The sequence below is a fragment of the Aulonocara sp. 'chitande type north' Nkhata Bay genome, linkage group LG3, assembly GCF_057382095.1.
Source record: "Aulonocara sp. 'chitande type north' Nkhata Bay isolate Kocher_YH1m ecotype deep benthic linkage group LG3, A_spYH_male_GT1.1, whole genome shotgun sequence".
Taxonomy (NCBI): domain Eukaryota; kingdom Metazoa; phylum Chordata; class Actinopteri; order Cichliformes; family Cichlidae; genus Aulonocara; species Aulonocara sp. 'chitande type north' Nkhata Bay.
In genome coordinates this window covers 24,871,621-24,942,943 of record NC_141346.1, presented here as the reverse complement: position 1 = coordinate 24,942,943, position 71,323 = coordinate 24,871,621, and the positions used below count along the sequence as shown (strand labels likewise).

Sequence of the window (71,323 nt, the reverse complement as noted above, 5' to 3'; positions counted from 1 at the left end):
ACTTGCACAATCGGTGGCTGACTAAATACTTTTTTGCCCCACTGTACAGGGAATAAAGTTTGGAGTTATTGAAGGGCTATTGTACTGTCTATATATGTCTAAATAACCAATACAAAAAGTGCTTAAAGAAAAACTCAAGCTTAGAACTTTCTGTAAAGCATTTTGGACTTTATAATATAACAATCAAAAATTTCTGCATCTCGTCCTCTCCAGCCTCTTTCCTGACAGCTGGCACCACTGCAACGGTTGCTTTACTACGTGACGGCGTAGAGCTGGTGGTCGGTAGTGTTGGTGACAGTCGGGCAATGTTGTGCAGGAATGGAAAAGCCAACAAGCTCACCACAGACCACACACCTGACTGCGAGGACGAGAGACACCGGTACATGGTCCCCACTACCACAATAAATGTTAGCCCCTCTGGTTAATGAAACTTTCTCTACATCCACCAGTACAGTACTGCTATTACAATTACTATGGGCACTATTAGCGGCAATCAAATGACTGTGTTCTTGCTACCTTAAAATTATAGTATGAATCAACACAAAAAAGAAATTAATAATTAAAGTAATATTGACCTGTTGAATATTATAATTAGATTTTAATAAGATGCAGGAATATTTGAAGGGGATTCAGTCAAAACCACTTATAGTCCAAAGAGATTTGTACAGATAAAAGAGTTCAGAAGGGTTCAGGTTTCCCAAAAGCAGCTGGTCAAATCATTGTGTATAAATACACCCTGCAGCATGTTGGAGAGCCTACAGCTGGCACAGAGTTGGGGCTCCAGGACATCCCTGCAGAAATTAGATCTGGTTCATCCAGTACTCGAAATGAGATGTGCAGGGACGGACGTTTGGCTTTACCTTTAGCTATAAGCTGCTAGAATTATGTAACAGCAGACCAAGTCTTGTTTCACTTGAACTTAATCCAAAGCTAGTTAACGCTTTGGTGTCTGGTTTCTCATTCTGCAGAATGCAAAAACATAAACTTATTAAAGACCTTAATTGTTCCAACTGTTACTACTTTGGAGCCACTTGGGTCAGTTCTTCATGGTTCCCAATTGACATATAACTTAAATAAAGCAGGCTGAACCACAAAAATAGCTATCACTGTAAATGTTTACTATACACCTTGTGGCTAGTAGCTGTAAATAATATGTAAAAATAAAAATCTTGTGCAACTCAGTGTTTAACTAACTGTGAAACTAGTAATTACTAAAAACGTAGGAAAGAGCAACAGCCTTACAAAGTTGCACACAGCTGATCCTGGTCTTTGAGCGCCCAGACTTTCAGAATAGAGACGGTAATCCTGGGTGTGCATTTTTGTTCAGGATCCAGAGGTTTGGAGGTTACGTGACATGGAACAGCGTGGGTCAGGCTAATGTTAACGGGAGGCTGGCCATGACACGAAGCATTGGAGACTTCCACCTGAAAGCTAGCGGTGTCATCGCAGAGCCAGATACCCAACGACACACCGTAAGTTTTCCTACTGTTTCCTCAGTCCTCTGACTTTCAAGTGAGTTTAATATTTATTTAAAATTATATACTTTTACTTGCACTGGAGGAGTTATACCACACAATTAAAAAAGAAAAACATGGATGTGGCTTCAAGGTCTAAAAAGTGAGGTTAACACGGAAGTGTCTTTTTACCCAAATCCTTCCCAATGACTATGGCTGGGCCACATCGTATAGTTCACGGTAATATCGGTATAATGTTAGCCAATGATAAGAAAATAAAATATCGCGATAAAATATAGGTAAAACATGCATGCGCAGTGCCTTCATTTTCATATGCACATGACGGAAAAGCATGGCGGCAACGGAGAATGAGAAGGGCGAAAGCGGATTGTTGAATGAAACGGACGAACCAGAATTGCTGCAGCTTCAGTGGTGTGGAACTGGTTTGGCTTTCATCCATCAGATACACACCAAATATAACCTCCTTTTAAGTTTGTGGATATTATTAAGTTTTGTGGTTATATTGAGGATATGTCAGCCCAAAATGCCTTTTGGTTAAACTGTCAGCAAGGAATTTGCATTTGCACTGTTAAATTTTTATATAACTTTAATGCACATAAAAAAACAGCTGCTTGTTTAAGTGAAAATACATTGATGGGGTTTTTTTTTTTGCACTAATATAGTTGTGGAGTTGTAAAGTATTTTGTCTCGCGTCAACCATATCGTCAGTTATAGCGCTATCCCAAATTTTCAATAATATATCATGATAAATATTGTTGGCCATTTTGCCCTGCCCTACCAATGGCTACACAACTTCAGATCATAAAGTCTGTGGGAAAACAGCCCTGAGTCTATGGTGACCTTGGCTTTAGAGTCACAGCCATGTCCATGTCAAGTTTACACTTCATAACGGGACTGGTGATGTCACATCCATATTTTACACGGTATTTCACATGGTTTATACACAAGTGTAACGGTACTTTCTACGGCTGAAATGTCAGAAAGCTCACCTGTCTTTTCCTGCAGGTCCAACATGCCAACGACTCGTTCCTGGCTTTGACCACAGACGGTATCAACTTCCTCCTTAGTGATCAGGAGATCTGTGACAGCATCAACCAATGCCAAGACCCCACTGAGGCTGCTGATGTCATCGCTCAGCAGGTTTTTCATTATTATTTCATCCACTTTTTATAAATTAGACAAAGAAAATGAGTAAAAATGTGTTTCATTGAATTGATATGGCTTTTCAGATTCAAATAGTCACCAAGTCTGCCGACATAAATAATGTGATTCATATTTTTCTAGGCGTTGCAGTACGGCTCAGAGGACAATGCTACAATCATCATCATCCCATTCGGAGCCTGGGGGAGACATCAGAGCTCCACCACAGTGTACAGCATGAGCAGGAACTTCATTTCAAGTGGGAGATGGGCATAGACGGCACAAAGACACAATAACTTCACAAAGCTCTGGAATTAAGTTGAAGATGACTTTAAGGATACAAAAATCTTTTTTTATACTAAAAATGATCCATAACCCCTATCAAATTTATTTGAAAGCATTATGTTAGCATCAACTTTCCTTTGTTAGCGCTAACAAAAGAAAGTCCGTATTTATACAGTGTATAATGATAGATATATATATCTTGTACATACAGAGATTTGCTGTAGTGTTTGTATGTACATCATGTTTGTAAAAAGTTTGATTTGTGTTTGGAAAAGACGTTTTAAAATATAAGTGAGAAATCCAATACAAAATATCTCTAGCTGGGTCACATATCTCACTTCAGTGTTGATGAGACAAATCCTCACCCAGCTCCACATTCTCACCTCTGACCTTTGACCCACTGACACAGGGAAGAAGAAAGTTTGATATTTTAAACTGAAACATCATTTTGTTTCTGTTTTATTATCAGTGTCACTTTCTTACACAGACTTGTGTCAGTTTCGTTCACAGGTTAGTGCTCATAATTGAATTTGACTGTTGGCTAAATTGTTTATTACAATGAATTGGAAAATAAAGATATTTGAAAACAACTTCATGTTTTGTATTTATTTTACTTTGTTGTTTTTATACTTTCCCCCCTGAATTTTTATTTGCATTTTCTTTCCTTTTTAAATACATTTTTGTTTTATTATGAAAATGGGGGTTATTCAAAGTGTGTTATGAGGGCATCTATTAATGACTGAGGTCTGACTCGGGGGGGTTGAGTTTACAAGCTAAAGCAGTAAATCTCCTTGGTCTATGGGTCCTGCTTTGCCTTCCACACAGCTGGACTTCACAAAAAAACTGTCAAATGTCATATTTCATGGTTGCCTGCTGTTGTATGTACACTCAACAAAAATATAAACGCAACACCTTTGTTACTGCTCCCATTCCCCATGGGATGGACGTAGAGACCTAAAATTCATTCCAGATACACAATATAACCATCCCTCCCAAACAGTGGTCACAAATCAGTCCAAATGTGTGGTAGTGGGCACATCTGCTATATTGAGATAATCCATCCCACCTCACAGGTGTGCCACATCAGGATGCTGATCTGACATCATGAGTAGTGCACAGGTGTACCTCAGACTGCCCACAACAAAAGGCCACCCTGGAATGTGCAGTTTTTTGCGCTATTGGGGGTCTGGGGACCCAGAACCGGTCAGTATCTGGTGTGACCACCATTTTGCCTCATGCAGTGCAACACATCGTCGCATGGAGTCTATCAGATTGTCAATTGTGGCCTGTGGAATGTTGGTCCACTCCACTTCAATGGCTGTGCGAGGTTGTTGGATATTCGTGGGAACTGGTACACGCTGTCGTATACGCCGGTCAAGCACATCCCGAACATGCTCAATGGGTGACATGTCCGGTGAGTATGCTGGCCATGCAAGAACTGGGACATTCTCAGCTGCCATCTGCCCTGAACAATGTGAACCATGATTCATCCGTGAAGCGCACACCTCTCCAACGTGCCAGACGCCATCGAATGTGAGCATTTCAAGTCTGTTACGGCGACGAGCTGGAGTCAGGTCAAGACCCCGATGAGGACGACGGGCATGCAGTTGAGCGTCCCTGAGACGGTTTCTGACAGTTTGTGCAGAAATTGTTTGGTTGTGCAAACCAATTGTTCCAGCAGCTGTCTGGGTGGCTGGTCTCAGACGATCTTGGAGGTGAACCTGCTGGATGTGGAGGTCCTGGGCTGGTGTGGTTACACGAGGTCTGCGGTTGTGAGGCCGGTTGGATGTGCTGCCATATTCTCTGAAACGCCTGTGGAGACGGCTTATGGTTGAGAAATGAACATTCAATGCACGGGCGACAGATCTGGTTGACATTCCTGCTGTCAGCATGCCAATTGCACGCTCCCTCATTGCTTGTGGCATCTGTGGCATTTTGCTGTGAGACAAAACTGCACATTCCAGGGTGGCCTTTTGTTGTGGGCAGTCTGAGGTACACCTGTGCACTACTCATGATGTCAGATCAGCATCCTGATGTGGCACACCTGTGAGGTGGGATGGATTATCTCAATATGGCAGATGTGCCCACTACCACACATTTGGACTGATTTGTGACCACTGTTTGGGAGGGATGGTTATATTGTGTATCTGGAATGAATTTTAGGTCTCTACGTCCATCCCATGGGAAATGGGAGCAGTAACAAAGGTGTTGCGTTTATATTTTTGTTGAGTGTATATTATTACAAAAAACAACGGAAGAAAAATTCCAAATTCAACTGAATGCATGCAAACAAACAGAAACCATAATATACACAATGAATTGAAATGCTTTTTTTTGTTGTACATTTTGTTTTCAGTGTCATGTAAGTAAGTAAGTAAAGTTTATTTGTTAAGCGCTACCATAGACAGGTAGTCACAAAGCGCTGCACACAGAGATTAAAATAAACAGTACAATAAATAGCAAAATGCACAGTATACACAATATAGAGTTCAAATGTAAATTAAAAATATAAAATGTAAAAAGCATTGGTCAACAGAAAGCTTGTTTAAACAGTAACGTTTTTAACTGTTTTTTAAAGGATTCCACAGAGTCAACCAAAGTAGTTGTAGAGGCAGACTGTTCCACAGCCTTGGTGCCACAGACTGAAAGGCTCTGTCCCCTTTCGTCTTCAGACGTGTTCTGGGAGCAACTAACAAACTCTGAGTCTGTGAGTGGAGACGGCGAGCATTCTCTAAATCTAAAATCTATTGGGAGCCAATGTAAAGAACATAAAATAGGAGTGATGTGAGCTCGCTTGCTAGAGCGAGTTATTAGTCTGGCTGCTGCGTTTTTTATAGCTTGGAGGCGAGAAAGAGATGATTTATCCAAGCTGGTAAACAGGGAATTACAATAATCTAAACGCGATGACACAAATGCATGTAGGATCAGTGCAGCTAATAACTGAAACTTAGCTGCTCTCTTGCCACAGTTTTTTAGGATAGTTTTTTTTCCAAAACATTTTTACAACTTTCCTGATTCTGCACATATTTTATTTTCTCAAGCAAACATAATCTATAACTACATATGTATAAGTAAACAATTCTGCGATTTTAAATTCTACTTTACAAGTAATTGAGATTTACAAGAAATACTTTAAAAAATAAGGAAAATAGTAGCTAAAAATAATTAAATAATTAAGAGGGCAAAGGTTTGGTCTGTTAGTGACATATATGATCTGATGGTGTGCTGGTTAATCTTGTTTGCATTTGTTTCTGTTAACACAAGCCTGAATACACACAGCTGGCCTTTCTGACTATATTCATGTAGCATTGTGATTTCCCAACACACAATGCTGTCATGGAAAGTTTCTCCGGGGTGGATTTTCCTCTCAGAATAGCAGCAGGAATCTCCTGCCACCTTGTGGGTAATGAGGTGTTCCGGTGCCAGTGTGTAAATATAGAAACCATTGAGATTCCTTAAATTTCTTCACATGGCCTCAACTTGACACTGACATTGCAACGGCACACTCACACACAGAGAGAGTATCTTAATGTATAATGTGTGTCAGTGACACTAAATACCCACAAAAAACAGTGACACACACACACACAAGAACTTGACCCAGAAAGCCTTGTGATGGACGGCGTGTTTGCTGACCTTCAGAAAATGTTGTAATGTTAGCACCTCTGTGAGGGAGTGCATGTGTGTGTTTAAACTCATGTGAGAGGGCCAGTTAGAGATTTAGAAACCTGGCAGACCTTTAAAGTTTAAAGGTTGGTTTGAACTTTGATTTGACACTCGTGTTAGAATCAGAGACTTACAAATGTGGAGTTCAGAACCAACAGATAACAAATTGTAATGCACAATTATGTATATTTATGGCAGGAAATATCTATATATTCGCAACAAGAGCCACCTGGCACTTTGCTGTCTTCTGTCATGTGATTGGAAAAGGACGACTGAAAAGGAAGTAGGTGCATGTTTCCTTTGTGGGAAATTCTGGAGACCATTAGCACACTCTGGTCTGAGTGGGTATGATTTGGGGTAAGACATTTGTTTGGTTTTTAGCATTGTAGGTGGTCATTATTAGTGTGTGTTTTGGATTTTTTTTTTTTTTTTGCTGTGGCCACAAGTTTTTATGGTCAAGTCCATCAAGACCTAGATGTACTCTGTAAACCAGTGTGACACAGCACTAATTCTAAACAGTGCTGAGACCCGACTTGTTTGCAGCACTTGGTAAATGGCCTGCAAATGGCCTGCATTTGTATAGCGCTTTTCTAGTCCCTAAGGACCCCAAAGCGCTTTACACTACATTCAGTCATTCACACACACATTCACACACTGGCGATAGCAGGCTACATTGTAGCCACAGCTGCCCTGGGGCGCACTGACAGAGGCGAGACTGCCGGACACTGGCGCCACCGGGCCCTCTGACCACCACCAGTAGGCAAACATGGGGTTAACAGGTGAATTGATTGCAGTGTTTCTAAAATAGGCTGTGGCAATTTGCAATGCAGTAACATTTGTTTTCACTTTTTGGTTTGATAGGTTGCAAGTTACAGCTTAGATATTTGTAGATTTTATGACTGAAGCTGTCTGGGAATTAATGGGGAATTTTACGTGATTTATGAAATAAATAAATATTACTTATTGGTTTATTTTGGGTATTTCATCTTGGTGGTCTCTACTACATATTATTTACAATTTGTGGGACTCTCAATCCTAAAGCTCACCTAACCCTCCACCCTGTTACTTCCCCTACAATGTTAAAATTGAGGTGTGTAGTAACGTGTTGCGTCCAGTAGGGGAAGCTGCTGTAGTGCAACGCAGAGGAAAAACACACACAGAAGAACTAAGCAGCTTAGAAAGAAAAGTGTCTGGACTTTAAGTTTCTTGAAGATGTTTCACCTCTCATCTGAGAAGCTTCTTCAGCTCTAAGACCAACTGGTCTTCAAGAAACTGAGAAGTCCACTCAGTTTTCTTTCCAAGCTCCTTGGATTACCATGACCTAGGTGACTGAGAACCTACACAGACAGGCACACAAGAGTTCAAATTTCCTTTAAAAGTTAGACTTTTAAAGAGAATTTACTCCAACATAATGCAGTTGTTACTATTAGTGTCACAGGAAATCAGAATATGTGATCAGAAATAAGTCCAGTGTGGAAAACACTGGGTATCAGTATTAGGCTCAAGTGCAGCCCTGCTCTCTTATACAGATGCTGTAATGATTATTTAGGTAAAACAGGTAAAACAAGTCTCTGTACTTTTTAGACTATTTAGAGTCAAATTCTATCCATTATCATAATACACGTATTCATGTATACATTAATGTTGCAACTAGTTTGTTTAGTAATAGAGATGGCACGATACCACTTTTTTATGTCCGATACCGATACCGATATCATAAATTTGGATATCTGCCGATACCGATATGAATCCGATATAGTGTTTTTTAATCAACAAAACTGTTTTTTAAATATCTTGCTGCATTTTGTATAAGTTCATACTCAAGTTTAAAACAACAACTACACTAAAGCTATTCTGTTATACCTGTATGCAAAAAAAAATATTTCATAGTTCAGCAATACTGATCAATCTAATAAACTTAAACCTACACCATCCTCCCTATTCTGGTATTTTAAAGAGTACTTAGCATAAATATTAAGCAACCTAACTAATAGGGTTCCAACTCCCAGCAACAACAAAAATAAATAAATAAAAAATAGGGAACCACCCCTCACGCGCCACCTCATGATGCTTAATCGACGTAATCAACTTTAATTTGATGCAGTGTGGAAAAAAAATGCACAGAAATCAATTATTTTTCAAGAAATATTAAATAGATTCAACATCTTTCTTCAACAGAATTGCAGACTGCACAAATGGTACCGTCCCAAAGGAAAAAGTACTATAGCTTACAAGGGTATATATATTAGACTTAATAGTTACTATATACAGTAATTGACTTCTATTCATTTTACATCAAATTAAAACTTTGGGTGTCAGATAATTATTTATTAAAAGCTAGACATTTTAAATGAGAATAAGAAAGAAAAGTATGTCTTTGTGCCCCCTTTTCCCTGTTCATGTCCTATCGGCCCCCCTGGCTAAACTTTGCTAGATCCGCCCCTGCACAGTTACCAGCGTCAGCTACGTAGAAAAAGATCCTGGTGTAGAAAGTAATTACATTTTTTTATTTTTCTCCGATATCCGATCCAGTAATTTAGGTCAGTATCGGACCGATACCGATACGTAATATCGGATCGGTCCATCTCTATTTAGTAATAGCCATAGTACCACTCAACAGTAAAATAAGTAAGAATTTAAAAGTTGCTGTAAAACAGTGTTGTTTTACAGCAACTTTGATGTTAAAAAAAAAAAAGCTTCAGAGTTTTCGCCTTTTCTCCCTCCATGTAATGTTGCTGTGTGGGCATATGTACACCTAAGCTCTATTTGTCAGTAACTTTCTGTTTAATTGTAGGTGTCTTTCATCCAATCTCACTTCTGCTCTGTAATTATCCTTATTGGTTTCACCTGGATCTTACTACACTCCTATTATACCAGTTCCTAAAAGACCGGACACCTCTGCCCTGAATGACTTCAGACCAGTGGCACTGAAACCAGTCGCTATGAAGTGTCCAGAAAAAATGGTTTTCACACACATCAATCACATGGTCCTGGACACCACAAACCCCCTCCAGTTTGCATACCGTCCCAATCGATCAGTGGATGATGCAACAGCAATAGCCCTGCACCACACTCTGCAACACCAGGAAAGCAGCAGAACATATGTCAGGACGCTTTTCCTGGACTACAGCTCTGCTTTCAACACCATCCGCCCGGGTAAGCTGATCGAGAAGCTGACAGACCTTAGCATCCTGACTCCCACTTGAAACTGGATACTGGACTTTTTGACAGACAGACCACAGGTGGTGAGAATGGGAGGATGTGTGTCTGCTGAGCTCACCGTCAGCACTCGATCTCCACAGGGCTGCTGCCTCTCACAGGACTCTAGTAGACAATGTTCTTGTCTATAGTGTGGAAAATATGTCTGTGAAGGTTCTTAGTCATCCAGGTCTTTGTAGTCAAAGGAGCTTGCAAAGAAAAGCGTCTGGACTTCTTTAAGTTGCTAGAAGACGTTTCACCTCTCATCCGAGAAGCTTCTTCAGTTCCTGAAGTTCCAGACGCTTTTCTTTGCAAGCTCCTTTGACTATAGTGAGGAAAACGACCTCATCCTCAACACAGACAAAACCAAGGAATTAATACTGGACTTCAGGAAGAAACCCCTCTCCCTGCAGCCTCTCATCGTCAAAGTGACAGAGGTGGAGAGGGCCAACAGGCACACATTCCTGGGACTGCAGGTTAAATCACACCTGAGCTGGACTCTCAACACCACAGCAACAGTGAAAAAAGCCCAGCAAAGGCTTTATATCAAGAAGGCGGCATGAACCACTGCCCTCTCACCCAGGCCTGACAGGATTGATAGAGAGCATCCTCACTGCAGGCATCACTATCTGATATGGGAACACCACACAGACAGAGAGAAAAACTCTGCAAAGAGTCATAAAGTCTGCAGAGAGGATCACAGGAACAAAACTTCCTTCCATGGACTTTTTGTACACACAACGCTGCCCAAAAAGAGCAGAGAGAATTATTAGGGACTCACACCTTCCAGCTCACTCTCTGCTCAGACACAAAAACTGTACATACAGTCTGAGACACACCAGAGCGGACAGCATCATCACACACACAACAAGGTTTTTCAACAGCTTCTTCCCTACAACTGTCAGACTGATGGCAAAACAAAAAACACTGAACACTTTAAATAACAGCACTACCTCACCTTACTTTAATACTAGGAAGTGTATTACAACCCTCTCTGTACAGTGTTTTTATATATAGTAAATACTATGATTGGGGCAGCACGGCAGTTAGCACTGTTGCTTCACAGCAAACACGTCCAGAGTTCAATTCCACCATCAGGTCGGGGTCTTTCTCTGTGGAGTGTGTATGTTCTCCCTGGGTACTCTGGCTTCCTCCCACAGTGCAATGACATGCAGTTGGTGGGGATAGGTTAATTGATTGATCTAAATTGCCCATAGGTGTGAATTCAGGAGTGAATGTGAGCACGAATGGTTGTCTGTCTCGGTGTGTTAGCCCTGCAACAGACTGGCAACCTGTCCAGCGTGTACCCCGCCTCTCGCCCTATCACAGCTGGGATAGGCTCCAGCGCCCCCTGCTGGATGGATAAATACTATGATTGCTCCATTCTTTACTTTATTTCCATTTTAATTTTTTATTTGTTTTGTCTTTATCTTGTAAAAAGTGTGACTTGACCTAGAGAGCTCTGCACAAGACTTCCAGTGTGCATGGACTGTTGGTCCTGTGCGCAAATAGCAAATGAAAATCTTGAATCTTGAATGTCGAATTCACCTGATTCACCTGTGCTATTGTGTCCTGTCTTTCACTCAGTATCTGTGCTTTTGCTTTTCTGTAGTTTTCAAGTAACATCAGAGCTGGGACACACCGACCTGGAGGCCAAAACTATATGTTCTCCCTTGCCCTCTGCCCATCCTTTGAATATCTTGGATTGTAACGTCGCCAAAATGTCAGATAGCTACTGTGCTTTATCAGATACACTAATCCACAGGTGTCCAACTCTAGGCCTTGAGGGACGGTGGTCCTGCAGGTTTTACATGTGTCCTTGATCCAACACGGCTGATTTAAATGGCCAAATTACCTCCTCAACATGTCTTGAAGTTCTCCAGAGGCCTGGTAATGAACCAGTCATTTTATTCAGGTGTGTTGACCCAGGGTGAGATCTAAAACCTGCAGCACACCAGCCCTCGAGGCCTGGAGTTCGACAGCCCTGCTTAATCAATGTTTGGTAGCACCGGGAGTGACCTTGAACTAAAAACGTGCCTTTTATTTATAGGCATATCAAACACTAACAAAAGCACAGGAAGATGGTGACTAAACTGACACAACCTAAACGCAGAGTGAAACCTGGTGAAAGAAGAAGAAGGGCTTAAAAGCTGGCTCCCAGCTGTGATTACTCCCACATCTGGGAGTGTTCACATCTGGGAGTAATCACACACACAACGAGACCGGGAGACCGAGAGACCGAGATGTGAAATACGGGGAGACATAGAAACAAAACCTAAATCCTTGAAACTACAAAAAATAACTAAGAAACAAGATATACAAATACTATAACATGAATAACACTAAATAAAAGAATATAAATTAATCAACAAACACAAAACACTGTGTTTCAGACCCACTACTGTGACATGTGCATTTCTGGCTGCCAGAACGGCAGCGTATTTTAGCACACCTTTCTCAACCCTGCCTTACATGCCAACTCGAACAAATCCCTGCTTCTCTCAAGCTGTTAGTGGTGGGTAATTTAAAATGTAGGAAAGATTTACCTGACATCAGAAAAATAGGCAATCAACTTCATCATACCACATAAATATAACTAATACTACTGGAACTTTTCTTATGTTATGTTGTATAAGTCTGAGTCAGCAAAACGTAAGATTTACATGTGATCATTTATTTAACCTGTGTAGCATTTACCTTTGTTAATGATAAACGATTTCTTGATCTTCACCTCTCACACAGTGGTTTTAATGGCCGGGATCAAATGGATCATAAATGCATAAAATTCTGGTTTCTGTTTATATCCTTGTTGGGAAAGTGTCCTTTGGACTTCTATACAGGTTTTGCGGACAAGTGATCACTAGCCGCGTGCCAGACATTTCAGACACGTGACAATCATGGCACAAGTGCAGGATCAAGTGAAAAAATCCTTAGTTGCACAGACCCAGAGACCAGTCCATGACAATCAGCCATTTGGTGAACATCGGTCATGAGGGAAAAATGTGTAATCCCCAACAGATTACAGATAGTAGACTTTGTCTACTATGTCAAGCAAAATATGGAAGCCTGTATAATTTAACTTTCATCTACTTGTATAGAGTCGGCATGATCCCTGACAGTTTTACCAGGTACTAAAAGAAAGTACCGGAATGGAAAGTGGCTTATGTTTGTGGTATTCTCCAACTGTCTTTTTTTTTTTAAATTAACATTTCTGAAAAGGGTGAAACTTATTTTTCATAAATGGAGGGCCATTTATATGGATACACCGTAATAACATGGGAATGGTTGGTGATATTAAAGTCCTGTTTGTGGCACATTAGTATATGTGAGGGGGCAAACTCCTCAAGATGGGTGGTGACCATGGTGGCCATTTAGAAGTCGGCCATCTTGGATACAACTTTTGTTTTTTCAATAGGAAGAGGGCCATGTGACACATCAAACTTATTGGTAATGTCACAAGAAAAACAATGGTGTGCTTGGTTTCAACGTAACTTTATTCTTTGTTATGTTATTACGGTGTATCCATATAAATGGCCCACCCTGTACATCTTATTCCCCCTGAGGTTTTGGTAGGTTTTCTCCCGCTTCCTGTTTTTTCTGTCACCCTAAAGTGCTTACAGCTGTGGTGACATAACGGTGATTTCCAAATTCTAAACTCGTCGATGCTGAATCACTTTAAATGACATTAAAGTGACTCAGCAATAGACATTCAATAGGCATTTTATTTATTTCTATGTATATATATTTTTTTTTACATAGCATGGCATTTGGAATTTTGCTTGGTTTGCTGCTTTTTAAGGTGTATTTTTTATTTCTTTACTTTATATAATTTTCACCCTATTGACCTACTTTGTTATGTCATTCTCTAGATCATTGAGACACTTTAGGCTATGATTTAATTTTTTTATAGCTTCTGTTTGATATTTCGGCTGCTGTAACACAAATGTATTACATTTGGGTTAAATAAAGTTATTTTATATTATTTAAATTGTCTTTTTTTCAGAAAATCTCTTCAAGTCACAAGTTTTATAATGAAAGTGCAGGTAAATGACCTTTGAAACAAACACACACCCGCCCCTCAGGGTCACCAATAAAGTTCAAAGCCCTGCCCTTGTCAAGTGAAAAATGATGTAAACAAAAATCTCAAGTGCAAATTTTAACAGCAGTGCTGCTTACCCAGGAACTCATATGTCACAATAAAGCAATAACAGGACCTCACCATTGTAGGACACAGAGAGAGAGAGAGTAGTGCCCTCCTCCCTACTTCTCTTATCACGCCTTTCAGACATAAAACCGGGCTGAGCACATGTACTAAACAAACCTCTCTAGCTCTGCTAAGCACGCGTTTAGCTCTGCAGTCTGAGTCACTGCAGTTTCCTGGTAAGCCTGCTGTCTGATATCTGTCCGTAGCTGTTTTCATTGGCGCTTTCCGACTAAAGCAGGTGAGAGATAGTGTCTTTGTTTTGAGTTTTGGTTGCCACGTGTATCTTTTTCTCTATTTTTAAAATCTAAAATCAGCTCTCGCTGAGATGGAAGAGTCTAGAACATGTTTTTATTAACGTGGTATGAAGCAGACATTAAGATTAAACGGTGTTGCTTCTGAGTATATCAGATTAGACTAGAGATGCCCGATAATCAGCACTGCAGGAAGCGTCTACTGCAGAGGCCGGATGCCACAAGCAATTTACATATGAACTTTTGACCTTTACGGTATTTTCAACAAACCAAGCTTCAGTTTACACATCTTGTGAACTTGTAAGCTTGGGTAATGATTCTTAAAAAACCGAATCCAGTAACAATAATGTAAAAATGTAAATGGTTTTAGAAAAGTTGACATTCCAGATTCCAGAAATATTCCAAACATTAATTGGGAAAATGACAGGAAACCACCCGCTTCATTCATTTACAGTTCTAGATAATTGTAGATAGTTGTTCTCGGGACTTATTGATGTTGGCTTAAAAGTCAAACAGTGTTTAGGAAAGAGATTTGGGCAAACACAATTAAAAGCCGTATACAGTGTTTTTTCTTTTTCAGTGGGTCTGACTCACTTAAAGAAATATCCGAACTTGGTGCTGGGTTTAAGAGTAAGTGAACTGTGTTGCTGCATGTGTTTTAAATTTCTTCAGTTATCTAAACATCTGGTCTTTGTTTTAGCTCTAACATATAGTAATAGTTGAAATACATACTTGATTTTAACTACATAGACATTAAAGCATAGACATTGTTCATATGGCTTTGCTTTGTTGTAGATTCCCAAAATTTAACAGAATACATTCTGAGACAGCAGCACTGAGGAGACGAGAGTAAATGACCTGTCTGCAGCTTTCATTTCAAGTTCAACTTTAGCAGCAATGAACGTAATATCATAAAGTCACACAAAAGTGCAGCAACAGGATTGTAATATGATTTTTTAAAATCTACTATTGTTAATGTTGATGTAGAATAGGCATTTTATATGGAAATCCAAAAAATAAGGATTTGTAACAAACCAAATTGCTTCAAATTTGGTTTTAAAAAATGACAAGATATGGTGATATTTGTTATGTAAAAACAAAACCGTTGCCTCAAGAGATGTAAAAGATTAGATTTTTATTAAGAAATGGTATTTACAGCAAAAATGTTCTTCAGTGTTGGGCATACAGGTGGAGACAACTGAAGGATGTCAGACAACGAAGATACGATCGAAATGGGGATAAACGGAGCCCCTAAAGGGTCCCGTTCAAGACAACAGTTGCACGGCGCAACAGTCAGTTTCCACAATATTCACTACAAGGTGAAACAGGGAGGTGGATGTTTTTGCCGAAAGAAGGCCACGACCAAAGACATCCTCATCGACCTCAAGTGAGTAGACTGGTGCATTTAAACTTCGAGGACAACAGACGTTTTATTTTTAAGCTAACAAACAACAGGCTACTTGTCATTTTAAACACACTTCTAAAAAATGAGGGCAAAGCTTAGCTGCAATATCTCATCTTCATGCAGCCTAAAAGTACAACATTAGATTAAGCGGTCAAAAGTTTGGCTGTACTTCACAGCAAAATATGCAAACTCAGCAGCCTGCAACAAGTGCTTTAAGCTGATACTGTGCAAAGAAGGTAACTCCTCGAATCTGATGAAACACCCGGCGACACATAGCGGGGTATTTTTAAAGCCGAGAAATGCACCTTACCTACTGCGGGTGTGGTGCCTGTTATCGGACCCGGAGTTAGCAACATCCCCCAAGAACCCGAAGAGCAGAGTCCTGGCCCCTAGCCCTGCCAGTGTAGCAGAAATGATGAGGATGATGATGGCAGCAGCAGCCGTTCTTCTCTGCGTGAGTAGCTTAATGTTGTTCGTGTGTAATTTACGTTGAGTAGGCTAACCACGTTATTACATTAATGCATGTAAGGTGAACTAGCAAACACCATCGTGGATACATTACATGCGGCTGTCTTCTTGTTTGATGGCAGATACTCCCTTCACCCTGGCCAAGAAGGCTAAAATGACCAAAGAAAAATTGGAAAACAGCTAAACATGAGAGGTTTTTGGACAAAGTTTGTGTTATCCATTGTTTAAGCACCGGTTCGAGCACCGGCACGGTTGCAAAAGTACCGGTTTGGCACTGGTATCAGATAAAACCTAAACGATACCCATCCCTAAATGTAACAAAGGCAAATGAAGTCTGGGATTTTGATTTTTCCATGTATATCCCACAAATGGCTAATTATCTATTGGTTTTCAGAACTTTAAGCTTAATTTTGAAAGTTGTGTGGCTGAGGAATGTTTTAATAAAAGGGACGTTGTTCACACATTCATCTTAAAAAAAATATTCATCTTGTTTACTGAGGACCTTTGAACACTCACAGGTGTGTTTTTCCCAAATTCTGGTTAATGGTATAACTTGGTTATGAATTGTCCTTGTGTGATGCTCAGTGGGCTATGATGTTACAACATCAGTGAAAGGCTATTGTTTCATCACGGTAAAGGCAAACAAACAAAAATTCCTAGAATACAGACTTCTTTTTTTAGAAAGATTCAGAGGGACGTCCAGTGGATGTTCATAAAAGACACTGAGCAGGTGATGAGGACACATCATTAATGTTCGCAGAATTTTAGTTTCGGTGCAGGCAATGTTTTTTTTTTTTTAAAAAGCTGAACAAAGAAGCCCAAGTGAAAGATGCCGCTTACCTTCCTTTTTTCAAAATTGTGAGACAACAAATTTCGTAACTTTCCAATCCTGTGTAGTTATTCAGCCATCATAAAAAAATTAACAATGTACTTTAATTAATTTCTAAGTTCACTGCAGTTTTCACACTTTGCAAACCAATCCATTGGGTTCAGTTAGACGATTTTGCAGGCCCATGTTGGACCACGTCTCTACTAAAAGAAACATGCAGTCAGGTATTTTAAAGATAAGATAAGATCAGCTTGGGTAATGCATTATTGTTAGAGCACATGTAACCTTGTCTTACATCACACGCTCTAACAATCAGCAGAGTAACATGCAGCATGAATAAAAATCGGCAAAATGAGCACGCCCTTTACCCAAGGATATACCACGCAGTCACGTGGTATATATGTGTAGAGGGTGGAAATGCTCAGGTTTTGTCAGGACTTGTGATAATGAAACAGCTTCAAGGAAAAACTGTGGATTTACAACTTGACTAACAGCCTTTTAAGTCATATCTTGTCACCTCACTGTTTCTGTAGTGATGCACTTTGCCTCTTAAAGTTTACCAACCAAACTGCAATAAGCTGGCTTGGATTTACTTTGTCTTACAAGAAATTCCTGTGATGCTACAATGCAAGGCATGCTTTAGCCCTCAGGTGACTGTAAGCATGAGCCCATACTGTGGTAAACTGGTAATGCACAGTCTGCATGTGCAGCTACTGTGTGTTTATTTGTCTACGTACTGCCAGGAGCCCACCTGGGATGCAAACGTGACACGATCAAGGTTTGCTTGGTTCAAACACTCCCACATGTTGGGAGGCAAAGGAAGGAAGTTTGCTTTGTCGGGAGACTCAGGTTCCTAAGTTTGCCTCTGTGAAACACATACACATACTGTACATACAAAAGCCTGTGAGAAGACAATGACTCTGGGCTTAAACCAACAAACAGGCACGGGTACAGGATGCTGTACTGCCTCAGTTTGTTTGAAACTTTACTTGGCAAGAACGTTGAGGGTGTAAAGGTTACTGAATCAAAGATGCTAAGTATTAACACTTTATAACAGCCAGGATTAATAAATTTAAACTGACAGTTACTTTAGCACTGAAGCAATGATTAGTAAGAAAGTTCTCCAGGTTGTTGACAGTTAAGCTTCTTCAGGTCCTTAAAACAATGCCAGATGAGCCGTGCAGATGATGTTGGAGTTAAAGCTAATAAATGCCAAATAATGTAATAATAATAATTATAATAGTCAAATAATAGTTTCATTAATCTTCTGAGGTCTGAGTCTTTGAGTTTTTGAGAACAACTGAACTTCAGCGGTGTAAGGCCCTATTCACAAAACCTAGAGACCAGTTGCCTATTCCCCTGGTAACCTTTGGTCACTAGAAAAAAATGTTTATTCTCAATTTTTTTTTTTTTACAAATAGTTGGTTTTTTATCTTTGTAGGGTCAGGGTAAATGTAGGGTAATGGTAGAGTTAAATCTACTACACCAACACGTATCTGCAGACAAAGCCATGGATTATACTCTGTTATAAAAAAGATCAATGTGTTATTATATATGTAAGTTATGAAAGCTTTAATGGGTCAAAGTGTAGCAGGTGTGTTTGTGTGCGTGTGTGCAGATTTTAATGACTTGTACCTGTGGGATTTTATTGGACATGTGTAATCATTGACAAAGTTGAAGGTCTGTGCTTTCGTTTAACCTGTTTGCATGAGAATAAGGGCTGTATCCTGCTGTGACAGCTCATACTGGAGCGCATTAAAACTGACTTTACCATCATTTATGATTGTGCATTTATAATCAGGCCAGAAACTGACCTGTCTGGGTGTAATGGAAGCTAAATTATCAGCAACGCCATTGTCACGCGGAGAATACACGCAAGGGATTCTGAATTGTGATAAGATGTGGAAAGGAAAACCTAATAAACAAAGGACGAGAGGAAGATATAGAAAGAAGGTAAAGTTAACAAAGCAGGATTTCATCCACCTTTTGTAGTGGAGTCACTTGGATGAGAGATAATAATATTTATAACATTTATAAAGCGCTTTTCGAGACCCTCAAAGCGCTTTTACAATTCCACTATTCATCCGCTCTCACATTCACACACTGGTGAGGCAGCTACAGTTGTAGCCACAGCTGCCCTGGGGCAGACTGACAGAAGCAAGGCTGCCATATCACGCCATCGGCCCCTCTGGCCATCACTAGTAGGTGAAGTGTCATTGGATTGATTAGCTAACAAGTCACCTTCTTCTTCAAGCTAATCCATCCATTCACTGTATCCATTAGAGCAGCTCGGTAGAGCAGTGAACTTACTCTATCTGTCCATTTAATCTCAGACATACGTCAGTATGTGATAAAGAAGTGGAGTTTCAACAGTACGCCCTCAGTTTTCTTTTCATTACTAGAATGTTTTTTTTTTACCCTACACCTAGTGTGTAAAAAAATAAGTCATTTGCAAAGTAGATAGTGAAAGAAAAAAAAGCAAGAATTTTTTTTTTGATCAATAAAAATTGATCAAATTACTCTGGTGTAGCATGAGATGCTGTGAGCGAGGTCCTTCACAATTTTGAAAAAACACCCATTGGGCCGTGAGTGAGGCAGAAAGTATGTTTGCATGGGACAGGATACTAATGCTAAAAAGCAGTGAGACTTTTTGTAAGTTAAACAAATAGACACAAGAATGCAGATTACATGTGAAGGACAAATATACTGTATTTAATTTTTCCCTTTACATTGCATTACATTTTTTGTTTTTGTTTTAATGTTCTTATGTGTTTTGAGTTACTAATGCTACGTTCACACTGCAGGCGAAAGCGTATCAAATCGGATTTATTTTTTTGATCCTATGCGACCCATATCCGATCATGGTATGACAGTGTGAACAGCACAAATCCAATATTTTCAAATCCGACCTGGGGCGCGGGCCACTTTGAGGGCTCACACTATAGCGTGTTTGCTGTCACATTTTATTTCTAGTGTGAACAAGCAGACAAAAAAATTGGATTTGATCAAAAAATTGGAATTAAGAGTGGCAAGTTTCTCATTTGCAGGAATCTAAACAACGCTGCAGAGTCATGTTTTCTGCTGAATGAATGACAGGACAGATTCTGAGCAGGAGGAAGTCACCTCCCTGTGTTTCTCAGACTCACTTAAATGACTGAGTGACTAAAAATGAATTTTACTTTTCCAAAACAGTAAATTGCTGACTAATGCCCTGGCAGACACTTGACAGTGTGCCCATGTGGTTTTGGGTTTCAGATGCATGTGGTAAATTTCAATCCCCTTCACTATACTATAGCGATACCAGCAAGAGCAAAAAAAATAAACCTGCATTAGCCTGAAAGGCATGAAGGAGAGAAAGGCGACTATAAGACAGATACATATAAAACTGCTGTGTCATAGTTACAGCTTGAGATTTGCTTAGTGGCAGTTTAAAAAAAAAAAAGAGGAAGTCTTCATCCCTGTACATGTCAGGGAAAATGCAGAATAAGAATCACAGTGTTACGAAACATCCTCAACCAAACGGCCACTAAAGTTGTAACTTTGCTGGAAAAAGCCATTTCAGTTCCTCAGAAATACGGCAGCATGACTTCTGTAGTATCACAAAAGTCACTCTAGAGAAAAGCAGAACTCAAACTGCTTCATCATTTCAGAAAAAAAAACCCTGTGAAAACTTCCACGGAAAAGTAACCCTGGAAGTTACTTTTTAGAGCCTAACCTGTCACTGGGGTCAGACAGGTGTTTTGCAAACCTTTTGAACTGTTTGTTTCATTGAAGGAATTCCAGTGCTTTCCGAAAACAGCGACTCTGAGCCTTAAAGTGATATTGGGGTCATTACTGTAATCCTAGGCTAAGCAGCACTGCGAAGATGAAGGTTGGTAGAGAGAAGAGAGGGTGAGTGAGTGGGATGGAGGTCTACGGAAAGTAAATATTTTATTGGGCGATTGGGTTCTTTTTTTATTGTTTTGTTTTTGCTGTTTGCTGTGTTCTTTTTCCTCTTATTTCCCTGGGATTTAGCTGTGGCATACTGCCTGGGATGACTATAATGACCCTGATATCACTGAGGAGCACAGAGTTTTTGCTTTCAGGATTTTTTGGTTGCCCCAATTCAGAAGAAGATTTTATTATTCCTACACAGTAAAAAATAAGATCAACATTAAATCTTTATTAGTGATCCATTAAACTTTAGGAATGTAAATTTTCAAGAGCTGTATGCTTCATGCAAGTGAAGCTTATTATTTTTATTGCTGATTAATTTCACAGTTACCACAGTGACTTCATTCAACCAAGAGTTCAAATTTAAAAAGTAGCGAAACATAAACAGAATAAAGAAAAAAACTGGAAATTTTAAAATTTAAGAAGCTGAAACCCTTGAATGTGTCCAAACGTTTCCCGGCTGCTGTTTATGAAATGAATTATTAAAACATTACAGATTCACCGCTGATAATATTTTTGTCGCTCTCTCCCTCAGTGGGATCATGAAGCCAGGTCTCAACGCCATTATGGGAGCGACAGGAAGCGGGAAGTCATCGTGAGTGCTGCAAATGTGTTTGTACAGGGAGAAATCAGGATTGAATGTTTTCCATCCATGTTTAGCAAAAATCTGAAGAAAACGACTTTGTTTGTTAAGAGATGAACAACTGGTGGTCGATGCATCAGTGTAGAGGAAGTATTGTACACATTAACTGCTGGAAACCTAAATGTTTGTGTCTTTGCTGTACACAGAAAGATAAGGTCTTCTTCTATCCAGTACAGTTTGAATATATAAACAATTTTCCTGCCATATGGAAAAGACATTACAGGAAATAAAACAAGAACGTTTTGCTATTTTTCTGTTCAAACTTCCCGTCTATATTTGTGCCAGCTGATTAGCAAAGACTGCCTATTCTTGCCTTTGCTAATTCAGATGGTGTGTAACAGGAAAGCAACCATCCTTATAGATGGTGTGAGCTGATGTCTGCATAAAGCCTCCTGACTGGGACTCAATTTGTGATTGAATGTTGCCTTTTTGTTTTAGGTTTCTTGATGTTCTGGCAGCTAGAAAGGACCCTGCAGGTCTGTCAGGAGAGGTCCTGATTGACGGAGCCCCTCAGCCCCCAAACTTTAAGTGTCTGTCTGGCTATGTGGTTCAGGTGGGTGAAGCAGGCAGGAAGTTCTACAGGATTTAGCAGAGTTTCCTGGACAGGGCAGGAAGAGATTTCCTGCAACAATAAAACTGGCTTCTTAGGCCAAGTCTGTTTGAGTTGCATAAAGTTAATTGTTTTAGAAATACTGAGGTCATAAGTCACATCTGTGGAAATTAAACTGAGTTAAAAAGATGTCCTTGAAGCAAAAATGCATCTGGCAGCAGTAAATGTTTGGTCACTTTTAATGTGTTAGATTTTTTTTCTAAACAGTAGCTTCCTGTCTGCAGGATGATGTGGTGATGGGGACTCTGACGGTCAGAGAAAACTTCACCTTCTCTGCAGCCCTGCGGCTCCCATCAAGCATCAGCCATAAAGAGAAGAAGCAGAAAGTTGACAGACTGATCAAGGAGCTTGGACTGGGCCGAGTGGCCGACTCCAAGGTGAGAAGAAAGAAACTTCAATAAAAAAAATAAAACATTTAGTCAAGAAGTGGTACAAAAGAATAATAGAATACATAAAAAATGACTCTAAAATATAGGAAGGATGAAAGTATCCAAAAGATTAAATAGCGCAAAGAAATGAGAAAAAAAACAAAACAAAGACGCATGAGAAGAACTGGAAGACAGATTGAAAAAGTCTGTAGTGTGTTTGTGCAGATGGGCACTCAGCTGATTCGTGGGATTTCTGGTGGCGAGAGGAAGAGGACAAACATTGGGATGGAGCTGATTATCGACCCGCCTGTCCTCTTCCTGGATGAACCCACCACAGGCCTCGACGCCAGCACGGCCAACTCTGTGCTGCTGCTGCTCAAGAGGTGAAAACGCACATATTTTTAGTGCTGATGCCATGAAGATGCCCATCTATATCATGCGGCCACACCTTGAACGTTAACACTGAGTCTGAAGTTATGTCCTTAAATCTATGAAGTAACTGGGCAAGCTAGCTCACAAACATCACTACTGTAAATAGTGATGATTTTGCAGGATACTGATTTTTAAAAATGGCCATTTTTCCAGATCTGCATCAGGAGTTTGGATGAACTGGGCGATGTTATCTATAACTGTATTTTCCAATGTAAAATGTTTTATTAGGGATTAAGTAAGAAGCAAGAAGGACTGATGTAATCATTACATAGCTGAATTCTGGTTCAATTAGACAACATTCGCTGGGTGAAACATGGAGTCTGTGTTTTTCTGGAGACTGTTAGCTAGCGCTGATTACTGTTTATTCTAGGAGCAGAGCAGAAGCAACTAGAAAAAGCATTTCCTAGCAAAAATGAAAACTGAAAATTTGAAGATTTTGCCTGAAATGCTTAAAAATGTTAAAAATCTTCAAACCTTAACTTGTTGAATGAGCTTAATTGCATTAGGTTACCAATTAGGTTGCCAGGTTGCCATCCTAAGTGTAAAAAGACAACAGTACCAAAACTGAAAATGCTCTAGATAAAACCAAAAGTACAGTGAAAGGTTAGGGTAACCCTAACCAAAAACATGAGTGAGAGGACCAAAGGCTGACCTAACATGGAAAGAAAGGCAGGCCAAAGGTAACTTCAGTTAGCAAATTGTCAATGTAGGGTGAAAGCCACAAGCTGCAGCCCTCTGCATCATATGTAGTAGTAATAGTAGTATCACTAAATGAATAACTATAATAAATGAAAAAAAAAAATCCATTGAATAAGTTTAACCTAAATAACAGTTTTTTACTGTTATTCCAGGATGGCAAACAATGGTCGTACCATAATCCTCTCCATCCACCAGCCTCGATACACCATCTACCGCCTCTTCGACAGCCTCACCCTGCTAGTCAACGGTCATCAGGTCCCCTTTAAATACTGCTTATTGAAAGACTTAAACATTTTCACTGAGCTAACTTCAAGCTACCTGTGGAGGAAACTGTGACTTACATGTTAATTCTTCTTCTCTCTGTTGTAAAACATGTCAGGTTTATCACGGCCCAGCACGGAGTGCACTGGAGTACTTCTCTGACATTGGTAAGCACGCCTGATTAACTTTAACCCAACAAGATGCAACACGACAGAAAGGCAATGTTTGTGACTATGTTTTAAAACTGTTTCCTAGGATACATCTGTGAGCCCCACAACAACCCTGCTGACTTCTTCCTGGATGTCATCAACGGAGACTCGACCGCCGTCGCCCTCAACAGTGGGAAAACAGAAGGTGTGTAAGTTTGTTCTGGACAAAAAGACAGCAGTGGGGAAAAAAGATCCTCTGAGGTGTAAGCCATCGTGGTTATAACCTGACCTTGTTTGGAAAATCTCTTAATAATAATAATAATAATAATAATAATAACTAGAAACATTTGCATTTCCTGCAAAAATGCTGTGTGAATGCCTTGTAGTGGAATCGGAAAACAGCAGAAGAAGGAGAACAATCTTCTGAAAAGAGCTGAAGAAGCTAAAAATTGTGCTGAAAACAGCTAAAAAATCTGGAATTTGTGCTGAAAAGAGGTGAAAGACAAAAATTGTGCTAAAAAGGGGTGAAGAAGCTGAAATTTGTACTGAAAAGATGTGAAAAAGTTAAACTATCACCTGAAAGGAAATGTTGCTACAAGCTGGGCTTGAACCCAGGCCGCCTTGTCGCAAGGCAGTTAATCATCTTGCTGAGCCAAACCAGTTCTCAGTATACTGAGACGATATGGAGAAACTGAATAATCTGCTTAAATGAGCAGAAGAGGCTGTAATTTGTGATGAAAAGAGGTGAAAAAGCTTTTTCTGCTGAAAAGCTGCGAATCAGCAGAATTTCTGCTGAAAACAGCCAAAGAAACTGGAAACGTGGCTGAAAAGGGCTGAAACAACTCAAAATTCTGCTGAAAAGTGGTGAAGAAGTTGAAATTTGTGTTGAAAAAAATGAAAAATGTTTAACCATTAATCGAAAAAAATGTTGCCATAAGCGGGATTTGAACCCGGGCCTGCTGCTCTGAGAACGGCTGCTCATCTCACTGAGCTAAAACACAGCTACCCCGGCAAGCAAAATCAGTGACCACACTAATAATGTGGTCCCATTCAGCAAAATGGGCCTAAAATGGCATAAAAACCTTAATATCTCAAAAAGTATAGACGTTATGAGCACCGAAGCCGGCATTAGCAGAAACAGCAGAATAGTTTAAAATTTGAACAATGAAAATTGCACAAAAACTGTGGAAGTAGTTTCATGGCGAAGAACCACGGAGCAACTAGAATAAAGTATAAAGAATAAAAAGAAACAGGCATTCACACAATAATAACAACCATCACATGCAGTTTTTGCAGTTGAGTGTGGACAAATTGGAGGAAAAAAATTCAGAGAAAGAAGCTTTTAGAAGTTGTGTCAAGTCTTCCCTTTTCATCTCATCAAACACCATCCAGTATCAGTAAACAGCTGTTCTACACTAACGCTGATACCCAGTTGCTGCACCATCATTTTATGTTAAAACACCAAATGGACACATTTCTGTATCACTGTGTCCAGTGTCCAACTCGGCCACTATCAGCTCACAGTGGGAGCTATAACTTTGCCCTCTATAATATTCGTAGGGCTTTCCGCTGTTAGTTTTTTGAGAATTCATCCTGTGAAACTTTAGTTAGTTCAAACATGAAATCATTAAAGTCTGAACAATAACTTTTGTTCAGCAGACTGCGTTTAACTCACGATATCAGCTGCATCATAGTCATGATGATTAGGTTACAGAAGAGAAACAACAACATCCATAGAAGACAAATATTCCTGAAACTTTTTGAGCACTGAGAAATTTACACTTCTTTCATGTGGAAACCAAAACATACGTTTTAACCAGCTGTCCAGCAAACAGTGGTTTGGTGAAAGTGGTTGACTTTATTCCCTTTTTTGTTCTCCAAAAAGGTATTACTAATGACTCAAAATACTTACAGAAATGTTTACTATAACTAAAAGTACATTGATTTTAAAAGGTTATGAACTCAAATTATGGACAAGCTGCTAGCAGGATGAAGGTGCCCTCTTCTGTCCTACATACATTTTTAGATTCACTGGTCAACCAGGTGTGAAAGTGCTGCAGAAAGATGTGCAAAATCAAAATTCCCTCAAGTGAACCTGTAACACATGCTGCATTCAGGCACTGTAGGACACATGACATTATTTAGACTTGATTTGACATTAGTTTGAATTTGTTTGGGTTAAAATATTTAGTTCTAATTGTAATTGTAAAGCGATTTATCCTGATTCTGTGACATATGCCAGTGATTATATGATTAGAAGTAATAATATAAAACCCTATTTTTTGTAGACCTGACAAGATCTCTCTTTGTCCAGATCCAGATCAAGAGCTGGATTCAGAATCGATGTCGAAGTCCCGAAGAGGGATTGGGGAGAAACTGGTGGAGGAGTACAGAAACTGTCAACACTTCAAAGAGACCAAAGCAGAGCTGGGTGGGTACCAAAAGAAGGCTTCAGTTTTTATTGATTTTTAATGTTTGTATCTGAAACTGTTACAAAAATATGTTGGGTGACGATAAACAAAGCTAGATGGCTACAAAAAAGAGGTATAGTGAGTACAAATTGGTCAAAAATTCTCCAAATAATTGAATCCCAATGTAAATGAACCACAAAGAGATAACGAATGACTACATTGTCTCAAATTGATGTTGTCTTTATTTTGGTTTTACTTTGAAACTTTGCTGTCCTGTCTTCACAGGACATGTTAATGACTTTAAATGTGAACAAAACACATTAGTTCATACAGACATGAGCATTTGTTTAAATGTAAATTAATTCAAACCGTTGCCACCTTCTGTCTGTCTCAGAGAGGATCGTCCAGGGAAAGAAGGTGGTCACTACTACTCCCTTCAGAACCATCACCTACACCACTGGCTTCTTCACGCAGTTCAGATGGGTTCTCAAGAGGACATTTCGCAACCTCATACTCAACCCACAGACCTCCATTGCTCAGGTAAGTCTGTGTAAAGTTCACTTTATTTATTCACTTATTTAAAACAAGAACTGTCCAGTTTGGAGAATGTGTATCTTTACTGTCTAAGAGGGAATTTATTCACTTCATTGGATTTTGCAGGTATTTATTTACTTATAAGGTAACACAAAGTAACACAAGGGAGGACAACCAGTACAACATGAACAAATACAAACATTAACTGAGGGATGCCAGGGAACACAACTGAACAAGACAAACAAGACAGGATAAAAAACTGAGCACAAGGCATGTGAGACAAAGACTATGACAAAAAAATTAAGTAAAACCAACAGATGGAAATATGACAAAACACGGGGAACGCAGGGGAAGGCTGGTAACTGAAACCTGAAATTAGATATAAAAAACTCAAGATCAATCCCAGATAACCATGATATTAAGAACAAATGGTAAAATACATATTATCACTACAAGAGAAAGTCTTTATACTTGAGTATAAAATAAACAATTCAAAAAGTCCAAACATTAGACGCTTCCAGGGCAAGGCAAGATTTAGCTATAGGATAGATGGCCACACATTTGACACTACAGTACTTTGGTATGGCTGTCAGTCCTGTGGCTGTGAAAAGAAAAAGCAGCCCTCAGTTGTCTTTTTCAATTCACTTTTACTTTTATAGTGTCAAATCACAACAACCGTCACTTTACATTGTACGGTAAAGGACCTAGAATAATGCAGAGACATCAATTCATCACCCCTCTACCACATCACTGCACAGTCTGGGACTGACACTGTTGTGAATACTGTGGCATTGTGTTAATGCATATCTGACGTCTCCAGAACAGACAACATATCTAACAAGACTTCTAATCAAGTGAATTTGATTAGCAGCTTGTGGGTGATGTTTGTCCTCTTAGTCCTACGGAAGCAGTAAGGGGGCACTTAGTCTTTTACATGACTACATATTTATCTGAAAGTTTTCTTTTTTTCTCTTCACTGTTATTTTGCCTGCTGTTGAATTTACTGTGGGCTTTTCTGTGGTCACTGCATCACCGCTCATCTCTTCCTGTGTGCACGTGTCATCAGTCAGTGGGAGTTTAGCAGGAGCAGCACCTGGTGTCAATAACTGAAACTGCATCATCAGATCATTTTAAGGGGTTTGGGAAACACACTACCTCCCTGCCTCAAACTCAAGGAATAATGAACTTGCATTGATAACTGTGATAAGTGGTTATAAGTCTCTTTTTAAAAAAAAAATCTGTTTAGGTAGCAGTGACAATCTTCCTCGCTCTGGTTGTTGGAGCCCTTTTCTTCAATGTCCAGAATGATTCGAGTGGGATTCAGAACAGGTATTTACTGTAGTACTTTTGTCTTTGTCACATTTGAAAGACAAATGATAAAAATGAATCTGGGATGTGAGATTATTGATGGTGTGGTTGTGTGTCCAGGACTGGTGCGCTGTTCTTCGTCGTCGTGAATCAGTGTTTCAGCTCCCTGTCGGCTGCTGAACTCTTCATCGCAGAGAGGAAAATCTTCACGTGGGTCTCACACTCAAGGAACTTTTTTAATTCACTTTGGGGTGAAAGGTTTTCATTATATGAGGGTAAAATTCACTCATTCATTCATGTTGAGGAGTTTGCATCTTTGCTTTCTTTAAAGATGTGTTCATGAAGTGAAATTGTTGGGACTTGCTTATCATCCAGGGACCCGAGTCGGTATTCTTTGCAGGAAATGCACATCTTTACTTTCTTTTTTAGTCAGATCAATATGTTCTCCTCTCATTGCCTTCTTCTTTCACAAAATGTAATATTTTAGATTTAGCCAAAAAAAAGAGAAATCGTAATACACACATTCTTGCAGTGCCCTTTTATATCATAATGACAACTATCATCTACTTATTAAAAACACATTATATTTAATGTTTTTTTTTTCAATTAATAAGGATCAGTAGGATTATTAAGAAGCATTTTAAAAATGGAAAGTTTATGCATTTCCAATCATTTTGTTTTTTTGACATTTTACATTTTTATGCTGATTTTCTTTCTTGCTAATTCAGATTAAATGCTTCTGACAACTTTATTAGCTAAAGGTCTGCAGCAATGGCACTCACCTCTATTTATCATTATGTTTTCACAGATGCCGTTTTTAACACAACGTTTCCTGTATGTCTTCCTCTCTCTCTGCAGTCATGAGTATATCAGCGGTTACTACAGGGTATCGGTCTACTTCCTGTGTAAGATCCTGTCTGACATCATCACGCTGAGGACCATCCCCGCTATCGTCTTCACCTGTGTGGCATACTTCATGGTTGGTAGGTGGAAGACAAGCTGTGCTATCCTGGTGTTTATTCTTTAATTGTATGCAGAGTAGAGCAGATGTGATTGGTAAACCGATGTGTCAGTGTTTCTAATGGTCTGTGTTATGAATGTTGATCTTGATCTGTTTATCCTTTGCATATGTGAAGGAAAAACTGTTAGACTCTGAGATTTTTATATCACAGAAATCAAGGCCAAAAAACATATAAAGACAAGGTTGTTTTACACATCAGAGGTTTGTTAGGATTTGTATCATGTGCCGTTTGTGCATCTTTGTTACTATTTATAACCCTGGCACTCTGATTTGTGATTTCGTCTGTGTATGTACAGGTCTGAAGCCGACAGCTGGGGCTTTCTTCTTCTTCATGCTCACCGTCGCTCTGTGTGCCTACACCGCCACCTCCATGGCTTTCGCCATCTCAGCTGACCAGACAGTGGTGGCCATCGCTAACATCTTTATGACAATCACCTGCGTCTTCATGATGGTGATGCACACACATCAGCATACACCTGTCCAAACATTAGTGCATACACACCCAGAGCCTCCATATATGAAGATGGCTGCAGCTTCTGGCTCTGAAAAGATAAGCCAATGTGAAGGTCTCCTAGACCTGCATTTTTTTCTAATGGACAGCAGGGGGCGACGACTCTGTCTGATTGTACAGAAGGTTATGGAAAAGTGACCCTACTTTTGACTTGATTCATGACCCGATAGGTTTGTTTATTGTTTCATGTGAGTCACAAGTGTCCTTCGGCTTCACAGGCTGACTAGCAACATACTTGTTTATTTTTTATTTAAGCTTTATTTGACCCGAAAGTCCCTTTAAATAAAAAAACAAAACAAAAAACCCCAACTCTTTTTACAGCAGGCGAGGAAGAGCGGGCAAAGAAGGCACACTATTACAAAATTACAAATGTAACATAAAATCAAATACAAAATGAATACACACAACTCCATAAGACTCCAAAAGTAAAGAGGAAAGCATAAAAGTGGTCAGCTCAAGGCTTTACTAATCAGTTGAAGACATAATAAATGAATCACGTATTAAATAATAATGGCTTAGTCAATAAGTCCATCAAAAAGTGCAGAATGCAAACTGTGTTTATAACACAGGTAATGGTAATCTCCATCAAAATCCTGCAAACACTCACAAAACCATGATGGGACTGTGCTTGCAAGCATGCACCAGGGTATATTTTCCCTTTTCTGGTTCCACCTTAACATCAGGCTGAGATTCTGACACACGTTTACAGCAAACTGAATTAAAGCAAATCTCATAATGTTCAGTTATTTGATTATAAAAATATGAATTTACATCAATTTATGAGGAACTCGCTTAGAAAAAACTGACAGTGAGAAGTTAAATATCAGCTTTAGAGAAGTTATAACTAACACCTTTAATCTTCATGATGGTCAGACAGGTAATGCTAATGTTATTGAAGTTAGACAGAATTTCATAAAGGAATGTATTCCTGTGACATGTAAGACTGACTTAGTTTTATTTCTGGCAAAGGTAAAAGTCTGGGAGCAAGAAAAGAACAGCTATAAAAACACAAATCAATATTTCAACAAATTTTATGAAAGGTCAACAAGTTCAAGGCCTATGTGCTCTGTTTGATCTGTAAAAGGCTGAGAGATCAATACCATGGTTTTGAAATTGGTACTCATCAGGGAAGCGAAAAACCTCTGTAGATGTGGGATCTTCTATGCATACAGGCAGAAAGAAATGAAAACTCAAGGCTAAACCTGAAGTTACCACACAAAGCCTCGCCACTCGCCTCATCTGCTATGTTTCCTTTTCTCCAGATCTTTGCAGGACTGCTAGTGAACATCCCCTCCATCGCCAGCTGGCTCGCGTGGTTAAAGTACTTAAGTATACCCAGATATGGCTTCAGTGTAAGTACAAACACTGGCAATTACATCTATTTTTAACAGTTTTATTATATCTGCAGCAATTTTATAATCACTTAGAAATCTTCCCTTCCCTTAAGTTAGGCCTGTAACCGACTAAACTGTTAAACTTACTTTAGTTACTTACACCATATTTGAGCTCAGTTGGGCTACACCATGATACACAACATTGCAACATTGTTTTATTAACTAATCATACTTTTTATTCTATTTTATAATGTTTCTCTCTTTTTAGGATCTTTTATCTGGCCGTCTTTATTTACATAAAGTTTTACTGCTTATTTATTTTTTTCCCTGTTGGTTCTTCTCCTGTGGTGCTTACAAGCTATTTTTTTTCTCTTTGACATTTTGTTATTACTTTCAAAATGCATCATTGCTTTTAGTTTGTATTGCATTTGGCTCTACCTTTCCTAAAACAACCCCAAAGAGGATTTGTGTCTCCAGCTGAAAGGGCGCTATATAGATAAAGTTTGATTGATTGATGTGCTGATTATCAGTTATAAGGTAAGATCAGCTTTTAGAAAAAAACCATGCTAGTATATGAAGGCATTTGCAAAGATTTAGAAAACCTTTTAACTTGCTGTAGATTTTCACTCCTGTGCAATAATGCTAGCATCACCTTACCTGGAAGAACATTTTGTTTTAAAAAAAGCAGTTCTTCAGTAGTTTTTACATTTTACACATGCATACTGTGAGCAGGGTTGGTACTCTGGGTTTAAAAGAACTTTTTCTTCAGATGAAACTCTTGTTGAGTGATGTTTGTTGATTTGTCTGTGAATCTCTCCAGGCTCTGCAGGCTAATGAGTTCACCGGGCTGACATTCTGTGAGAAAATGAATACCACTCTCAACCAACAATAGTAAGCAGCACTGAGACACATGCAAGTTAACATGAAGTGATGAGGTTCACTGGGGATTCCTAAATGAGATAGAAACATGGAAAACAGGCTCATCTGTGAGCACAAAGCCCATAACTACCAAAATAATGCAAAATGTTTAAAAAACAAATTTGTGCTGCAATCAAAATTCAAAATATAAATTTAGAGAATGGGATTAAAAAGGGATTAAAGTTATTAACACAACAGATTCATCTAAAATTAAGCCTTAACACAATTCAAGTCCCTTAGAGATGTTGTTTAAATAGATACTAGGCAAAAACAGCTTTTGTATCAGGCTGTAAACATGTTTATTTCTGCAATGAAGTTGGACATTTTTACATCAGTCTGTGGGGACTGACTCGTTTATAAAGCCAGTCTCAAGTGGTCATTAGAGGAACTGCAGTTCTGGTGTACCATGAGCAAATTTCTTCTGTAAAGTTGGGAGTCTCTGGGGAATGACTCACCTCTAGTGAATCAGAGCAACTGCAGCTTTTGGTATCTCAGCATATCTCAGCATTTATTTTGTTTTTGAGGAACTTTTGTGCTCTGTTTCCAGCTGTTACTCTGGGGAGAAGGTTCTGGAGGAGCAGGGCGTCGAATACTCCCTCTGGGGAATGTGGCAGAACCACTTGGCCTTGTTTATCATGACGATCTGCTTCCTCATCATAACTTACCTGAAACTGCGCTTCATCAAGAAGTTCACCTAAACTCCTGACTGTTGGTCGTGGATGTTTTTGTGTTATTTGTTCTTCTCAAGTTCAGGTCTAGTTTTCACGTCATTTATTCAGGTTATTCAGTTTATAAATACAGATCTATAATATTGATTTTTTTTCCTTTCTTTTTTTCTTTTTGTAAATTTTTTATAAAGATTGTTATAAAAACTGATTGTTTGATCACCCCTTACTAACAATGCCTCATCAGCTGTATCATAATTTTTGCACTTTAAAGTTCAGCATCACAAATACAAGAATTTCATATTTATAAACTTTGAATTTACATTACGTGTCTGTTTTGCTCATTTTTAAATTTTCATGATCGTTTTAGGACATACAGTGTCAGCAGCAACATTTAGCTGTAAATGTTTGCCTGTAAAAAAAATCATACATGAGCTTTGAACCAATTCCTCCTACTGTACCTTCAAAGTTCTTATAATTCATTCTGATGGACTCATGAAAGGCTGAAACAAGTGATAAACCAGTCAGCTGTAGCAAAAACATTTCAGTCAAAACCCATTGATGGTGGTGCTGGGGGAACTAAGCAACAGGCAGGGACACGAGCCATTTTATTAGGTGCAGTCATACAGCTGCTCAGTTCAAGATTCTTCAAACTGAGCATCAGAATGGAAAGAAATAGGATTTAAGTGACATTGAAAGTGGTGTAGTTGTTTATGCCAGACGGACTGGTCTGATTATTTTAGGAACTGCTGATCTGGGATTTCCCCACGCAAGTATTTACAAGTCTTACTACGAATCCCCGCAAGGGACATGGGAGAAAAAAAATTACGATGAACTTTTGCGAGATCAAGAAAACCAACTCGGGATCTTGCAAAAGTTGAATCCCAACAATGGCGGCAGCTACTTGTAATATTACTCTTTCTGGGTCACAAAATAAACTTTTAAGATATTTTGAGGCGTGAATGTAGTTGTGTAAACGTCAAATATCTGCTCGGTTTGCAAGACATCACATATTTGCAAAAGTGCTCTGATGTTGTTGGAGATCTGACACCCACCATCTCGAAGCTAACGGGAGGTCGAGACCTACTACAGCCATGGAACACCGCTCTCCCGGCACATCGTGCCTCGACCTCCCGGTCGGCTTCGAGCTGGCGGCCTCCGAAGAATGCGGCTAAAACTTTTGCGAGATCCCGAGTTTGTTTTGCGAGATCTCTCAAAAGTCCGTCTTAATTTTATTTTTCTCCCATGTCCCTTGCGGGGCTCCGTATCTTACAGAGAATTGTCCAAAAACAGAGAAAATATCCAGACATCTTCTGATGACTGCTTCCAGTCACGCCATGTCACAAAGTTTAAATCATCTTAAATTGGTTTCTTGAACATGACAGTGAGTTCACTGTTCTCTACAGTCAGCAGATCTCAATTCAATAGAGCTCTGGTGGCATGTGGTGGAATGAGAGATTCAAATCCTGGAGGTGCAGCCGACTAATCTCCGGCATCTGTGCAATGCTATCATTATAATGTGGACCAAACAGCCCTGAGGAATGTTTCCAACACTTTATTGGATCTCTGCCATGAAAAAAGCGCGACTCAAAAAGCAATCTGCCTTTTGTTTGCACGTGATGAGATAATGGGAGAGGATCATGAGGGTAGAGCACGTGTACACAAACCCAGAAACATCAAAGGGCTACAGTAGGTGTGTGCCGGTAAACAGACACTAGCTCCCATAGAAACCACTGCTATGTTTATGGTGTTGTGTGAAGTTGGGAAATCTCATTTAACATGAGTAACGGCAGTAATGACATATAGGTAGAGAACAGCTTTGTGTTGCTGTAGGAAAACCTCTGTGTGGTAAGTGGATGATTAACTGTTTCCATAAACCGTTTAATGAGCCCTTTAGCAAAACATCAAACCAACAGCTGAGATTATAAAGAGAAGCAAATTAGAGCAAATGATGGGGATTTTGTTCTCGAAGGAGTCTGATAGATTTGTGAATGTAAATAAGACAGGGGCATAGACAAACATTATCCTTCTTTATGGTGTGTGGAGATGTTTTATACGGAGCCCCGCAAGGGACATGGGAGAAAAATAAAATTAAGACGGATTTTTGCGAGATCTCGCAAAACAAACTCGGGATCTCGCAAAAGTTTTGCGAAAAGTTCATTGTAATGTTTTTTTTCTCCCCTGTCCCTTGCGGGGCTCCGTAGTTTTGTTTGAAGTCCCAAGGTGACAAAAAGTATTGTGAAGCTATCTGTGCTGATGTACAAGTAAAAGTAACAAAGTGTTCCCTGCTAACAGAGTTTTTCTTTAAAACCAAATGTATTTGTGGGTTTCTCGTGTTAGATCAGAAAAGTCAAGATTCATTTTTCTTTCTTACTCTATATCTCGCCCAAAGTATTTGCTCAACTGCCTTCACACATATGAACTCGAGTCACATCCCGTTCTGGATTCATAAGGTGTAATATGATGTCAGCCCACGCTTTACAGCTATAACAGCTTCAACTCTTTTATGAAGGCTTCCCACAAGGTTTAAAGGTGTTTATGGGAATTTTTGACCATTGTTCTAGAAGCACATTTGTGAGGTCAGACACTGATGTTGGATGAGAACGCCTGGCTCGCACCGCAGTCTCTACTCTAATTCTTCCCAAAGATGTTCTGTGCAGGCCTGTCAGGTTCTTCCACATCAAATTTGTTCATTCATGTCTTCATGGAACTTGTTTTGTGCACTGGTATTCAGCCATGTTGGAACAGGAAGGGGTTATCCCCAAAACTGAATTTTACAGTTGTAATTTGTGTGATACTTTTGTGGTACAATTGTAAAAACTAAGCAAAGTTTTTAAGGAAAATGTATCTCTTTTTGTGTGGAAGCAAGTTTAAATAGGTAATGACATTTCTTAAGATGTATGAATTACCTTATGAAATCATCACTGGGAACTTGTTCCTATTTTTGATGTGACTGTGTAAACAGAAAATTTGCATTTTTGTTATTTTATTGGTATTTCATTGTTTTTAATGTTGTAATTTTAATGTTTATCAGAAACAGGTGTGAATGAGGCATTGAGTTCCAGTCGGACTACTTGTATAACTAAAGGATAAATTGAAAAAAAAAACTTAAACCATTAGTTTTTTTATATAGCTCTTGACTGCCCCCTGGTGTGCCCACAACGGAACTACAGCAAACTTCTGCGCAGTAGGACTGAAAGGAAGTCATCTCTGGTTTGAGTGAAAGCTCCTTGCACTAGGAGCTTGGTAGTTTCCTAATTGTAGCTTAGGTCGCAGGTTTATTCTGTCTAAGAAACAAAACAAACAACAACAACAACAAAAAAAACAAAACCCAAAATGTGCAAAATGTTTATAAAAAAAAAAAAAGCACCTAAATAAATATTTTTCTTGGTTTTGAAATATACTAAATCCTTCTTGCAGAATTAGTTTTGAATATTGAATGCTTGTTTCTTATCATCTGATGTAGCTCTAAAATATAAGGTGTAACGCATTCAAACAAATGCAATACAGTAGGCCAGCAGGTATCATCATGCTAATTTTAGCACAATATCTTTACAGTATTTCACCAAGCTTTGCCTTAATTTTGTAATCTCTGAATGATGAAGGTAGTCTGGGTGACTGTGCAGGTTCTTCAATCCCTAAATAACAGTCAGGCTAAAGTTATGGCAACATTTAACTTAAAAATCTTTTATATCCAGGCCTTACAGTTTGGATATAAAAGCGATTTGAGGAGGAGTTTTACTATATATAAATAATATGAAAACAGTTTTTATATGACCAGTTTAGAAAAGTCTAGAAAAGATGACAAAATCTGGGAAAAAGTTCCCAGTAATGGAGAACACATATTGACATTGCTCCATAAACCTTAAATGAATAAAGTTTAAAAAAGCAGCAAGGATTAGTGGCTTTTACTCTGTTGCAAAACAGAACCACAAATCTGTCAGTCCTGCTCTGACTAATATTTACAGTCTAGACATTGTACATGTCTTCCCTTTCTTTCTCCTCCCTCCTTTCAGCCTCTTTTATTCAACACCTTGCTCTCCTAAGTCACTCTGCTCTCTGTCTTCTTTCTGTCTACCTTCTTTTCTGTTCCTTGCATCGGTGGTCATGTCTTGGAGTTCACCCTTCATTTTCCTGCTCTTCCTCCTCAAAGTTCAGAGTGTGGACTTAATTAATGGTGAGTACAAGTAAACTAATTTTAATCTGAAGAACTTAAGCCATAGGATGCAAATGATTATGATTAAACAACATATACTATAAATACAAATTTGGTAAATGGATCTATTTTTAGTATGCTATCTTCATGGCGGCTTTGCAACAAACCAAAGACAAAAGAAAACACCTCAGTCCTGTCATCATGAAATATGCAGCACACTGACAGATCAAATAGCAGCACACACACCTTGATACAAAACAGAGCTGTTGACCTTGGTGTAGATAAGATAGAGGTTCACCACTGACTACTGAATCTGGCCTTAAATTGTAAATATGTCTGCATTTGCAGGCTGAATGAGTTTGTGGAGCTGTAATTTAAAACTTAACCCTCTGAATTTCAACTCATAGTAATTATGTTACTCAAATCCTGAATCCTATGTTTTGGATAAAAGCAGACAAAGAATTTTTTCACAAAAGAAAGTGTAAATAGTGCTTTCCCAGGAAGAAGAAAAATGCATTTACCATGTATTCAGTATTTCTCCACCTGTGACGACTTAAGAGACTCTTGGAAACATGCAAAGTGCAATAAATGTACTTCCAGTTAAAATGTAATACTTTCAAAGTTGTGCTACATTATCATAGAAAAACAAATCAAAAAAGATGTTTCTGTTAACGTCAAAGTTAAGAAATTGACAAATAAGCCTCCCCTCTGTTAGATCGGTCCATCTCCTATCTGACGGGTTTTGCGGTTCCAGAGATCGACGGTTCAGCTGTGGATGCAACCTGCAGGATTTTCTTTGATTATACACCTGACACTCCCACTGAGATAACCACAACCTCCCCCATCACCAGGAAGGTGATGTATTAGATATATTAAGAAGTAGCACCTTGACAGATTAGCTGTAGCCTAGTTTAACCATTTTGTTACAGGCAAACTTAATCTCTTATCTTTGTATTACAGCAGCAGGTAGCCACTACAACTAAAAAGCCATCTGTCAAGCCGCCACTTAAGAAACCACAGACCAAAGATGCTGGAGTACCAGTCAGGATACAGCCAGCTGCTGTGATACCAATCCCTAACAGCCAATCCAACGCTGCCCTCAGAATCCTTTACTACTTACTGGCCAATAGACAAAGACAAATAGGACGTTCACAGATGGCATCACGCAGTGCCAAGTCATCAGCAACCTGGAAAGCAGGTTCATTCTCTTCTGAGGACTCAAGTGATGAATCTTAAAATCATACCATGACCATGTTTTGAACCTGATTTTCTGTTACAGATTTGTGAATGTTTTTCTTTTATTAGTGTATTTTAAACTCTACCACATCGAGCAGCTAGAACAGTAGTTGTTGTACCTGGCTGTTGTAACAGGATTGTTTTGGGGATGTTTCAGTGACTGTATGATACTGTTCTTAGCTTAGGTTTAGTTAGCAAATCACAACCCATCCCTTATTTTATCCTTAAAGGCTCTTTTACTTTAATCTCATAAAAAATAAAACAACAACACTAATGTAATGAATTCGTTTAAGCGGTGATTGAAAATGTATTTACAAACTATTTATTTGCCACTTTAAAAGGTTTATCGTAATTAAACAGAAAAACAAGTCACAATGATTTACATTGTCTATCTCTTTGAAAAAATGTTCAAAGTTCACTGTTTTGATCCTGTGTTTTTAACAGTTTTTGGTTATTTGACAAATCACTCAATCTAAATCTGGTTACAGAAGCAAAATCCAGATAAATAAACCTTTATAATGGACAAAAGGATAAACATTTGTGTCCATAAATAAAAGTAAATTTCATGTTTGTTTTAGTGTGTTTCAGTGCTGTTGTGTCCACGCTGCTGTGGTTCTGATGGTAGATGGGATGGTTGTTTGACTTTTCGCTGGTTTGTGGCAGCTCCTTTTTGCTTTCCTGAGAACACAGGACATGACTCATTTGATTCTGACTCATTTGACAATAATGGCCAGAATAACATATACCACAATAAAATATATACCAACAAAATGGAATGTGCAGATGAGTGCGCAAGTGATTAGGTGAGAGTGCTGGGAATCCCTACATAGAGATCCCCAAAGTTGTTAGCTAAGTATCCAGTTGAGGTCGATAATCTCTGGAACTGGTTGAAAAATAAGTGATTATTGAAAATCTTGCTCTTTTTACCCCTACACATATTGTTTGGTGTCCACTGAAACTTTACAAAGGAGGTGGAGAGTGCAAGTTAGCATGTCCCATAGATGTACCACAGACTTACAAAGTGGTAAAACATCAGGTTGAAACAAAGCAAACTACTCTCTTTATGTGTTTTTCATGTCAAATCTCAAATGTAACTGGTCTTTTTAAACCCCAGTTAGTCCAAAAGGGGGCTATTGCTCACACTTATCATATAGCTTGGAAACTGGACTACTGGGTCAAATTGAGCTGCCATCATCACCATTAGCGCGCCAAAAACTGTTACCATGTGTGAATACCTTCTCTACATACCTAAATCTGGGAAATGTATGTGTGAATTATTTTTGGAAACATCGCTGCTATTCTGGAGACGGTCAGATACAAAGGAGTGTTCACAGATTAGACTCCTCTCTGGCTCCTGAAAGGACAAAGACGTTATTTTCAAATATTTTTTTAATCTTCTGATTATGCTGTAAAGAAAGCTGTTACCTGGAAGGTAAGTAATTCTTTAACATGACTTGATGGAAACTGTTGGGATTTTTGGGTATAAATGCCACCGTGATGTCTTAACTTATCTAAAGTCCTGTAAAAACAAAGATAAAAACCTTGTACCAAACCATGCAAGATAAGCAGGACTCAAAACACCTGACAGGCCTGACCAATTTAGGGGAAGCTCAGTCTAATAACGAGGACACTGACACATAACCATATCAGTATTTTACAAAACACAGTAGTATTTGGTTATGATACCTCAGGGTGGGGGTTCTTGGATGGGAACTTGCCCCTAGGATATAATGATCACTGATGGCTGGGCCATGGGTTTTGATGACTAAGGAGTTGACAAGAGTTGTGGAGGATGAAGGGATGAGGGCAGGAGTGGAGGATGGTGGATGAGGGGGTGGAGAAGAACAAGAGACACTCAGATCAAGCTCAGCAAAGTCTGCATTATCCTCGTTGTGAAGGACAGAGCTTCTGGTCAAAGCTTTGTGGTGTAGAGTTTCTGTAGATGTGACTGAAGTCACATCTGGGACACTGGATATACTGGCTTTGTCTTTTCTTTCTGGGTTGTCATTCATCTTTCTTGTGGATCTCATGTGGTCTCTGAAAGATCCAGACTTTGTTTTAGATTCTCCAACCAAATATTTGGAGTGAGGAACTTTCCAGCCTTTTATGTCAGATTCAAAGTCACTGCTGTTGTTCTGTTTGTCATTACCTGAAGACACATTTGAGGTTTGAGTTACTGATGAGTTGGCTGTTGCACTAATGGGCACAGTGAGAACTATATCTTCTTGGTTCTCTTTATTCAAGACATTCAGTGTTGTCCTAAGACCAGCCCCTATTATTGTGTTTTCATTTGAAATTGTTGTGACTTCTGTGGAGGTCTTAGGTTTGGTGCTCTGCTGATGTAGGCAGCAAGGTTCAGAAGATTCAGGATGTACCTTGTAGTCTCCATCAGAAGAATGAGATACGTGCATGCCCAGCTTGGTTTCTTTATCTTCTCTACAGTTAATGTGCTGTGGAAGCAGCTTTGAAGATGAGTTGTTCATTTTTGAGGTAGACACAGATGGCTTGAGGTTTAATGATAGTACTTCAGTACTTCTGGATGTCTTTCTTTCTTCTGAATCAGCTGTTTGGTCAGTATGACTATTGGTCTCACACTGTTTGGTGATACACAGTGTGGTATGGACCTCAATGTGATGATTGATTCCCAGTTTAGGGGATTTTATTGGCAAGTCTGTTTTGGACCAATGAGTGGCTGATTCCACAGAAGGTTTTGGAGACGAGCAGAAATTTAGATGGTCAGTAGTTGATTGTTTCAACAACTGGGAACCTTTTTTGATTGTTTTATGCATTTTTTGTTCAAAATCCTGGCTTGATTCAAACTGATACAGTCTTGAGCTCTCTGGGGTATTTTTTTCAGTCCTACCTGACACTGTATTGTCAGAGCTGTACATGTCTTTTATAATTCTCATAGGGTCTTCCCTTATATCTGAGGATAGCGCTCGCTCATGTTTTGGTTTTGCTACTGTGCTGTTTGCGACATCCAGGTTTGCTACAGTCTTGATGGTCTCTGATGAGTCAAAAGTAAGGGTTCTGGTTATCTTTGGAATCTCTGATTCTTTCTTCAAATCTACACCAGCAGCTTTGCCTGCTTTACTTTTCAAAGCCATAGGAGATTGAGCTGCATTGTGGATAACCTTGCTGCCTCCTTTGGATTGTTTAGTGGAGATTAAAGGTTCTGACTGACGAGGGGTTTTAGACAACTTCAAAGGCTGTTTCCCCTTTACTTTCTCCATCTTTTCCTTGTTGACTTTGTCATCCGTGTCCTCAGGTTGTTTCTTGTCCTTGCCATTACAGTTTTTCTCATCCCTTTCATCCTTTCTTGGGTTTTTGGTTATTTTGGGAAATGTAGAGTTTTCTCTGTGGTCTTTTTGGATCTTTGAATTTAGCTCGTCCAAAAATCTAAATGCACAGAGAAAGGCAGGATAGTAATTCTAATTTAGTGGCTACTCACCAGCCCAAATGTTAATTTTCAAATCACGCTATCGGTGCTGTTCTTGCTCACATGTATTTCAAGGTGTACCAGCATCAAGAGTATCTAAAACAAAGTGGTACCTGATGTGGAAGGAGTCTTGTGTAAAGAGTGGATGCTCTAACAGCTCTGAACACTGAGCCCGTCTTTCTGGATCTACGTGTAGACACTTCTGAGAAGAAGAGAAAAAAAAGAAACCAAACATATTACTGATATGTTCAACCCTGAAACTGACACAAAAATACATAAATACTTTCAGAACTCCAACAGTTATCAAGCAAGAAATAAAGATGCATGTGAAGGCCACAGATGCTGGCATTCACATGTCTCCAAGTTTTTCTAAATCTAAATATTTTTCTTTTCCTGTAAACCCACACACAGCCTTTTAGTTGTCACATTCCATTAACTGATACATCCACAATATGCTACAGCTACTGAAAAGACCACATGAACAAAATTTTAAAAAAGAAAGTATTTTTTATATACTGAGATTAAAATAAACTGTACCTGGGCCAGATCCAGGCTAATAGGTGTGATTGTAGGGAAACGCTGCTGGAGAGTGAGTCTGTCAGAACTTTCGGGCAGTGTAACTCCAGAAAATACAGGATTTCTGTAGAACAGCTCCTGGTGATGAGTTTTAAGGTTACCTATAGCAGAGAAAAGAGAGTGCAGTTAGCATGGGGAAGAGGAAAGACAATGTGCTAACGCTGTGTGAAGAGCTTACCAAAGCACCGGATGATCTGATATATTTGATCAAGGTCCGAGTCTCCAGGAAACAGAGGCTGACCTGTTAACATCTCTAATAATACACACCCCAAAGCCCACACATCTACAGGTCTACACACACAAACACACAAATATGTTAAAATTTCTAATCAACAAACACCCTATAGCACAGGTAATTTCAGCAAGGTTAGTACACAGATACTTACTTGCCATACTTAATGTCTCCCACCAGCAGTTCGGGGGCTCTGTACCATCGAGTGGCCACATAGTCAGTGAGGACGCTGCCCTCACTGATCGATGCAACAGTGCGGGCAAAGCCAAAATCACACAGCTTAACCACACTGTCCTGAGAGATGAGGATGTTCTCTGGTTTGATGTCACGGTGGATGATCTGGAAATGAAAAGAACGAACCAGCATCATGTGGTATATTGCTCATTGAAAGCCTGCTAGGAGTAACCCTTCAAGCTTTTTTGTGATTGTTTTTTCTCATGTTTCAGGACTGCTTATAGAACAAAATGGCTGGCTTGGCATCAGAAGTTAGTGTGGGTGTTCTCTTACTATACAGCTAACTTATGAATAATTAATCATACGTCCTCACATTTTGCTGATGGCAGAAGGCAGCAGCCCTTAGGATCTGGTACAGGTACTGTCGGCATGTGTTTATCTCCAGTCCGCTTGGGTTTTGCTCCAGATCATCCAGAAGTGTCCGTTCCACAAACTCAAATACCAGATACCAGCGGCGGCGGCGCTTCCACACTTCTAGGAGGTTCACCAGGTTTTCGTGTCGCAGTTGCTTGAAGTTTATAAAGATAAGGGTGGTTACTCTGTGAATGCATACAGTACTGAGTCTATCATTGATGGTATCAGTGCTTTTGGGTCACTGAAGCTGCACAGGCCCAGCAAATCAAGGACCTTGACTTTTTCATGATATTCAAATGTTTTGAGATACACTTGTTGACAAAAAAACTTTTAGAAATAAGGACTGATTCATTTCCTTTCACTGTGACTTGCTTAAAGTATACAACAACCCTCTTATCCACCATAGGTGTTGTATACTAATTTATATAACCTGTAAGTCCGATGTCAGATTACTGTAAAGTTATTGAACTATTCATGGTCAAGTCAACACTAATATTTAGTGGATAGATTCAAATTTTCCCTTTAGATTACAATAATCTGTTGGGTTCCTCTCACACATCATCTCATAGTGACTTTTAAACTTAAGGTAAGAAACTGATACAGTTATTTTAGCGTTGTTTGTCTCTTGTTATTGTAAATGTCTTCATTCAGGTTTTACTTAATGACTGAATGAGTGGTAGGCTGATGGATTAATTGACAGGTACCCTGAGTAGCTTGATCTCCCTGTGGGCGATCTTCTTCACAGTCTTGTCATCATCAGAGTCCATGAATTTCTTGATGGCGACAATGCGACCAGTATCACGATGACGGCACTTAAGCACGGTGCCGTAACTGCCCTCTCCGACTGGACCCAGAGATTCATAACGTTCCATCGAATTCTTGTTCCAGAGGGAAAGAGGAATAAGTTGGATTTTAAAACCGATTCCTGTTTGGTGTTCATCAGTGTAATTGAAAATGTATTTTAAAACACCATTAATGTTTTCAAATTCATATTTAAATGGCCTGCATTTGTATAGCACTTTACTTAGTCCATAAGGACCCCAAAGCACTTTACACTACATTCAGTAATTCACACATTGGTGATGGCATGCTATGTTGCAGCCACAGCCACCCTGGGGCGCACTGACAGAGGCGAGCCTGCCGGACACTGGCGCCACCGGGCCCTCTGACCACTACCAGGTAACGGGTGAAGTGTCTTGCTTAACACACAACGACCGAGACTGTCGGAGGCGAGGCTCGAACCGGCAACCTTCCGAGTACAAGGCAAACTACCAACTCTTGAGCCACGATCGCCCCCATTTGCTTACAATTACTACCCAAACAAGCAATGCCTGTAGAAAACAAAGCCATATCAAACTACAGAAAGGCCATTAAAATATGAAAGAAACAAAAAAAGAAAATGTAAAATTTATCCTAAAATATTACTCAGAACAAAATAATTACATTACTTTAACATGAGAAAAAAAAATCAGCTGCCGTTTTGTTATATAAAAAAGTACCTGTCAAATAATGACAGAGTAGCCTACAGACAGTAGTAAAATATTATCGCAGTCAGAGTCGTGAATGTCTTCATTAAACCTGCACACTTTTGAACTTAATGGACGACTTCATAATTTTTAAGTTCTTTCAATTAAGCAAATTATCTATATAACCTATCCAAGTGAGAGTACTTCACGTCGGAAAAAGTCCACTCTTGTACTTTCATGCACAAGTACATGATTTATTATTATTATCACTCATGTATTAACGTAATATATTTTCACTAGGGCTAAATGTCTCACCAGTTATTAACATGTTTTATTTGATGTTTTATTTGCTGTATATTTTTTTTTATCATTTCGTTCATACAAGTTTAGATATGATATTAAACCTGTGAAATAATATAAATTTAATGTAAAATATGGAATGGGTTTTGCTGACTTAATTGCGCCGTTAGATTATATTCTGGATGCATAAAAATGCCTCATTATCACTGAACATCGTGAATAAATCGTGATTAAATAGACACATTAAAAAACAAAACAGAAGTACGACGAGCGCATGACACAGACAACAAACAGCGACAGTTATATTAGACACACACTCAAACCACAAGCTGACCTTATACGGATCTCCTTTGATCGCTTTGATATGCGCACTGAGCTCCTGCACTCACAGTAAACACCGTTTCTCTGATGTGCGTAACGTGTTGCGGTCACAAGAGAAGACAACTTGACTCCGTGTCCGTGTGTTTGTCACCATGGTAACGCCACCTGTCGCTTGTCAGTGCTGAAGTTTCCCCACCACCATGTAAATTAGCTTAATGTCTCTTTAAGCATGTATTTATTTCACATTTTAGGGATTTAAGTAAGCCGAATTCACCATTAAACTTTATTTGGGGTATGTATTGCTTCATGTTATGATAAGCGTCACTAAAGTCCTTGTAAACTGTAGAAACCTTAAAAACACATGAATTCTTGGGCAAGTTCTGTCTTTTTTCTATGATTTCTAACCTGTAGTGTATTTAGAGATATTAGTGATGAAGCTCTTGATACATTTATGTAATGCTTATACGGAGTTTCAAGAAGATTAGTCCACTCGTCTATGATGATGAACGAACTGTCAAATCTACAAATATAAACATGATTGTGGGATTTGTATAAAATATTTATAAAAGCCATAGGCCTGTGGAAGTTGACACAGTGTCCTCTGAAATAATTATGCCATGCTTTGTGAAGATTAGTCCACTGGTCTAGGGAGATAGAAAACATGTAAACATGTGCTAACATTTTTATGACACCAATTTGTTGTTGTTGTTGTTGTTCCGTTTCAAATTTTCAATGAATGATGCATTCTCTTATTCATTTGGTCACTCAATCCTAATGTACACAACTGCATACTCATACTATTAATATATTTGTGCTACTATCACTTTCATGTGTGTTTCATGTGCACAGTAAGTTCCTTCAAATTCAAAGCAAACAAGGAACAGCATTGATCACTTCATTGTTCGTATGTATCCACAGCTGATGTGCATTAAGTAAAATATATAACAAGAGCATTAAAGCAAGGCCTTATAAAAATATTTATTTACAAAGACAGAATAAAATATATTTACATTCATGACAACAATAAACAAACAGTTTGGAGTCCAGCGATATAGTAATATGTGTGTGCTAGTCTTGATTTTCTGCCAGTTTTCTGATTTCCTCCAGCAGTTCAGAGAAAGATGGCCGACCATCAGGCTTCTGCACCACCACCGAAGAAGAAAAGGAGACGTAATAGTAGATGAAAAGAAGAAGAGGAGAAAGATGTCATGCATTTCTTTATAGAAGGTGCAGAAACATGGTACAGTCAAAATATTAAAATACAAAATGTTTAATACCTCATGCCAGCAGCGGTACATGATGGCGTACAGTGGTTGTGAAGCACGTTGTGGTCGGTACAGCCGGATCCCCCTGGTGATGTCAGTAACTACGTCCACATTTGATCGGTTTTCAAATGGAGTCCGACCCTCAGAGAATATTTCCCACATTACCACACCTGGAGAAAAATAGCCACATATATGTAATACTAGACACATATTACACACACACACACACACACACACACACACACACACACACACACACACACACACACACACACACACACACACACACACACACACACACACACACACGTAGAGAGAGAGAGAGATTGGGAAGACAAAGAGAAGCTGCAATCTATTTTAAGCTACAACTACTCAGGAGCTATACACTTGGTATATTTGGCCTGTGTTTCCTCACCATAGGACCAGATGTCAGACTTGCTGCTGTATTTACTGTAGTGGAGAACTTCAGGAGGAGACCACTTCACTGGGAACTTGGCACCAATTGAACTGGTGTACTGATTGTCTAGAACATATCTGGCAAACATAGTTGAAGAATTTAAATATAACCAGAGAACAGGTGGCAGGAGTAGTTATTCACCATGCTTTAGATTCTATAGGTAGTCTGCATAACAAATGTGGTTAAAATAAAAAAAGAACATACCTGGTCATTCCAAAGTCGCTGACTTTCACCACATTGTGCTCACTAACCAGACAATTCCTGGCTGCCTGGATATGGAAAAGAAACATTATAAACCAAATATTCAGCTAGAACAGATCTCATGTGTACACCACTTTGTGTTGGTCTTTCAAGTGGAATTCCAATAAAATTGATTCATGTTTGTGGCTGTAATGTGACAAAATGTGGAAAAGTTCAAGGGGGCCGAATACTTTTGCAAGCTACTGTATGTTTGAGCATTTTAGTTATTTTAATCTTTGGGTTGAGCAGCACAAGTTTTGAAATTTATTTTTTGAATCTTGTCCTTCTTCTGTTTTAAGATAAGATAAGATAGAACTTTATTAATCCCTCGGGTGGGTTCCTCTGGGAAATTCGGTTAGCCGACCAAATCACATATTTTAGTATTTTATATTTTATTTTACCTAAATGTAGTTATTATTTATTTATAATTTCTAGTTAATCTCTCTTGAAGATATATATATATTTATATTCTTAAATATTATACTCTTATAAATGCACCATGGGATCTTGGGATATTTTGGTACACTGAATACTGTGTATATTGTTATATTGACAATAAAGACCTTGAATCTGAAGATGTCAAAGATGCATTATACAGGAGTCTGTACAAACTCTGTACAGGTTCAAATCTTACAAAAAATATACCATGATTTCATAGACTGTTACTCATGTTATATAGAATTACTGTGTTGGCTCACCAGGTCTCTGTGGATGAAACTATGTCCCTCCAGGTAATCCATCCCTTCACACACATCCTGGCACATAGACAAAAGCCACGACTCCGGTAGAGTTCTGCTCCTTTGCCGCAGGAAGTTCAGCAGGCAGCCATTCTCCATGAACTCAGCTACGATCAGCAGGGGGCGCTGCTGCAAACAAACGCCATACAGCTGTACAAGCTTCGGGTGGCACAACCTCCTAAAAGAGAGATCAGTCACAAAATGTTTTTAAGGAGCTCTTTAATTGCTCTTCCTTTTCCCACATCCGGATTATCCCGACATCCTTACATCATGACTTTGGCCTCCTCGATAAAGTCCTCTTCATACATGGCTCCCTCCCTGATGGCCTTGATGGCCACTCTTTGCTGTCCCCTCCACTTGCCAAACCTCACCACGCCAAACTGACCACTACCCAGCTCCTTCATGAAGGTCAGCTCACTGGGATTGATCTCCCACTTTTCTAGAAGAAAAAACACAAGAACAAGATAAAGTGAGTAAAGACAAGAGTGAGGTCATCTCAAAACCTCTTGCTCTATGAGACCTAAAAACCAACCAGTATATAAGAAACAGAATAAATACAAGTTGGGAATTTCATGTGCTTTTCATGAAAACTGCTAATTCTTAAAAACAAAAAACAAAAAAAAACTTTAGTTATATTATTTAGTTAAATACTTAGATGCTTTTTAATTTTTCTAACTTTGGATTCACTTTCCTATTCCTTATAATGATTACACTTATTCAAAAATAATTCAAAAATAAAGAACACACCCACATTTAGTCTATGATAATAATATAATTGCAATATGCCACAGGAAATGTTAAGATGAGATAACCTTTATTAGTCGCATGCGTGGGAAATGAAAGAGGAACAAATTCTGATATAAAATAACACATCATCTACAAACAGACATTATATTCTAATCTGTATCTTTTTTTCAAATCAGGCTACAAAAATGAAAGATACTTTCAGCTATTTTCAAAATGAAAGATATTTTCATTTTTGTGTTCACTCATTTACTTTGCTATATATTAGATGTAGCTCTGGTCATATCTGCTTGCTTCTCATTCCTGTCCTTGTTAAGGATGCATTTGCATACATTTATACAACCAGTTTCTGAATGACCTAATTCTGTCCACATTTTAAAACTTGACTGCTAGCCAGTGAAGTAATTTGATAGAAAGAAGTTTGCGTTTAAGCTGCTAATTACAGCTGTTTTATATTTCCACTGTTATGTGGAAATATATTACTTTACAGAGGTTGAAGATCCAATTTCAGCAAGCTGTCAAAGTTCATCATATTCTTTTAGTAAGAAGAACAACTTTATTCATTGACTGATCATTCCACTTTAACCTTAGCTTTCATCAGGGCGATGAAGGCTACAGGCCAAGCACTAAAGGTTACAAGGGCAAAATGTGTTAAAGCCCCCAAAATTGTTGAAATTCTGTTGGCGCTTCAGTATCTTTAGACATTTGATCTTCTACATGACTAAAGAGCCAATATAGATAGAAACATAGATATAAATATAAGTATCTTAACTGCAAATCATGCAAAGCTACTCTAGCCCAGTCCCAGAATAAAAAATGTGTGAGTTAGGAAATGAGTATAACAGAAAACCGTTTCAATGGCTCAGTAAGAACTATAGCTGACGTGTTTCTCCATCTCTAAATTTAGCAGGTATTTTTGACTAATACTAGAGAGGATCTGTAAGTGTTTATATACACATACCTGAGCTGAATCCTGCCGTGGCAGGGACACACCTTCCCATTGGTCCGACTGGATATCGCAACCTGGCCACTAGACCTGCACAAAACATGCAAACAAACATATCAACTGCAGTAATGAATGGAAAACTGACAGTGTTGTTTTTACAAATACCATGTGCTTAATTACCTGCTGCATTGTGTTCATGGTAGTGTATAACCTCAGGTATGGAGCTGAAAATGTGTTTTTCAGCTAAGTAGTATTGCTCATTGTCAGTTATTTTAATCTGGTAATGCCTGACATCTCCGCTGGAACTAAAGACAAAGAAACAGAAGAATTGATCAGTTTGTAGGTTAAGATGTGCTTTGTTTGTGATTTTAATTCAGTGTATTTTTTGTCTTTGTCAGACAGGCTAAGATTTAACCCTTCAGGTTACATGAATCACCTTATTGTTTTGGTGTAAACAGAGACGGTGTAGACTCCCTTTCGACTAGACTCCCGGACCACAAATCCCCCCTCTTTGTCCTGGAAGAAAACAAGAAATAAACATTATTTATTTGAGTAATCGTTAATCATTTTTTTAAATAACATAATGTGTCTCAATTTGGATTCTTCTTTTAGTTCACTTTTTGTGCTGTGAAAAAACAACATTTGTAATGTTAAACTATTTAACATTGAATTATCCAGTAATTACTGCGGTACAGACAGCTCAAGATATTTTTGCTACAGTTTTAAAGAGCAAAGTTTTAGTTTTGTTTTATCAAGCTGGTACTTGTCTTGCACAGGTTATCACATGTACGTATCTTCGAAGACAGTTTACTAACCAAACTTGCCATCATTAGCTGATAATCTGATGCTCCGCCCTCTTGACCAAATATGGTCATGGTTATCTCCAACACTCTAAGGATTACATTTCAAAATTTCGCTAATATAATACTGAGTGTGTGCATAAAAGCATCCACTTTGAGTCTGGTCTAAAATAATCAGTCAGATACAGCTTTTCACATTTGATAAGCTAAAAATAAAACAAACAAACAAAAACATTTTTTCCAGGAAACAACAATTATCTAAGTAGTAGTATTTTTAAACACTGCTCAAAAACACTGACTAGAGAGGAGTAAAAACTTCAGTGCATGGTTGATGTACCTCATATTCATTGATTCGGGCCATGTCAGCATACATGAACGCTTTACTGCTAAACCATTGTTTTTGCTCGGCTTAGAGCACATTTAAATAGGTGCATAAATACCTCTTGTCTTAGCAGCTGCTCTGCTTCTGTCCTAGTGATGTTCTTGCAATACCACCTACAGGATGGACAATGAGAATTTAAAGGATTGTTTTTGTGATTCTAAAATGACTAAAAACAAAAGCAAAAAGAAAAAAAGAAGGCAAAAGTCAAAAATATGGTAAAACTTACGGGTTTGCCTCGATTTTGTTTTTCTCTGTCACATAGTTACTGGGGATGAAGCCTTTATTTCTGATAGAAACAGAGTAGGAAGAAAAAACACTGATAATCTAGAATCTTTAAGATGTTTAAGAATTAAATAAAAAAAATAGTTCTAGATTGAAAAATTTATTTACATTTCAAAATGAAAATTTGTAGGGTGTATTTCATACACTATGAAATATTTTTATCTATACTATATGTTATTAAAAATAAACAAACATATTTTTGTGTCCAGAAAACTTCACATTCCTATAACAAAGCAATATTTATTTGTTTTACTGATCAAGCACAATCCCACCAATAATTGCTCTATGATATCTTATATGAGCAGTAATATTGCTCAAAATACTCTTGCTGTAACAAACACAAACACTGAAATTTAAATTGAAAGTACCCATGCTTGTCCTGCGCCCGCCACCACAGCTGGTCTTGCTTGTGCAGTATGATGTACTCCTCCCCCTGTGGTCACAACACAAAAGATTAACAAATCTCTGCAGTTTATTTTTGTGTTTCTATTTGTTTGCATGTGTGTGTATACCTGTTTGAGTGTGAGGTCAGTGTCTTCCTTGGCGGTGAAGTCGTACATGGCCACGACACTCAAGAGGCCCTCACCTTCACCGTCCTCACCCTCAGGAGGGGGGAGGGGGAGCTTTCTCCTTGACCTCTCGACCTGTAACTGAGACAAAAAGTAAAGATTAATTCATAGAAATGAATGAAACATTGAAACACACAGAAGCAAACCCATTTGACCTACCCGGGTGGGTTGTCCTGAATACCGCCGGTTTGGGAAACAAAGGGAGGTTCTGCTCTCCAGCTCCACACGAGTGCTGAACTCCCTGGAATCAACCAATCAATCAGTGAGTCTATATGCCACATATGTTTTTTTGTTTTTACCCAAACTGATTCAGTTCACTTCGGTTTCATTTATATAGCATAAAATCAAAACAATAGTTGCCATGTGGTGCTTTATATTTTAAGGCAAGGACCCTGCAATAAAACCAGCAGAGTCGCCTCCTGGTGACCATTTTAAAAATTCAGGTTTGAGGCAGCCTTTATTTCACATGCCTTGGTCTGTGTGTCAGTCTGTGCTAGCACTGTTTTATTTTGAAAGTCTTGAGTCTCATGTGCTTGGGTTTAATTCTACTTCCCCTGCCTTGTTATTCTGTTTTTGGTGCCAGCTGCACTCCCACCTCCTGTTCTTCCCATCATTTTTTTTTAAAATCAGTTATAACTTAATGTTTTGATCAGTATCTATAAAATGAACGAGCTCCTTGTTTTTTTTTATGTTTGTTTTGGACTCTTTAAATGCCCACCTGGTCTGAACAGCACAGCAGCAGCAGATGATCGACCGGATAGAGTGATCTGAAGAAAGGAACAAACAAGAACAGAGTTGAATTAGTGAAAAAAGTTTCCCAGGGCTCTATTCTTGGCACACTTTTATGTTCAAATATACCTCTTCCTCTTTTAATCTAGATTAATCAAAGACATAACATTTTTTCACCACTGCAGGTTAATATGGCCACCTGCTATCAAACAGTTCCAGTAGCTTTGATCTGCCACGAAGCTTTCTAAACTAATGAATCGAACGGATTAGTTCATCTTCTTCTTTTGACTGCTCTCTTTAGGGAATGCAAATCCCCAGCATCGTCCAATGTCACACAACCCTCTGCATGTCCTTATTCGTCACTGTATATCCTTGTAGCTCCTCTGTGGTCTTCCTCTTTTCCTCCTACCTACTAGCTCCATCTTCACCATCCTTTCTCTAATATATCCACTATGCCTCAAATCATCTCAACTCTATCTCTCCAACTTAGCTTGACGTATTAGTTATTCCTCAAAATAAAAATCTATGGTCTTGGGCTACATTAAGCTAGGTTCACTGACTAGGCCTTTGATTAGCCTCTTAAGATCAGAATAATTTCCATAATTATATCACTCTTATCTGCTACAACACATTTATTCTTCCCGGCTTTGACTACTAGAGTACTTTTACCTCTCACATCCAGAGTCAAGTTGGATTCACTTTTATGTATGAGACAACAACAGTTGACTTGACTTAGGAATCCTAAGTCAAAACAAAACCATATTCCTCTAAAAATAGTAGGGTGGAAAAAGAATGGGAAAAGCAGCCAAAGAAAATCTCTGAGAGACCTTCAGAAAGTCTAGAGAGCTATTGCCTGAGTCCACTTAAAAATAAAATGACAACACAGGTTTACATTCACATTTGCTGATTGACTTTCAATGTAATTTTCCATTTCTGTTCACTCACGACTAAGACACGCACAACGAGATTTAGAGATATCTCATATTTCATGCGGTTTAAAGACTGAGTCGCCAACGCTGACAGGCTTTTAGGGGTGTTTGGATGACGTTTGAGGCCCAGTTACATAAAATACACTGATCTCTGTGTTGATGAGGAGAGGTCTATGACATACTTATCTGTCTAAGTGATATTGGAGCACTTCAGACTGTCTGTCACAGATATGGTGTAGACATGATAATTACATCAACTTTATTTTTGTTGCTTAAACTTGAGAGTTGAATGACTTTGAAAAGGTTTTATTGCTAGCAGAAGCTTTAGTCAAAAACACTGCTCATCTTAGCGTGTCGTCTGCATGCAGACATCCGTAAAAGCAGCGACGGAAATTGTGGCCAATGGCTTTCATTTGATGGCCGTGATGCTCTCAGTGCAATACGTTGCATGAAGGTGATTGTAAGAGTAAGTGCAGGATGTGATCACACTGTCAGTTCGCACGGTCAGACAATCAAAGAAGAGAGAGAGAGAGAAGATGTTATGGCAGGGCTCTCTTTACAAAGAAGAGTGCATTAGTGAGAGTGTTGCTAAAAACCACAGAGCCAGAGTTAGTGGAAAAAGAACAGTGTGGTCAGATGAGTCATCTTTCACCAAAATTTGCAGTAAGTGAACAAGCGCACATGAGGGGAACACATTAAAGGGCCGAATGCTGGACCCCTGGATTTTGCACCCCTATGTGTGGTGTCCACACATAGGGGTGCACATAGAGTTCAGATTATAACACAAGTTGATGCATCAATGTATGGTCTCAATGGTTTCTATTACTCTCTGCAGTTTAAAAGAACCAGAAACATTGATTGATGAATGGATGACTCTCCTTCCACCTCAACCTGAATTAAGTACAACACTGAAATGCTTCTTTATTTTATTTATTTTTAATTTGTGGTCATATACTAAATATACTGTTACAAATATATACTGCTACTCAGTTTCTGGCGGTCCACTCTGCGCTCTGTATGATGTCACACAGAGTAAATATCCCTAATATGGCTGTGGTGGTTGCAAGAGGCAACCAATCAGAATAAAGCTTTATTGAAGGGGAAGGAGCTAAAAAGCTTGTTTCACACACAGGGTGACCTGAGAGGAGTCACCAAGGCCCAGTTTAAGATAAATAAGGATAATTTAGAATTTTTAATGATGCAAAGTTACTGTAGTGCAGTGGTGTCAAACTCCATGCCTCAACGGCCGGTGTCCTGCAAGTTTTAGATGTGTGCTTGATCCAACACAGCTGATTTAAATGGTTAGATTACCTCTTCAACGTGTCTTAAGGTTCTCCAGAGACCTAATCACTTGATTCAGGTGTGTTTACCCAGGGTGATATCTAAAACCTGCAGGACACTGACACTTGATGCCTGGAGTTGGACACTCCTGCTCTAGTGGAATCCAGTATTGCAAATCCAGAGTTCAAAGCAACCACAATGGTCAATTTTTATAAATATACTAATACAATAAGAAACTTCGATGGGGCTCCTTCGGGATCAGGACTTTCGGACCTTTGGTTTTCCATTCCAGGTGAGTGTTTCATCTCTCGACCGCTGGTTCATTCGTGCTGCCAGATGCTCCTGATGTGCAGTCAGTTTCTTCAGCCAGTGGGTCTGAATCATGTCAGGGCCTGGTGCTGTCCAACTCTCTTTCCTGGGTGCCTGCCACGGTGATGGTTACTAGATCCTGTTCAGGAAGGTTGTTCTCATATTCTTCCCCTGCCACTGAGAGTACACCTCGGATGGTTCAGTGGAGAACTGCTGATTTATTGGCCTGCCTCTACCTTTAAAATTAGGTGAATTCTTTGCTTGGAGGTTTCCAAAGCCTCAGGCACGGACAGGTTGCTGTACTTCTTAGGCGCCCCTTTCGTCATCAGACTTCTGCAGGTACAAAAACTGGCTTGATATTTTTGCTTCTAGTGTCCTTTAAGGTGGGTACTGCTCCTTGTGACTGTTTGTCGTATAGCCAAGCAGTGACGGTCACAGTAGAGAGTGTCCATAATGAGGCATTCACATCTTCTACTAGACTTTCATAGGGTATTTCACATAGTCTTTAGAGTTAACCACAGAGGGTCGACGTTCCCATCTCTCTCTCTCTCTCTCTCTCTCTCTCGCTATCTGTACTAAAATCAAATAAAACTAAAGGTTAATTAAATAATTAGAATTTTTATTTCAAACAGAACAGATTAGACTTTTGCCTCCAGACGCAGCTTCCTCTGTAGCTTTGGTCATCTCTTGATATTAAGTTCAAATACATGTTAATTTTCTCTCTGTGGTTTTGTGTAGGAGGTCTTTGTCAGGAAGTGCAGTTTCCTGTGAGCCTGTGTGCGCATGCCTGCATGTGTGTGTGTGTTTATGTGGGCCAGCAGACAGGTGTGTCTGTGTGTGTGATGGCTGCATTCCTTCCTGTGCAACTTTATGAGTTTGAGAGAACAAAAAAAAACACTCAAAGGCAAAATGCTCAAAGTGTCACATGATTTTAACTGTAACTGCCAAATGCATCTATGGCATGTCCCATCATGCTTTGCATGTGCCCTCCCTGTTGTAGAAGTTAAGCCATGGGAATTATGAACTCTTCTGTTGGTTTTTGGTGAACCAACACCCTAATAACAACCAGTCTCCGAGGTTTCTATCAGCTGGGGCCCTAAAAACCTCAACTTTTGGATAAATAAAAGTTACATTTTATTAACTGATTTGTGTTTATATGTATTTATTCTGAAACTTTTTTTTACTTTAAATTTTTCCTCCCACTGGTGCACAATGTCATAATTACAAAGTACAGTTTTAAATCCTAAATCCTGTTTACTTTTTTGTAGGTTGTTATGTTTTAAAGGATGATCAGGCTACTGGGAGTGGATGAAGGATCTGCCCAGCCCAGCAGCCACCGCCAGTCTAAATCTCATTGGACTGGCAGTCAAATCTAATTTAGGATGTGGTCCCAGCTGGTGAATATTTATTTAAAAGTTTACCTGTAAAGAAAAAGTAGGATGTGGGACAGCTTTAGACGAAGGCTGCAGTCAAATAGCCCAAAAAAATGACCTCTTCTATATCTGATCAGCCAATGGAAAATGTAACAAGGTCGAGGAAAGGTGTGAAGGAGAATCAGGAGTTAGGAAAAGAGAAGCTCAGTGATCAGAGAAACAGACAGCTTTTAAACGCAACTCCTCAACAGTGTGATCATTTATGTAGCTGACATATTTCTTCAGGATCATAAAATGCTTATCTCGGACTATTTATCGGTGAAATCATGTCACTTCCTTACCAACATTGTAATGATAGATAAACAGGAATAAATGGGCTGTAAGGTGAAAGGAAGTGTTTGCCTATCCTGTCATATTTTCACTTCCTACTGGAGAGGTGATCCAGTGTAACCTCTACCTATTCAGGCAATACAGCAGCTGTTAAACTGTGGACTCAGCTCAGAGGTCATCCAAATGACTGTGGCTGTGAACAATTAACGGATCCAAACAGTTCTCTGCTCCACTAACTGGACGTTCAGCTGAAAACCTTCTGTTTCAGGTTACAGAGAATCCACCTGCTGGTACCACAGGACCTGCATTCATTTTATATTTTTGCTTACTGCATCATAGTAGATACAGCTGTCAGACTCCTGAACTCTGCCTCCTGACATCTGACCCACGTTAAACTCATGGACTGAACATACACACACCCACAATGGATAACTGTACCCTCAAACACACAATAATAACATGGACTGAACCACCACTCACAACCACCAGCACTTTATATAGCCTCTGTAGAAACTATCTACACCCTCACTTATCTTAACTGCACTACTGTATAGCGCTGTGTAAATAATCATTCTGTACATTCGATAATCTTTAATCCTACAACTGTTTACAACTTGCATAGTTCCCATTTCTGTATAGCTGTATATCCCAGATTCTGTAAAGTTATTTATTTCATATTCTGTATAGTTTTTCATATTTATATCCTGTTCATATCCTGTACATAGCTTGTACTCACTACAGCCTGTACATACTTATAGTTATAGAATATTCACAACATACTTCATACCGTGTACATTATAACATACCATAATAGACCCATTTCTGTAATATACTCACATATCTATATTATTGCTAATATATATTGTAATATATCTATATCACTAAAGCACTTCTGGATGGATGCAAACTGCATTTCGTTGCCCTGTACCTGTGCATGTGCAATGACAATAAAGTTGAATTCTATTCTATTCTATTCTATTCTATTCTATATTAACCGAATGTTTTCTAATTGTTTATCATTATGACTCATGGGATGAAATCATCTCTTTTCTTTTCATAAGAAATGTTTCAGTGTTTCCTCTAAGCTATTCACCTTTCCTGAGTATTTAAAGAGATGAAACAGCTCTTAATATGGCCATCATGCAGATACTTCTGTTTCAAGTCGCTTAGTTAGGAAGTTCCCTAAAGCAAACTGACTCTTTGACTATAGCCTCTGTGTCAACCTGGTTAGTAAGTCATCCGTTGAGGTTATTAGCTTTCATTAGATGAAAGCAGTCATCAGATGCGTCCTTGTGTTTGCTTTGGCCGCTAGCAGATTCAGAGGTGTGGACTCGAGTCACATGACTTGGACTCGAGTCAGACTCGAGTCATTAATTTTATGACTTTAGACTTGACTTGAAAAAATGTTCTAAGACTTGTGACTTGACTTGGACTTTTACACCAATGACCTGGGACTTGAATTGGACTTGAACCGGTTTACTTGAAAAGACTTGATATTTTACCCCAAATACAAAATTTAACATGCATATTATATAGAGATTGAAAATGTGACGTCATTCACGGGTAGAACCGCAAAGGATTCTGGGAACTCGTGGCAAGCGGTACTAGCGCACGCAGGCTTTCAATTAAAATCAGTTATACAGCGATAAAAAGAAACACAAGAAGCCGTTGTATTATTAACTGCAATAGCCGGTCGCATGACAGCCATGGGAAGCTGACGGGTAAAGAGATCGGTTGTTATCGGATTACATCGTTGAAGAGAAATTGTTCAAGCCATGTTTCCGAAGTAACAAAGAGGCGACGGGTGGCCTGGATTGCAGCCATTCAAAGGTCAAATATAACGTCCCAGAACCCTCCAGCTAGGGTTGCCAACTCCCTGAAAAATAAATAAGGGACACCTCGTGGCCAGGGCCGGGCAACCCAGTTGTCTTCACCCTTCCCAGTGTGGTAGCTCTTTTTTTGTGTGTGAAATTATTTTTTAACCATTTGACTTGAACTTGATTTAAGCAGATGCATATTCTTTGTGATATGACCATATGGGAAACAAATGATCATTTAGCGATTTATTTTTAGCTCAAAATGACAACATTAACACAGCAAAACAGGTCTCTTTCTTAAACAGAAGCCTGTCATGCTTAACTTTTGAGAATATAAGTAAATCTTTCTTTAAAAGAACTCTGTCCTACTTAACTTAAAATTATATAAATTAATAGAAAACAATAGAACAAAATCATTCTTGTAACAGTGCACATATAGTGCATTTAGTACAATTGGCTTCAGCTGAGGTATTATTTCAGCTTTTCTAAAGCTAATCAGCTGCTCCTGTTTGTAAACCCACTTGTTCCCATGATTACGCATCATAACTCATCATCATTATTCATCTATGTATTACTTTTATGTATTAGTCATCTATTTGTTGTAATCATCTATCCTTGCAGTTGTTTATTACACAAAATAAATTATATTATCACACTTCTGGCCACATAGCCCTGATATTCACCGCACATGCCCATATTAACCTTAACCAGAGGGTTTAAAAAAAACAAACCAGTGTTTACATACCATATCTGCTTCTGTCGTGGCCTGGCGGACAAAAAATTGGTTAAGGGTTCCCCGAGCTTTCATGCCCCTCATGTTCTTCTTGTGCCCACCACTAGAAGCATGCCTATGGAAAAAGTGCGCCGGCACACAGTGCAGTGCGCTTTATAGGTGTTATCGTGCACTTTTCCAGCCAGGTGTTTTCCTTTTCCCATTCCTCCCTGTACTTTTGCAGCCTTTTTTTTCTTTCTCTGAGCGAACAAACATTGCTGCTCTAATGCTGGGCTCACACTGTGCGATTTTTGGCCCATTTTGAGCCGATTTTTGAGTCGTGCGACCGATTTGGTGATCGGCCCGATTTTGGCCTTCATCGTGCGTCGTGTAGTATACGTGGGGTAACGAGAAGCGATTAACACCTCACGACCAGCTCCCGATCATCAATCGCTCGTGAGGGTGTCACCGCAGCTGCTCACGCGCAAACACGTAAACGTCGGTGAAAAAGACGGAGCAGCACGGCTGTGCAGCGTGTGATCTGGACACAAGCGATGGAGGCACAACTTGTAGAACTTTGGAAAGCTCATCCGAGCCTTTTCCATGTGGCATCACAAAATTATCACGACCACAACAACCGTGAAAATAGTTGGATCTACACTGCTGCTCAATCACAGCTGCCTGATCATGTTTTTCATTAGCAATTTAGCAAAGTTGATGTGGTGGTGTGTCTGTGTGAGTGAAAGACAGAGAGGGAGAGAGAGCGACAGATTTTCTGTTATAACCTTCATTTTATGGAGGCACAGTGTGTCGTCCGAGACTTGCACCGCAGTGTCGGCGTTTGTTTCCCTGTTGGCCATGCTTGTTGTTGTGGTCATCGGTTGTCTTCCGGTATTTTCTCCGTAAGCGACCTTTCCTCAACCAATGAGATGAGCGGTAATCTGACTTGTCATACTCGAATTGTCATAAGTGTGCTGTCAGCTCATTGGTCACAAAGCAGGAGAGAGGCTGGGAATTATGTTTTCAAACAAAGCGTTAATTCCATTAACATTTATAGACTACTTTTGATTCTCACTGTATTACGGGACAAAGTGCGTCCCTTATTAGCTCAATACGGGACGTGTACTTTTGTTTCTAAATACGGGACGATTCCGTATTTTAAGGGACGGTTGGCAACCCTACCTCCAGCTCACAGGTTAGTCTGCTCCAAGCATTTACACAAAGGTCAGTGTTTTTTAGTAGTTAATACGTCATTTTCATAACATAATTGGTGATATAGGTTACAAGCAAGTCTGGCGCTGAACAGAAATTGTGGCGCTATGCTCCTTTATTTATTGTGCATAAATAGTGAATTGTCCTGACACAATATTGCGTTTCGCTTCTGTTATTATGGTACACTGACAAAAACATATACTTTTATTCACAGGATAAAACAGGTTTTTTGTATCACTAATTGCCCAGTACGATTACAGCATACAGTATTATTGTCACTGCTACATTTCTGTGATGCTACCAGAAATTATTTCCACTACTAATTAATTACCGTTGAGCTCAAAGGTCCTATTAATAAACGGTTAACGAATGTGTATTTATGACGACGATTTGTGAGACTGGTAAACTTATGATACGTACGATGGTCTTTACTTTCTACACGGTGCATTTCAAGGTCCTGTACCCATCCGTCGGTAAACTGTACCTGGGCTTGTTGCAGTGACCTGAAGTTACTAAACTTCATGAGTGTATGCACTCACTCCAAGAACCGTATGATTATAAATATGCATATAAATATGCTAAGATGAGATAGCTGACTTCATCTAACTAGCAAATGTTTTCCAGGCTACGTTGGTGATACAGTTTTTTTAACGTGTATGATATTTTTGTCATGCGATTTTAAAGCCGGTCCTACAACCGCATCCAAGAATGACATGCAGCTTATCTCAGAACTGTCGGTGAAAATTATTCTTGGAGCTAGGTTTAATTGAGCTGCATTTTAAAGAGGTGCAATTTCACAATTTGTGTATATTTTCTAAGTTCACTATTTTGTCATGTGTTGAGAAAAACACAGATTTTAAAATTACATGGTCTAATATTTACATTTAGCATAACTGCAACATTTTTTTTTTCGTTGTTTTTTTTTTTTTAAAGACTCGAAAGGACTTGAAATTCAAAGTTTCAGACTTGTGACTTGACTCGGACTTTTACACCAGTGACTTGAGACTCGACTCTGACTTGCCTGACATTACTTGAGACTTGACTTGAGACTTGAGGATAAAGACTTGAGACTTACTTGAGACTTGCAAAACAATGACTTGGTCCCACCTCTGAGCAGATTGCTAAAGTCATCCATTGACTGCACAAAAAAGGCAACTTGTCTGCAAACACCTGCCAACCTCTTGCAAATCAGTAAAAGCAAAACTCTAAAAGGTTTACAAAGTGTTACAATATGAAACTCTGTTATGAGTTATCATTGCAATCAACACATTTCAAGTGTTTCTATGAAGGCAAACAATGTCCAGTTTGTCTCAGATTGTGTTGAGTTTCACTACTGCTTGGTAATTTGTTGAAGAGTGTTTCCAGACAAACTGGCATCTTACTTGCAAACTAAGGATGACCACAGCAACCTGCTAGCAACCACAATACATGTATGGACAGTGTTGGGAAGGTTACTTTTAAAATGTATTCCATTACAGAATACAGAATACATGCCCCAAAATGTATTCTGTAACGTATTCTGTTACGTTACTCAATGACAGTAACGTATTCTGAATACTTTGGATTACTTAATATATTATCATGCTTTTTACAACAACGTGAATGTACTATTGCTGTGTGATTTATTACTATTACTGAAGGTCCGCGACTCCGAACTGTAGTAAAGGGACCTCTGACTAATACGGCGGGGTCCCTGTCAGCTCGTAGCCGAAAAATAGCTTTACTTTGTTGTGTGGGTCAATTTTTCTTGCGAGAGACAGAGAGAGGCGTTGAAAGGCTGCTCCAACGGAACTTATTGTTTCGGAGGAAAACACGAACACGGCGTACAGTCGAGTCTTAATAGCTTACTTACAACTGGGCTCGTCAGGCACTCTTCTTGGCTGCAGTGGTTATTATTATATTTACATGCTTCCAGCTCCCGTTTTTTCTCGATGACTGCTCGTACCTTTCCACTCCCCTTTTTCTCCCTCCTCGCGCCCACAGACCCATAACGTGTATGGCAGTCCATTCTCCCTGCAGCACGAACTACACTGCCCATGATGCTACATTCTTTAGAGCTATGCTTGTAGCATTCTGCCTATTAGCTTAGCACAACAACAACAACAGCAACGAAAAGGCGCTCTCTCACCCAGGAAACACACAGTCGCAGAGAGAGAGAGAGAGCGTCACCCTGTAACCATGGCAACCGTAACGCTGCCGCCTGGAACAACAGAACGTAGCTGTCAAACAAAACCAAACAGTCCTGACCCGCGACAAAATGAAACAGGAAAGTACCGCAGTGTAATCCATTTATTTCAACAAAGTAACTGTATTCTGAATACCACCTTTTTAAACGGTAACTGTAACGGAATACAGTTACTCATATTTTGTATTTTAAATACGTAACGGCGGTACATGTATTCCGTTACTCCCCAACACTGTGTATGGATGACCTTGGTGTAGTAAACCTCTTTGCAGCCAGTTTCACCTAGAGACTTGCAGCAACTTCCCGTAGCTGGTCAGGGAACACACAGTTTTATTGAGGTATCTGTTATTGCCAGGGGGTCTAAGAGGGGTGTAATCGGCAGAAAAAAACACAGAAGCCATATCCGTGAATTCTCAGATTTCTAAGATTTGTATAACTGATGCTAAATGCATTGTGCATTGCCAGGATTATATTTTTAAATGGGCTGGCATGGGTCATACACTCAGGTACTGCATTCTTTTTCTTTCTTTACTGCTTTACCAAGTGGTAAAATAAGCACTTAGATTCTAAATAAAAGTAGGGCTGAACGATTATGGAAAATAATCTAATTGCGATTTTTTGCCCCAATATTGCGATTGCGATGCGATATGCGATTATTTTTTAAGGTCTTTGTCTTCTGTATTATTAAACAAAGACAAGCAATACATCATATAGTATGGCCAATACTATATTACATTAATTTTAAACTGTTCTTTCCTGGAAGACAGACCTCTGTTATGATGACATGAGGTGATGCATGAATTGATGACTGACATTTTTATTTAACTTCTTCAATCACAACAGTATATTTGAACATACACAATAGTTTATTTTTAGCTTACAAACATCTGAGCATAAAGTGCTGACAAGGAACCCTGGTGTAAACATTAAAATGAAAGTCAGTACAATGTGCAGATTGCAGAAATATACATAAACAAAATCAGTGGCTTTACCACACTCAGTTTTTCAACATCTGTGAACTACTAGACAGTCATTCAATTAAAAAATAATATTAAATAAATAAAACTAATAAATAAAAAATACACACATCTTACTGATCTCTGCAGTCAGTAACATTACACATAAAGTGCAAACATAATAGCAATTGTATAAACACACACACAAACACGCCTTTAAAGTTTAAAGGCGTGAAATTGGACGGTCTAGCCTTCTGAATCAGAAGGCTAGTTCTGATTAGCGTCACCGCTGTCTCGGTGGAGTTTAATAAACTCGGCCGTCTGCTTCTTGCTATCTAAAATATAACCAGACACTGGTGTAAATTCTCGACTGTCTCATACTTCTGTTTAATAAGTTTTCTGTTTGACGTTTAGTCAGCTGTGTGAAAACCAAGGAGGAACCCACCCGGGGGATTAATAAAGTTTTATTTTATCTAATCTAATAACTTTAATCTCAGCCAAACCGATTTACTCACGAACAAACAAAACACTGAAAAAAGCCCAACAATAACATTTTTAGGTTGTCTAAGTGACTTATATATTACGTTTAACCCGAGCAGCGAAACTCCGCGGTGATCTGAAAATGATGTGCCGGGACTTGTGCCGTTCTCGGCCGCATCAGTAACCCTCGAGCTCCCGGCTAGCTATCGAGCTGGTGGGTAGCAGACGCCTCTGAAAACGTCGAAGCACTTTTGCAAATATGGGATATCTTGATAAACCGAGCAGATATTTGATGTTTACACAACTACTTTCTCGCCTGAAAATATTTTAAAAGTTTATTTTGTGACCCAGAAAGATTAGTATGAGTAATTTTAAAACTTAGTAGCGGCCGCCATTGTTGGAAACTGGAGTTTGGCTGGGCCGCGCTATGAATTCTGGGATATGGTAGTAATTTGGACAGCCTTCGGCGCGTCGCTGTGACGTAATCGGTCTACAAATGCGGCCTCAGGAGGATGCAGCCCATGAATTTGGACATGTCCAGAGTATAATCGCAGCCTTTGCGGTTAGAAAATTGCACTTGATCATGTCGCGATATTATCGCAAATGCGATATATCGTTCAGCCCTAAATAAAAGTAATAATTGTCCTTTAAAAGTAACAGTTAAAGGTTTCAGAGTGTATGTAGAGTACCTGAAGTGAAAGCTGTGGATTTTAGTTGACACTTTTTGGGCTTCTGATTCCTGTTTTCTGTGGTTAGCCTGAGGATATTAACTGTAATATTTCCTTTGGGGTGAAAAATGAAGCCAACACTGAAGTTGGCGTCATAAGGCTGGTTGCAGACTTCTATTTTAGAATGCTGAAAAGAAACACGTTCATGGCCTGCTACGAAGTAAGTCCCTCTTTTCATAACAGCTTTTCGTTTTTGTAACTCATCTTGGAGTTTTACTGGTAAAGCCCAAAATTATTCTTTAACAGAGATGCTGTTGGTTGCTTAGCATGCGGACACAGGCAGCTGTAGCTGCTAGCTCTCCGCTTGGCCTCTCCTCTGCTAAACTGGAATTGCAAACTTGTTCTGAAGTGAAAGTCTAATCAGTCTCAGCTGCAAAACAGTGCATAAAGCAAATATTAGCAAATAAATATGCTAACACAATTTATTAAGATGGTGAGCATGGTAAACGTTAATTGACAGCAAATTAGCATTACTTTTGTCAACATGAGACTAACAGGAGAAACCTGAACTAGCTCTACTTGGGTTCTGCTCAGATTTAAAGGCCAGTATGAGTGTACCTTCCTGTCTGGGTAACTGCACCTTTGTGCCATGTGAGAAACAGAACTGAAACTTTACATTAGCAAGCAAAACACTCCTTTCTGCTCAGCAAACCAGAGGTGTTAGTTTGCATACAGGTGCCTTTCGGTCGACATTTTCACATTGTCCTTAGCTCAAGGGTTTATGCATAATAAATGTGGAAAAAGTTTCAAGCCAAAAACATGGTTTAACGGTTTAACAGCAGATGCTTCAAGCTAAAAAATACACTTTTTTGGATGTGCATACAGATTTTCTCTTCTTTTATTTTTAAACACGTAAACTAAGCCACACTGTTTTCATGTTGTTGTGTTTGTTTGGTTTTTTGGGGGGGTCAAATCAGTGGCTCTCAGGTAAAAGTGCAGGTAAAAGCTAAACTAAGTTAAATTAATTTAAATTATGGAGGGAAATTACTTCATGTGGTTAAAACTCAAGCTTTACTGTTAAGGACTACAAAAAAACTGTCAGGTAGGCTGAAGAAGAGGGAAACCAGAAACAGTCAGAAAACTAAGACAACTAAGCAACAAATGAGAACAAGACCTGAAAATCATCCCAGCTCGGACTTTTTTGAGATTCTAATTTTTTAAAGAAGGAACATTCAAGTGAGTCACTTCAGACGGTACGAACGTGAGCTACATAACTGTGGCGTTGTGCCATTAGCAAGAATTAAAGTAAAACTCGTGTAAAGCTAGTCTAGTGCAGCCTAAGAAGAAAACTTTGGAGCGGACACCCCTGAACATGGCATTGAAAGATTATAAAGAGCCAAAGTTGAGTCTTTGTTGTGTTTTGTCATGTGATGAAGTGACATTTCAAGCCAAACTGCCATTTTGGTGTCCCCTTTAACTGCCTGACTGCCACAGCTTCAGAGATCAAGAAACATCAAAAACTTTCAGAAGACGTTCATAACCTTGAAGTTACTTCAGGTACAAAGTGACGGGAACCTATAGTGGTATTAAGCCCGGCCGTTTGTTAGATGACGTTTTAATGGTCTCGGGCTCATTTCACGCTGCATACTAACGCCGCACATTTTACTCACATTTTCTCCTTTAACGCTGAGTAACTCATTCTTATCAGTGCAAATGTTGGCTTTTTTGTTAGTTTGCTGCAACCTGCTCCAATGTCAAAAGAAGAAATAAGCAAGGTTTGTACGTATGTTCGTAAATTACTTACTTGAGTGAATCATGACTGTCTGTTTCTTTTGTCTTCCACCTCTGCTTTTTTGTCTCCCTCCTTCTCCTGCTTTGACTCTTCTTCTATCTCCTCATCAGCGCCACTTATTCTTCTTCAGTTCTTTTTAGGTCAGCTCGGTTCAATCTCTTTCTGCAACCATCGGTGGGGAGCTGATAGGACGCCACAGGTGGGAAACCATCGAATAATTGAGCGACAAGGGTGCAGAGACAGATTGAGGTAGAAAGAAAGACGGAGACACAGGCAGGCAGGTGGGTGGAGGAAGTAGAGTAGGTGAAGAAGAGAAGGCAAAAGAAAGCAGATATGGGCACAAAAAAGAAGAGGAGGATAGTTGCCTTGCTGCTGTTGACTATTTTTTGAGTCAGCTTTTAGACACATGAATCAAGATTTAAATGTCTGAATGCAGAGCATTTATATTTACAGTGTTTACAGAGAGAGAGCGGGCGAAAGAGAGTGGGAGAAAGATGAAGACAAAGATACAGAAAGGAAGTGAAAGAATGACGTGAATGAAACCACAAAGCATCCGTCTATGTGAATATCTCCAGGAAGAGTGTGCGCACACACACACACACACACACACACACACACACACACACACACACACACACACACACACACACACACACTGAGGCTCATAATGCAAAAACAGGGCTCATGTTTTATCCTCCGCTTAGCTGCTATGACCGTCAGAGCCAGTTCAAAATCTGGTCCTTTGACTCCAGCTGCTCTTTTTATTTTTGTTATTCATTTTTGTTATTTCTTTAGCAAAGGTTTTTTTAAAGGAATGTTTTAACAGAAATGTTTGACCATGTGTTACTCACACAGGTTTTCTATTTGCCCCTGATTGACCTCATTCAGGCTTCAGCTCAGCCACAGCTCCACCCTTTTTTCATAATTGTTGGCCACATCTGGTCCACAGAAGATTCACCTGTCCTGTAAATGAACTGTACCAGAGGTAGCGTAATTGTGAGCTATCCAAATGCTGTCTAGGGAGCTCAGAGTACAAGGTCACTGTATGTGATTAGAGGATCATAAAGTCATAAATTCTTTCTGTGACTTGAAAGTGTCCCATCCAGTCATTCCTTTAGTGTAAAATAAAAGCATATAAAAATATTTCATGGGGTACAGGTTGATCCAGTGTAAAGTAGTTAACTGTAAGAGTTTTGTTTCAGACTGAATAGTTTTAGCACCGGGGTAATATCGTCCAAAACTGTAATTTCCTCCTCAGAAAGGTCAGATGCCTTGTTAGAGTACTTTCACCTTTTCTTTTACCTGGTCTATAAAGGTTAGGGCCACATCCCGTATCTTCTTCATAATTCCTGTTTCTAGCCTCCGTGTGATTGGCTGAGTGAGATAGATCAAAGATATAGCAGAGCTGCTAAAATTAGTTCAGCAAACTCAGAACGATGAGGTACACACACAGCTGACCAACACCTACATATTGTGGTCACTCCTTAATCTTATTCACAACTGAGGATAGCTGCAGCAGGACTGTATGGGTCATGATAAAAGGAGTAGAGTGTCAAAGCAAAACTCTCAATTTACTGCTCGATCTACGTCTCTACCCTCACCTACAGTCACGAGCTCTCGTAATGACCAAAAGAAAGAGGCTGTGAATATGAGCAGCAGTGACTAGGAAGCCTCCTGGATTAAGTTTTTTGGGCACGTCATACATGAAGAAGGCCCTGGGGCAGATGGGAGACATTTTTTCTCAGTAATTCAGGACTTTAAGGTCTTGAGTGTGTTACGTCCCTCTGCAGCCCCTAATCTCCTCAATGTTTTCAGCCGGTGCTAATTGATAAAAGCATACCTGAGGCAAGCTTCCCGGAAGCTCACTAGTCTTTGCCTCGGTGGCACCAGCCATTTTAGCCAACCTGCTATGCCATTTTAAGATAAAACCTCTTCTCACTACCACTCTGGTATTCGTCTCCTTTTTTATGTTGCGGCTTTTGAGCTGGGCCGTAACAGGGTGTATGAAAAAAACTGAGCTAGACTGGTCTAGATTCATGAAAATATTTCCCCCCTCATCCAAGAGAATTAGTCACTTCTAAAACTCCAGGTATTTAAACCTCTACGTGGTGGTGCTGATGATCACTGACCTTTTATTAATGATGTGTTTCATCATATCAGCCAAAGTATAAACAAAACAAAACCAAAAAAAAAGGTGTGATCATTGCCACTGTGCGTAAAACCACTGTGAGAACCATCGTGTGACCAGGTTAGGTCACCTGATGCTAAATGAAAGCAGAGGTTGAAACACCTGGTAAGACAACCCAAGACAGCTTTGTACTACAGATGGTTGATAGCTGGTGACATAATCCACCACCTCTGTTCAACGTTCATCTGAACGTAACATTTGCAGTGGGAGAAACATCTCGTCACTCATATAAGGGACTTCTTCTGTCTCAGCTGACTGTTTGTGTTCTTGGTCCAAAATGTGAAGACTGGCCTCGTCAAAGAGGAGAAAGGGCACTCTTGATTGCCACTCTCACCTTGCCTGGGGTGACCTGAAGAGTTTCACATGGGAACACAATGGTTTTCCTGAGGGCCCAAAATTCATTAACAACAGGGAGCACCCCCAACACAGCCTGTCAATACCTTGTACTCAGGTAGGCGCTACAGGAGTCTGAAAGTCTGACATTTTTAAATAAAAGCAGGCTTTCATCTTCAGAAAGCAAACATTAGGAAGAGGTTCATTGAGATAACCAGATGGTGGCTCTTATTCTCCAGTCTACTACTGAAGCATGACAGAAGAAGAAGAAGATGATACGATTTAAAGAGTTCCAGTCAAGGCTCAAGTGATGGGAAACCCCCTGTTTTTTTCTCTTTCGTGAAGGCTTGAGTCATGTTTAAGTGACACGTTTCACGCATATCATCATTTTTCTGAAGTATGTTAGTTTATGTTGAACCCAGTCAAGTGTAAAACCTTATTTTTCATATTTCTGCTTTTATTCAACTGCAGTTTAAAAATATGTAATATAGTAGTTCACTGTTAGACTGATCATTAAATGGTTAAACAGTGGTAACTTGCACACTGACACTTTCCCATTACTTTTTTTTTCTTTTTGCCTGTCCTGTTCGGTACTTTAGCATCAGAATTGTTGTCTGAAGGCCAGGAAAGATGCAAGTGGAGAAAATATGCCAATGCCAAATTTTTTCACTTGATTAATCTATATTATCATTGTTTATTTATTTTATTTTATTTTATTTTATTTTATTTTAAGAAATTACAAATTGGACAGACAATTAGAAAGAAAGAAAGAAAGAAAGAAAGAAAACAGAGGGGAAGGGGGCAGTAAAAGAAGACACTGAGAAAAAAAAGGAGAAAACAAACGAGAGAACAACACAATATAGAGACAACAACCTAGATACGTGTAAGTAAAAGTAAATACTAAATATTGAATGTTATTGAGCAGCACACAGGTCCGACAGTGTACAATATGCTTTAATGTAGCAGCCAAGGAAGATATAGTTTGTGTCTGTAAGCACTCACGTGTACACCTGTGTGCGTGAGCGCTTAAGTTCAAAAGGTTTCTTATGCAACGATCTCCTTTGTTATTTTCTTTTTCAGCAAATCTGTGGTAGCGATCACTGTCCAGCTTTATCCAAGATTTAACAACTGGACAAATGGCCTCGTGTTCATCTTTGGAATATTTTGGGTATAAAGAGAAATTCATGGTCGACATCATGCCTGCAACCTGTCCATTCCTGTAAAACAAAGCCCAAATAGTCATTCTTCCACCATCATTTGATATGCTGTGTTTGGTTTTCTCCAACACACTGCTGTGCATTACAGCCAAACTTTTTAATAAGAAGCTTTCTCCCGGTAACCTTTCCTATCAGTGTACTTGGACTGTAGAGTCTTCAGTATATATATCTTACAATCAGAGATGGGCTTACTGTAATCCGATTACTTTTTTCAAGTAACGAGTAAAGTAAGGGATTACTATTGCAAAAACGGTAATTAGATTACCGTTACTTTCCCGTAGGAACGCTGCATTACTAAAACCGCGAATTTTTTTGCGAGAATGTCTCATGACAGTGACGTAAGCGAGTGCGACGTTCGTGACAACAGCTGTGTGCAGAGCAACAATGGATAATATATCGAGTGCGGGAGAGAGTATGAGCGTGCAGCGTTTAAAGCGTGGAAGCACTGACCTTACTTTGAGTTTGAGTCCATAAAAAGTGACAAAAACATTAGTGTCCGTTGTGCGTGGGAAGAAAACTTCTTTTTACAGTGAAAACTCCCTAAACTTCCAAGCAAGCACCGAGTGCGCTACCACGTAATGGGAAATTCACAGTAATTAGTTACTGATTACTTGACCAACACTGCTTACAATAACATCACCTTCAGTGCATCCTGTGTTGGACATGTGCCATTTTAGCTCTTTATGAGACTCTTGTGGTCACAGCAAACGCTGGTTTCCTGAGATGACCATATTAGGGAAATCACCTCCCTCTGATCTCAGACAGAGCAAAGAGCAGAAAAGAAACTATGTTTAATGGCATTTTACAGCATTTGGCATCATTTGGCAGCATTTGTTTAATATGAGCATCCGCAGTATGTGTAATAACAGAAAATGAGCAAAAGCGGAGAAAGTCAACTTGGCAATTTTCCAAAATATTTGCCCTTATAAATGCTTCCACCTTCAAAGGTGGTCTAACTTTTGAAAATGTCTTTTCAAAAGTGAGTTTTAGAAAATATATTCACAGAGAGCTGTTGTCACTCTTTACAGGATCCAAAGACTTTCCAAAACCAACCCTCCAACACAGCAGCACAAGCAGCATTAAATATTTTCCACTCAGCTATCAGTCGTGTGGTGTGACACCTCTCCCACAGTTTGAAAGGAAGTCACAGCCCACTCTAACTGATAACAGCAAAACATGTAAGGGTTATCCTTTTAATCACCTGAGCTTACATGGCACTGTGCAGATTTCTCTTTTCCTTTTAAACAAACAACCTTTATTTGTCACATACACAATCATACAGACTACAACATGTAGTGAAATGCTTGGTGTCCGAGCTGCAGACAGGCTGCAGACGTAGCCGTGCCATGGAGACGTTT

At 39.2% G+C, this 71,323-nt stretch overlaps 4 protein-coding genes across 8 annotated transcripts in view; 2 read left to right on the top strand and 2 right to left on the bottom strand.

Moving 5' to 3' along the window:
- The window catches only part of ppm1ka (protein phosphatase, Mg2+/Mn2+ dependent 1Ka), a 12,440-nt gene extending 8,950 nt beyond the window's left edge, over nt 1–3,490 (top strand). For both annotated transcript variants that reach the window (XM_086274760.1, XM_086274767.1), the window contains exons 6-9: nt 214–379; nt 1,328–1,472; nt 2,481–2,615; nt 2,760–3,490. In XM_086274760.1, the coding sequence (XP_086130886.1) occupies nt 214–379; nt 1,328–1,472; nt 2,481–2,615; nt 2,760–2,891 (578 nt within the window). In that variant the 3' untranslated portion in view covers nt 2,892–3,490. The remainder of the gene's footprint in view (nt 1–213; nt 380–1,327; nt 1,473–2,480; nt 2,616–2,759) is intronic.
- Nucleotides 3,491–14,055: 10,565 nt separating this feature from the next.
- abcg2a (ATP-binding cassette, sub-family G (WHITE), member 2a) lies at nt 14,056–33,042 on the top strand. Its single transcript, XM_086274750.1, has 18 exons — nt 14,056–14,206; nt 15,394–15,606; nt 21,390–21,449; nt 21,936–22,050; nt 22,332–22,484; nt 22,701–22,858; nt 23,759–23,861; nt 23,986–24,034; nt 24,123–24,221; nt 26,331–26,447; nt 26,822–26,967; nt 28,208–28,290; nt 28,390–28,479; nt 29,128–29,252; nt 29,587–29,741; nt 31,064–31,153; nt 31,956–32,026; nt 32,601–33,042. The coding sequence occupies exons 2-18, from the start codon at nt 15,425–15,427 to the stop codon at nt 32,749–32,751; spliced, it is 1,947 nt and encodes a 648-aa protein (XP_086130876.1). The 5' UTR covers nt 14,056–14,206; nt 15,394–15,424; the 3' UTR covers nt 32,752–33,042.
- A 5,564-nt stretch (nt 33,043–38,606) lies between these two features.
- Nucleotides 38,607–45,169, bottom strand: LOC147334750 (uncharacterized). Of its 2 annotated transcripts, none has more exons than XM_086274732.1 (11): nt 45,046–45,169; nt 43,650–43,823; nt 42,905–43,099; nt 42,512–42,696; nt 42,304–42,416; nt 42,087–42,226; nt 41,663–41,751; nt 39,797–41,509; nt 39,536–39,629; nt 39,359–39,464; nt 38,607–38,788 (listed from the first exon to the last, which is right to left on the bottom strand). In XM_086274732.1, the coding sequence occupies exons 2-11, from the start codon at nt 43,815–43,817 to the stop codon at nt 38,685–38,687; spliced, it is 2,907 nt and encodes a 968-aa protein (XP_086130858.1). In that variant the 5' UTR covers nt 43,818–43,823; nt 45,046–45,169; the 3' UTR covers nt 38,607–38,684. The 2 variants fall into 2 exon arrangements, with proteins under 2 accessions (XP_086130858.1, XP_086130864.1); XM_086274738.1 differs by having other exon boundaries at nt 41,663–41,748.
- Nucleotides 45,170–46,002: 833 nt separating this feature from the next.
- Nucleotides 46,003–66,711, bottom strand: txk (TXK tyrosine kinase). Of its 3 annotated transcripts, none has more exons than XM_086274704.1 (16): nt 66,240–66,711; nt 52,173–52,221; nt 51,614–51,695; nt 51,398–51,535; nt 51,254–51,318; nt 50,830–50,889; nt 50,662–50,716; nt 49,858–49,937; nt 49,602–49,726; nt 49,437–49,511; nt 47,999–48,170; nt 47,693–47,909; nt 46,959–47,023; nt 46,713–46,831; nt 46,310–46,467; nt 46,003–46,172 (listed from the first exon to the last, which is right to left on the bottom strand). In XM_086274704.1, the coding sequence occupies exons 1-16, from the start codon at nt 66,250–66,252 to the stop codon at nt 46,101–46,103; spliced, it is 1,545 nt and encodes a 514-aa protein (XP_086130830.1). In that variant the 5' UTR covers nt 66,253–66,711; the 3' UTR covers nt 46,003–46,100. The 3 variants fall into 3 exon arrangements, with proteins under 3 accessions (XP_086130830.1, XP_086130846.1, XP_086130837.1); XM_086274720.1 differs by lacking the exon at nt 66,240–66,711 and adding an exon at nt 61,999–62,446 and having other exon boundaries at nt 46,310–46,497; XM_086274711.1 differs by lacking the exon at nt 66,240–66,711 and adding an exon at nt 59,720–60,112 and having other exon boundaries at nt 46,310–46,497.
- Between the last annotated feature and the right edge of the window lie 4,612 nt (nt 66,712–71,323).

What these genes read in the sequence shown, in the direction of transcription:
- txk (XM_086274704.1), bottom strand. An exon ending in CTGACCTCACACTCAAACAG is followed by an intron (nt 51,319 to 51,397) that starts GTATACACACAC and finishes TTGTGACCACAG; the next exon opens with GGGGAGGAGTACATCATACT. An exon ending in CACGGCAGGATTCAGCTCAG is followed by an intron (nt 48,171 to 49,436) that starts GTATGTGTATAT and finishes TTTTTCTTCTAG; the next exon opens with AAAAGTGGGAGATCAATCCC.
- LOC147334750 (XM_086274732.1), bottom strand. Translation starts at nt 43,817, where the DNA reads ATGGAACGTTATGAATCTCTGGGTCCAGTCGGAGAGGGCAGTTACGGC. An exon ending in GGGAGATCAAGCTACTCAGG is followed by an intron (nt 43,100 to 43,649) that starts GTACCTGTCAAT and finishes ATAAACTTCAAG; the next exon opens with CAACTGCGACACGAAAACCT. An exon ending in CATACATTTCCCAGATTTAG is followed by an intron (nt 38,789 to 39,358) that starts GTATGTAGAGAA and finishes CTGTGTTCTCAG; the next exon opens with GAAAGCAAAAAGGAGCTGCC.
- abcg2a (XM_086274750.1), top strand. Translation starts at nt 15,425, where the DNA reads ATGTCAGACAACGAAGATACGATCGAAATGGGGATAAACGGAGCCCCT. An exon ending in GGAGTACTTCTCTGACATTG is followed by an intron (nt 24,035 to 24,122) that starts GTAAGCACGCCT and finishes ACTGTTTCCTAG; the next exon opens with GATACATCTGTGAGCCCCAC. An exon ending in CACAGACCTCCATTGCTCAG is followed by an intron (nt 26,968 to 28,207) that starts GTAAGTCTGTGT and finishes AAATCTGTTTAG; the next exon opens with GTAGCAGTGACAATCTTCCT.